The 72089-nt window shown below is 38.5% G+C and overlaps 7 long non-coding RNA genes across 7 annotated transcripts in view; 3 read left to right on the forward strand and 4 right to left on the reverse strand.

Moving 5' to 3' along the window:
* Nucleotides 1–2606: 2606 nt before the first annotated feature.
* On the reverse strand, nt 2607–9142 carry LOC118171446. The gene is made up of 3 exons (XR_004753212.1): nt 8771–9142; nt 8219–8286; nt 2607–3367 (listed from the first exon to the last, which is right to left on the reverse strand). It is a non-coding gene; the product is annotated as an uncharacterized LOC118171446 (long non-coding RNA).
* Nucleotides 9143–9149: 7 nt separating this feature from the next.
* On the reverse strand, nt 9150–43023 carry LOC118171438. The gene is made up of 7 exons (XR_004753205.1): nt 42916–43023; nt 36206–36260; nt 28380–28533; nt 15955–16078; nt 13590–13800; nt 10387–10496; nt 9150–9347 (listed from the first exon to the last, which is right to left on the reverse strand). It is a non-coding gene; the product is annotated as an uncharacterized LOC118171438 (long non-coding RNA).
* On the forward strand, nt 37369–46503 carry LOC118171445. Its single transcript, XR_004753211.1, has 3 exons — nt 37369–37379; nt 42069–42079; nt 46339–46503. It is a non-coding gene; the product is annotated as an uncharacterized LOC118171445 (long non-coding RNA).
* On the forward strand, nt 42375–43247 carry LOC118171444. The gene is made up of 2 exons (XR_004753210.1): nt 42375–42448; nt 42940–43247. It is a non-coding gene; the product is annotated as an uncharacterized LOC118171444 (long non-coding RNA).
* A 1-nt stretch (nt 46504) lies between the features above and the next one.
* LOC118171443 lies at nt 46505–49128 on the forward strand. The gene is made up of 3 exons (XR_004753209.1): nt 46505–46642; nt 48760–48761; nt 49116–49128. It is a non-coding gene; the product is annotated as an uncharacterized LOC118171443 (long non-coding RNA).
* Nucleotides 47933–52986, reverse strand: LOC118171439. Its single transcript, XR_004753206.1, has 3 exons — nt 52854–52986; nt 51507–51616; nt 47933–48000 (listed from the first exon to the last, which is right to left on the reverse strand). It is a non-coding gene; the product is annotated as an uncharacterized LOC118171439 (long non-coding RNA).
* A 9137-nt stretch (nt 52987–62123) lies between these two features.
* Nucleotides 62124–72089, reverse strand: part of LOC118171441 — a 57562-nt gene continuing 47596 nt past the window's right edge. Inside the window, exons 2-3 of the long non-coding RNA XR_004753208.1 lie at nt 62680–62910; nt 62124–62179 (exon numbers count right to left, since the gene is read on the reverse strand). This is a non-coding gene — a long non-coding RNA (uncharacterized LOC118171441). The remainder of the gene's footprint in view (nt 62180–62679; nt 62911–72089) is intronic.

Below are 72089 nucleotides of genomic sequence, written 5' to 3' on the forward strand. Positions count from 1 at the left end.
ATGGGATACGTTTTGCTCCTCCTGTATTATTAACAACTCTTCAAAAAGCGCAGAATTTTCTAGTTTCATTCTAGAAGGCACTTCCAAATCCAGGATTAAAGCATTAATATTAATAGCCAGAATATGACCCTACTGCATTAAATTCCTGAAGCATCTTTCTACAGATTCATGAAAGGCAATTTTACTCTTTTGGAGATAAAAAAGCCAGTATTAAAAAAAAAAAAAAAAAAAAAAGAGCAAAAGCAAAACCCATCTGAGGGTTTTTACCACTGGCCAAATCTCTTTGTCTTCTTTCCCAATGAAGCAAGGGGGAGCACTGCAGAGAAGGAAACCCCCTGCACAGGTCTCACATCCCTCATAAGAGGCCGTGGTGAGCTGTCCCCCCAATGGGCAGCAGGTCTCTGCGCTCTGACTGGGCAATGAGCCACCTCGGCGGGCCAGCCTCGTCCCCCGAGCAAAGCAGGAGTTACAGAGCCCCTGCTGCAGCCGAGGATGCTCAGGAGCTGCCAGGAGGGGAAGTGTTGTGTAGATGTTTAAAAATATTAATGCTTGCTATAGCTGCCAAAAAGCTCCAGCGCAGGCAGTGAGGGGAGCAGCGCACGCTGCCCTCCCGGTTCCTGCAGCAGGATTTCGGCGCGCTTTCAGTGGCAGCCCGTTGTGTTAGTTTTAGCAGTTAATGAAAGACCTAAGGCAATCTAATTCAAGCTCTTTTCTGGGGAAGCATGCCAGCTACATTCCCAGGCCAATTATTGCTTTCACAAAGTGCTCTAAATCTGTCAACAAGCAAAAGTGTGAACTACAGAATAATAACAGAGTTGAGAAGGTGACCCAGTTGTTACAGGAGGAGTGTTTCTTCTTGCAGTGGGAGCAATGAAAGTTGGCTGCCTTGCAGCCAGCCAGCTCCCAGCACCAGCGTGTGATCAAGTGACACGCTTGCATACTGTTAGTACTAGCCAACATTCTCTTAATCTTTCACTAAATAAATAAATTTAAAAAAGGCATACAGTTTGGTGGTAAATGAATGTTTATTCCTATGCATCAATATGACAAATAGTTTGCAAGCTACCATGGGAACACCCATGAAGGTTCAAATAACTTCTTACTGCTGGGAGCCTGATCAAAGGCAGCTATAGGATTCCTAGCTACAGAATTAACAACTTCTCGATGTACATGGATATATTTTACTTAAAAATAAATATTTAATAAGGGAAAATAAATAAAATGGTTGTAATCATTTCCTTTATATTTAAATACACGTATCTACTTCAAATATTCAACATCATTTCTTGATATATATTTTCCTTAAATAGAAGAAATAAGGAATTTATTTTATTTTAATAGTGTCATAAAGGCCAGAATTTGAGAAATCACCCATCTGTCTTACCTAGAACACAGGAAGGCTTCTCACCACGTACCAGGTAATTTTTTTTTTCTTCAACCGTATGTGCCGTAATTAAATGGCACATAATGTTGCCTCTCCCCCCAGAGGGCTGCTGGCACATGCTCAACAAGTGCAAGTGCTTTGGCTGTGCTCAGCTCCTCCGAGAGTGATTGATTTGCATCCGAAACTTCCTAGGCTTAGCTCTTCTCCAAAAATAACCACGATCTGCAAAGGCTGAAAGCTATTCCAGTCAATACACCCTGCGCTTTGGCTCCAGCCCGAACCTCGAGTCTGGGTGCTGATCACCCATGGCCACAGCTCCGTAACTGCAGAAGTTATTCTGAGGACTCCCTGAGCAGAGCAGAATTGAAACGCAAAGCCCCAGCTTATTTTGTGGGGTGCAGTTTGGTAAGATCTCCTATCGGAAAAGGAGACAAAATTTTATAACCACGTGAACTGAAATGACAGGATTGATGGTGATTGTCAACCTAATTATGAGAATGAATCATGTCTGGCTCTACAGTTATTAGTCAAGGTAATTCATTATTTGCTTAAAAATAACATTGAGATTTAACCAATAAAACCATTTATTGGTGGTTGGTCTTTTTTTTCCCTTTTTTTTTTTTTTTTTCCCCCTCGTCTAAAATGTCAACCCCATTAAGAAAACTTAAAAGAAGAAAGTCAGAAAATTATCTTAGGCGTAATAAACCATCTTTCATCATTTAAATAAACAGAAAGTGCAGAAAGTGGAGGCATTATCCAATATAGATTCGGGTATATGATTTGTGCAATGAAATATTACAGCTTTTCCACCAGGGGCCCAGAGGACTTACAATTAAATAAAACATTATTTTTTACTTAAAAAAAAAAGTGGCCTTAATTAAAGGTGAAAAAATATCTGAAGGCAGTAAGTCTCCCCGTATTCTTTCCGTTTACACATCTAAGCCTGCTGACTCTGCCAGCAATGATTTCTAGCCCAGACAGATGCCGTGGGGTTGTTCCCCTGCTGACTCTGCCTGTGCTGCCTGGCGATTTCCACAGGCAGACAATGGGAAGCATGGGGAGGTTGCCCAGCTGGGAAGCCCCCTTGTGCTGCTCACCCCAGCCCTTGCACCTACAGCTTTGTCTCACCTTGGCTGGTTCTTGGTGATTCTGCAAGGAGCCATGGGCTCCCCTTCTGGATCCACAGTCAGGCAGTGAGGCACATGCCGGCTTGGACGAGGGCAGAAGTAACAGAAGGGAAGCCAAGAAAAGCAAATCGAAAGGCAACCAGAAAGTCTGCCTCTCCTTCCGCACCATCTTCTCCACGCAGCACTGATGATGCAGTATTGACGCAGTGTCTACTGCTAGGGAAACACGGGTTCAGAAGGGTATCTGGAGAACTTCTCCCAGTCAAACTGGGAAAGCGAACCACAAGAGATGGAAAACTACAAAGAGGAAAAGGAGGATGTATGAAGGCTAAAGGCCCAAACTGAGTAGAGTCTCTGGGCTGGTGCAGTAGGGTGGATTTTGTCTCAGTTGTCAGTCGTCTGTATGATCCCCTTACTTAGAAACGAGCAGAGGCATTCGATTGCCCATCAGACGATAAATAAGCCTTGCCTCCAAAGGAGTTAAAGGTCTTAAAAACTGAACTCTTCGGATTTTATTAGTGATTGAATAGCTGTAGGTGTTTCTAAGCAAAAATCAATAGAGAGATTAGCTTCAAGAGTCTGCCGAGAGATTATGGACAAGGCTTTGCCAAACGGATAGTCAACACGTTCAGAGACGGGGTGCTGCCCTTTGGGCCGGGGACCAGGTGTTTTCGAGCCAATTCCTTGCCCTTCGCGCCACCGGAGCACCGCAGTGAGGAGCAGCCATCGATCGCCTGCTCGCTCCAGTGCTTGGAGCTGTGTCCAGCACGGCCACGGCGCTGAGCAGCGGCCACGACGTCCAGGCAAGGCTCTCGTACAGTCAGGCAGTGATCAGTCCGGTGACTTCTATGAATTTCTGAGAGCAAAATTGAGGAATAGATTCAGCAAGACTGTGTTTTTACAAGGAGGAATCGCTGTACCTTTGGACCTGCAGTCTCCGTATATCCCTAAGAGGATTTTTGTATACTCCCATGGCAAGCAATTGCACAGTTTATACACTAAATATTTCCACGGATGAGAGAAGTTAGAACCTGCCATTCTATTTGGTTAAAGTATTAATATTTTTCTTTCACATATGTGTCGTTCTGGAGCTCATGTCAGAGAGTAGAATTCACTGGGTATTTTCCAAGTATATTAACTAAAGTATACAAACTAAAAGTATTTACCATACTATACTTAAAGTATATTCAAAGTATATTACTATATTCACAGGTTTTTAATGTATTTTTGAGCAGTTTACAATAATATTTCTACTTTCAGATGAAATGAATTTTTTAAATAATTTTAATGATCTCATTAATGGTATACCAGGCCTGCATGTTTCCACAAGTAGTTTTAAACATCGTTAATTGCATCACTTCAGACTTTCCGCTTTTATATCATTTTGTGAAGACTAAACAGAGATGATCTGCTTCTATAGAAACTGGCTAGAGTCAGCTGTACTGACAAAAATTGAATGCAACAGCAAGATACTGATGATAATTGTTTGAAAATGCATCTGAACTTGTGAAATTAAATTTGAAACATGTTCACAACAACACAAGGGTTTTTATCATGCAAACTTAAAGCTTCTGTACTGTTTTTCCTCTTTCAGGGTCCCCTCTGCTACCTCACTGAGCTCCTGGACCTTGATGTTTCCAGGAGAGGGGCAGAGGGGACCAGCAGCCCTTCACAGTGAGATCGCTGCCTCTTCTACATGCAGGTCTGCTGGGTCTGCTAGTAAGGGGCACAAATTAGATTAATTAGATTAATTGGTTGTGTCAGTCCTGCAGCTGGTGGACAAGCGTCCATAAAATAATCAACAATCTCAGCAAGGAAGACAAGAAGGCAGATGGACTGAAATATTTCCTTCCTTTGAAAATGTGAAATCAAATATTAAAAGGCAACTTTGAGACAATCAAAACAATAACGCTGGGATTTTATTTGATGCTTTGCTTTCTTTCTAACTGCAAGTAGAACAAAACTGGTATGCTTTTAAATTAAATTAAGTAACCAAACTAAAATTAAAACTAAAATTAAACCTAAATTAAAAAGTAGGATAAGTGAAATGTCCACTCTTCCACATTAAAACAAAACAAAGAAAAAAAAAATCTGATACAGGATGGCTCCTGTGTGTGGCATCTGAATCAGAGCATGGTTCATCCTTGGAAAGGATTTAAATTTTTAGGTATAACTTGCCAATAACTCATTCAATGTGATTAAATTTAAATGTTCATGAAGTGACAATCACACTCTGGGAACTGAAAACATAATATGTAAACTGATTCCATACGAAAATGAATTTTTAAAACTTAATATAAATAAAGTTGTCACTCTGCTCTTTCATTCCTCCTAACTCGTAGACATGTTTAAAATAAAACATAGGAAATTCACTGATCATTTATTCATGCTCATAAAACATTTCTCTGCTTGTTAAATGTAACAGAACTGGACCTTTAATTTATCTTTACCAGGAACTACTTCAAGACAGGGAGTTTCCAGGAATATTTCCAAAAAGTCTTTGCATTAGATGAAAAGAAAATTAATACAGATACCATGCTTCTTGCCCTTGGTGAAATCCATTTGATTTTATAGTTACCATTAACATTACTGTTAAAAATTCTAGGTTAAATTAAGATTTCAAAGTTCCACATATAGCCTACACATAACTATGCAAGGCACCTGGACGAGTGTCCTAGTCCAGCAAGAAGGGCACTGACTCTGCAGAAACACATGGTGCAGGTCTGAAGAGTTACTTGCTTTTACTTTTATTTCTCTAAAATATTGTTGTTCAGCCTATGAACAGGCTATAATTCCGTCACTGTGATTTGAGGCTGTTGTGTTTTAAAAAAAATCAGTCTTCATTTTCTTACCTCTTTTTGCAATGAGGGACTCCATGTTTATATAGAGTACAAATTGTTTTGGAGCTGTCAATATTATTAAGTTCCTGCATCTGTCTTCTCTAGGCACTCACAAATCACAACATGGCTTTTATCAGAGGTCCTGAATATGAAATTTTGTGAAAAGAATCCCTCATTGTGGAGGGTATGTGAAGTGAAGAATTTGGTTCCACAGCAAGATTTTCAGGGAGCATTCTGTTCCCCAGGTCACTCACCCTCTAGGGACGTGTAAACTCCACCATTTAAGTCTACAAAGCAGTGTGTCATGTCAGGGTTCCTCTTTGCTCTCACCATTTAAAACAGTGTCCTAAGGTTTTGTCTGGTGGATGCAGACTTCCAACAGAAGAAGTTCTCCTCTCCAAGCTCCAGACTCCTGCAGACACCAAAGGCAAGGCAGCTTTGTGCAGAGGTGAGGTGTTATCCCAAGGTTAAGTGGTGCTAACTAGCTCTCCTGTATGCTAGTCTTCTCCAAGAGTTTTCATCCATCTTACTGATATCAGGTATTAGAAACAGAAGAAATGACAAAACAACAAAACAACTCACCCCTGACTGCCTGCTCCAAGACATTGTGGTGGTTTTGCCAACACATAGGCTTGCCTTTTCTAGACCTACGTGGAAGTTCACAAACTCAGCTCCCAAAATCTCAAGTCAAAACTAAGATGGAGGAGAGCATTTTGCGTGCTAGTAGGACCAGGTTTCGGCAGTCTGCAAACACCAGTGAGCGGTTCCTACACAAGACCAGCTCTCTCTGGGTTCCCTGGCTCAGCAGAGCAGACTGGGGGCCTGGTGCTGTCCCCAGGCACTGCATGAGGCTGACTTGGCCTCTGGGCACCGAAATGTCTGAGCAGCATCGCACGGTTGGCCAGCCAGTCACTGCGGTGTGGGTAACACTTCAGGCTCCAGAGGTGTATCTGTTGAGCTGCGTTGCTCATGCAGAGCCAGCCTTGAAACCAGAGCGTGCCACTGCATTCCTTGTGTAGCTCCATCCCTAGTGGCCCTGTGGTTGTTTTCTTATGTACAAGGCCCTTCCTGTGCTGCGGTGACCTACTTGCATATTCTGGTTTGATAAAGATTAAAAAGATTAAAAAGAAAAAAGACAAAAGCCCCAAACCCTTCAACAACAAAACCATGAACAAAGAAACAAGTGACTATTTTTTAACTTGTTCTTTAACATTCTTAAGCTGTTATGGAAAATAAGTTAGTCTCAAATCCTGTAATTCATTCTTTATATACCTGGGGCAATGAAATATGCATTTTTGTATGTTGGATTTTTGCCTCAAATAGCTTTGTAATAGTCTTATCCCAATGATGAACTGCAAATGCATTTTTTTTCATAAAATTCTTTCCACTATTGTAAGCAAAGATTTAAGAAACAAAGATTTCTATTTAAGATCTACAGCAAATAGGACTTATATTAGAATATTTACATTTGAATATTAGGGACTTTGAATAATCTGTCTGTGAAAGACAAATAAATCAAGTCTTCAGAACAGTGAGAACAAAGTTTTAATCATGTTTTTCTGAGAGAAATAGCATAAACTATAAAATGTAGGTTGTGACTTTTGTTCTCTGAATTGTCATCACCATTGCAGAGTAAAATGATGTAGAGGTCTGCCAAGTACTTGGGCAGTTAAAGAAAACATTAAAAATACCTGAAGTAGTAGATAAATTGAAGGCTTATGGCACAACGTACTCCAGAGAATAAAAAATGATATAAGCATTTGGATGAGTCCCACTGTCACAGGGCATGTCCGCACCAGGCAATGGAGATGTCTACACTGGCAGAGACCTGAGTCAGCAAACCCAGATGAGATAAAAAGAAAATTATAGCACATGCTATTTGGATTATATTGCTTTAGGTACATAGCCCTGAACTAGTAATACACTATAGGTAAAAAGAGTATATCTTTGTTTGAATTCAAAACAATCTTCGCTATTCAAAAAGTTGGGTTAACTGACAAGTTAATAATACTGCTCGCCAAGGGGTCTAAATCCCACATTCCACAGATCAGCAATGTGGAACTTCACCAGTTTTAGTGGCTCTGCAACCATGTAAGAGAACAATCTGGCCCATACAGCAATGCAGTGGGAACATTTTCTATCACAGGACATCTGGATTATCTTTGCATAGTAGCATTTCATACTGTCTTAGTGCTGACCAAGTCAACAGGGGTGCTTTTCTGAAAGCAAATGGTGCAGAATTTACTTCAATTCTTCAGTATCAATTCTGTGGTTGGTATTTTATGTGGCTGTTTTTTTTTTTTTTTTTTTACTGTATCACCAGACTACCCAATTATATAAAAATGAATCTGTTGATAACTATGCTCTTCCTCCATAGGCAGTCTCCATTTTATAGACTGGAAATGCAGATACAGATACAGTTAAAGTCTTATTCACAGTGCAGATCTCTGTGTAGTTATTCCTAGTATTTCTACAGACTAATTGTACCAATAGTTATCCTACTATTTTTTTAATTCTATTTTATTTTGAGCAGTGAAGTGAACTATTCTGGTAAAATAAATTTTTGCAGGTATACCAGGATGTCTTAATATTTGACTACCATGGCTATGCCCTAAAAATCATGTTACCTCTTGAGATGCTTGGCAAAACGTGGAGTTAGAACAAACCTCAGACATTCAAGATCACGGTAAACTCCAGATCAGCATTCAGAATCAGATATCTTACATCCACTAACAAAACCCCAAGAGTTCAACATGAGGAAAGATTTTAGGAAACTAAGGAGAAAGAAAGTATGCAAAATCCCAAATATTTCTAATACTGTCAGTCATGATAAGAGACGGAGATGTAAAGACGTTGACAAATCCTACCTCAGGGGAATCCAACATGTTCCAGGAGAAACAATACCCAGCAATCAGAAAATTTGTTTGACATTAGTCTGTGAAGAAAAGGACATTTACAAAGGGATTCATGGGAATTAGAACAGAAATCCAGAAAACAAATAGGATTTGATGATGAGGCTCCTACATATAACTTACAAAATGTTCCCCCAATTTAAGTATATTAGAATGTATTATATAAGGTCATATGACAGATTATCTATAATCTGTATAAATACAGTGCCAGGAACTCTGCTCATGGACTAGGGACATGAAGAATTAGGTGTCCTACAAACAAAGTTCCATGACCCAGAAATTTGCTATATAAGTAGAAGTCAACAGATGATAAGATACGAGCACAGGAAACAAGAGAACACAAGTCAGCAGGATTAGCAAGTGGTCAGAGTGCATTGGCAGCCTAGCTCCTCTTTTACATATCAGTATAATAGTTAAAAAAAAAGGTTTCAGAGGTATGAAAGAAGATGAAGTAGCTTTAAATATGATCATACAATGGCACAACCGATTTCATGGCTGAATACCTACTAGCTGTACGTTGGAGCTGTTGTCCTGGTGTGATTGCAGCATGAATGAGACTTGGAAAGTTGAAGGAGAAATAATAAATGCAGTGGCGTATATGCTACTAATAGCACTAGAAAGGATGAAAACTATTTCTGAAAGAGCTGAAAATTTAAAACCTAAAAAATAAAAATAAAAAATCATAGCAATAAATTGCATACTCCAAGAAATGGACAAGGAAAGCTATTGTCTGCAGGCAAAAGTATGTGACTGGGACAAAAGATGTGATGTGGACAAGGCTTACATGTGGAGACGTCTTATATACCTAATTTGGAAACTCTCCAAGTGAATCATGAATATTAGATAGCTTTTGATTTTTTTTTTAATCATTTTACTCTGCTTTCATCTTTACATTTAATTTCTGAAGTAAAATTTTTTGACAGTGGCTTCTGTCATTCACAGATATTTTGCTGAACTTTACTTTGCAGGAAATATCTTCGACTTGAATGTGCCCCAACATGCTTTTAATGCATTTCCAGTATTCTCTGAAAGCACTGTGAATTGTTCCATTGATTTCAATAGTCTTCAGATCAGACCCATGGGACTGAAAGATAAATGTATTACATACTCCAGAATGAACGGTTAAAAGGAGAGTGCAGTAAGATTAATGCATTTGTAACTATTGTTTCCACAGTGGCAATAAAGAATAAGTAGGGTAACAGATTACGAGTCAAGATAATATATCCTGAAAATATATCATCTGAAAGTGGCTGCATTGCTCTTAATTACATGGATATTTTTTCCATTCATATGACACTTTTCAAGAAAGTGAACATATATTGACATTTTGAGCTGGAGGAGAGTTTTCTAAGGTACACGTATTTGTTTCACACATGGGAGCTGATAAGCACTAGTCTCATTAAGTGGCAAGGACATTTAAAATACAACAAAACCATTGTATAAATGTTTTCACGAATTGGAGTTGCAATAATGAAACAACGTGGTCAGAGATCTTAGTGGAGGAACTTCTCTTAGGTACTGTTACCTTATCGCTAGCACTTAGCTCCCATATTGACCATCATCTATGTCAAAGTTAGCTTCCATTTTCTGTAATCTGATTTATTAACGTCTTTCTCCCTACACGCACACACTGGACTTTATTGTCTGCATATTTATCATGTGAAACCTATATGTTCAACCATCGGTGAGATCACTAACTCTCATTTTCATTGTTTGGCCAAGATTTTTGAAATACAGAACCCCATCCTCATTTACCATACATGCATGCAATGCTGTTGATTCTAAGCGTTCATATGTAATTAAAGCTTTGCAGTGATGCAGCCCCCTGAGTTCACGTCTACTCAATATTCAAGGAGTTTCAGCGGCTTATTCCCCTCAGAGAGCAACAGCCTATTTTTTGCCTTAGTTGCAGCAGGTTCATTAGGGATCCAGCGAGGAGCTTTAACTGAGCCAATTACAATGGCACAGCTTTAGAACAGTGACAAGCTTATGGGTCTTGGGGGACTTCTCGCCCTCTCTCACTATCCAAAAACGTGAGCTGTGTATTTCTTTATTTATTTTTCCTGGGAGAAAAGAGTGGCAGAAGGACACCCAGTTAACGAGGTGGCAGCGGTGGCACCCACCTCTGCAAAACAGGCCCCGGGCGACCACATGCATATCAGAACATCGCTGCTTTCTTCTGCATCTCCCGTGGCATCTCTCACTTCTTCGCTGATGTCAATGAGGGAGGCAGCTAAAGAAGCAGGTCTTTTCTGCATTATTTAAATACTGCCTTCACATACCCTCAGCTACTGCTCGCAGGCACCCAAAAGTCTGATCAGCAGTCAAAGTGTTGCTTCCCAAGGTGAAGGCATGATCTGTCTGCTGTTCATTACAACCTTAAGTAGAAATCAGACATTTAACTGTTTGTGTTCAACACGGATTTTAAAATGTGGAAGCTTAAAGCTTCATGTGCTCATCACTCAGATGTTTTATTCAAAGCATAAATGCCTTCAATAAATATTCATGTTCCAGTGTACGTACTGAAATATCCCATCTCAGTCAACCAACTTTAAGGATTAGTTTTATGCTACCAACACTATTTTTTAGCCCCCAGTACAATCTTAATTGCACTTATGCAACTCTACTATATTTATTCTGGTTACAAAGGGTCAGAAGTGATAAAAATTCAATTACTATTTCTGATGCGTGACAACAACTTTGTGTCTTTTCATGTTTTTTTTTTTCACTGTTTCTTCTGAAAGAGGCCTCACTGTTATTAGCACTTTGATTACAGGCCTTCATGCTCCTATACTGTTATGCATATGCATTTGGTAGACAAATTGAATATTTCTCTACCCCTTCACACATCCACTGTTTGCCTGATGGTGGCAGAGCAAGCAGACCATACCATGACACAAAAGACATTGTATTTTGTACTCTTCTGTGAGCATCTTCTGCTCTTCATTTTACTTCAATTTTCTGAGAAACGTTGTTTTGTGATTCTGATACACAGCGTTTGTGCCGGGTTACAGATTAAGAAAAAAAAAAAAAAAAAATCCTTGAATTTCTCAGATTCCTGTTCAGACTAGACACACACACACACATGTAATGAAACTTTAGCTGACAAGCTGTCTAAGATGCAAAAATAATCCCTAGTGCTTGCCTTGAATCCTCTTAAGAATAATGCTGCAGCATTAATTCTGCATGCTGCTGAGCACCCCATCTCAGTTAAACGCCAGGTCCCCACATCAGCTAATTGCCTTACCTGGAGGTGCGAGAAGCCCTCGTGTCTTCCAGGCAGGACCTCTCAGTCAGTCTGCCTGCAGCTGTGGCAGGACAGAGCCCAGGGTGATATTATCACAGGCAAAACCAGAGCTAGGAATTAGAAAGAGAGAAGGAAAGAAAGAATTCATGTTGCAATTCTTGAATCCTCCTTTGAGCTTGGTCTGAAAGCTCACATGCTCTTGCCATGCTGTTTTAGTCAATTCCTGTTCAAAAGGAATCCATATTTTCGTATTGCCCAGAAATCATTACCATCTTAGGAAACTTCTGTTTGCAGTAGCAATAATTCAGGAGTACCATTAATACAGGGGGACAATGAAACATGCTGTTTATAATTTATGCCACCCTACCATCAAGGCATGGCTTTTAAAAGCACAGCAACCCCCAAATTTTTGGCTCATCTGTCCAGGTAAAGCATGTGCCATAAATCTGCCCACAGCATGCTCAGAAAGCTTCAAAATTTCAAAATGTGAATGTCACACAGATTAAATAAATAAATAAGTAAGTAATAATTAAATAATCTCTGTCTTTCCAGGCACAATTCTACCTTTAGACAAGAAGATTGCCTCCAGCCAGCCAGGCCTCCCACTGAAGTGCATGCTATGAATGTATAGGTAGAAATTAAGGAAAAATAACTTAAAACCAGGCAGAAGATGCCCCGTTCCATACTCACACCTGTCTTTTTGAGTACTATAAGGCTGAGTGACACAGGAAGGTATAATGGTGCACAGTCTGGGCCACAGTAGTGTCTATCTTACTACAAATGCTTCTTAAGGCCAGTGAATATGACTTTGTGAGATCTTGAACTTTTTGACCTGAATTAGCACTGAATTAAACACATGTTTACCCTCAGAGTCCAAACCAGAGTTTGGCTACATTTCCATTAACAAGCACTGCAAAGTGACAGAAGCAAATCTGCGAGCTGAACCAGCCTGTGCTAGGGCCTAGTGCCTGTTTCGGATGTTTTGATATAAATAAAAAAGGAGAAGAGCACATATAGCAAATGGTTATTTGAAATGTGTTCTAGTCAATCTAGGGACTTAAATATTTACCCAAGACAATAGTCATATAATTTAAAATAATGGGTATATCTGAGAAAATTTTTCTCTCCTTGTGGATATTCTCTGAAGTCACATGGATCAAATGACTTATGAATTATTTATTCAGCTTTGCTCTTAAAGTTAAAAGAAATAATTATTGATTTTGCTTCATATATCATATTATGGTATTGGAATATAGGAAAAAAATGCCATGAATAAAGTGGCATGGAAACAGCCCATCACCATGCACTTCTCTGGTCTGTAGAAGAAAGAAGGATGTACAGAGGTCGCTACTACAAATTTAGTGAGCAATTCTGGCTCCAGTGGCCTCTGCAAAACCCTAACAACATGAAGAAGCTCTTCCTTGAGCTACAGAATACAACATGGAGTTTGAATTAATTAATTAATTAAAATTCAGTTTGATTCAAAAATGCAAGTGTTGGACTCCCATCCTGTTGCTTTCAAACAAAGCCACTGTTTCCTATGTATCAAAGCTAGCTGAGACTTAAATATCAGAGCTGAAGTATTTACATCGCTGGAGTAATAGGCATAGTCTGAGAATGCTTAAACCTGAAAGAGAATTTCCTAGGAAGAGCTGAAGGTTTTGTTTCTATTTATAGTAATGAACCACATGGAGAATGATAGACTTTGCAAGGGAAGAAGCAACAGTATTGTAAATAAAACTTTCAGTCAAGAAAAATAATAGTGTTTTGTTTTATACATGAGTTATTAAGGTTAACAACCACTTGCAGATTTTTTCCTTCCCATTAGTATATTGCAAGCAAAACATTGCCTTCTGAGGTGGAGATCAGCTCCCTTCGTGAGGCCAGGTACAAAACGAGTGTTAAGCCCTTGAAGTAAAACCAGAGATTTCCCATGGGTTTCTGGGTCCATTAATCTCCCTGTCATTCCTATCCAGCTCTTTCATATCTTAGACTTTGTGACAATGGAAAGCTTGCAAGGCTCCAAAGCACCATCGTTAAAATAACAGATTACAAGGACATAGCTCAGCATCACCTTACCCTGAATAATATCTGATCAGAAGAGCTTCTTAAAAATTCAGGCTTGAGAACTGTACTCCAAAATTTGAGAGAGAAAATAAACCTTTCTTTTAGTTATGCAACTTCCTTTGACTTGAGACAAATGCTTGCAGATTTTATTTTAGTGTCTTCATGCAGTAAAATCTGGAAATCGGTACTCTGAAGGTGTGCCTGTCTACAGTTACTGAATCCACTGGAAAATACAGAAACAAATTATTAAGAAACATAATTTTAAATATTTCTATTGTGCTTTACATTAATACTTTTTTTAAAAACAAAAAGTGAGTCTCAACAGTCCCATAAGGCAGACTTGTATAGACACTTCTCAGTGCACATCCTTTCTGCATGACATCCTACTGAATTTTGCTATCTCCTTCTCATGTTAACTTGTTGTATAGATGAATAATATGGCTGCCATGGTCTACATCATATTTACCACATGGAGAAAACTGATGTAGTATTTGGCAAGATGCTTCTCTTACTAGCTTATTTAAAAAAATGTACCTTTAAAAAGAATATCTAAAGTGAATCTGTAATGAAGTGAAATGACTGGATATTACAGAAGCCTTTGGCTACAGCCTTATTTTATCAGGACATAGTTCACAACATACAATATTAATGGAATTTAAAGATAGACCATTTGGTGATGCATGGAGTTGTTGCATCTATAGAGGATGTAACTCTGCATCTGATTATAGGGAGCTTTTGATGAAGTATTAATACAGAAGAACTGAATACTTCTGCCCCCCCCCTTTGGAGTAAAATCTACCTTGTATGAGGAAAAAAAAAAAAAAAAGGTCCATATATATATTTCTATTTTGAAATCACAGTTGGCAAATTAGATCCACATTTCTATGAGAGAAATTGCTTTAGCAAGAAGCATCACAAAAGAGATTTCAAATACCTTGTGTTTCAAAGTTTTTCATGGTTTCTTATATAATACATTTACTGCATAGGAAGAGTTATTCTCTGTACTATATCTGTTGACATAATCTAGAGGTATCTTAGTAGCATATTTCACATTTTCAAAGCTATTTTGACTACATGTGGTTATTTGGTGCACTTTGAGGACTTCAAATGTTGTATTTGACATGTAAACAGCTATGACTGATGACCAACCTTTAAAACAAGAGATATACAAAAATAATTACATTTTCCTTTACTGGTGGACACTGGGATACAAGACCCTTTTACCAAACACACTGATACTTGGGAAGATGCAGGCACCTTGGTTTACAAAAATGATGGCAACACTACTAGAAAGGCTTATTATTTTAATTTCTGAGATAGAGAGAATACTTGGTGCTGTCCAGAATCCTAAAGATGCTTGGAAAGTGTCACAGCAACACAGCAGAGAAGCAGCAGGAGTAAGCACTCCACCTAAAGCCATGCTTATGTCACTTACAGTGGGATCTCTCAGGATACAGCCATTAAATTTCACAGGCATTGACGAGTAATTGAAGATTAGGTTATCTTTTGGTCTGTATTCTCCTGTGAGATCATTTTCAGCAGCTATGGAACTATGCAGCTGCTGAATTTAATAGGTTTACAGCTTAAAAAATAACTTTCTTTCCTTTTCTTTTGATGAGTGAGTGGGAAGGTGCCACGGAAAACAACCTGGGGGAAGAAGCGTCAGTTTGGCACTACTACTACCACTGGCAGAGTGGTCACAGCAACAAATTGTAGTGGTTTACATGTGCCCTACAAAGCTGAAATGCAACCTGAACAACAGTTTGGCAACATATTTAATTATAAAATTCTTCCTTTCTCCCTCCTGCTGTAAAGGGCCACAGCTGAGCAAGAGACCTTGGTGATGGCTTCCTATCTACACCTTCAGGGCTCCTTCACTTGCTGAAGATGAGCATCTGCACTGACACTAGACCGCAACCCCAGGCTTTGGTAGTTTGGGTTTAATATGCAAGGTGAGAGGGAGGAGAAGTCTCAAGACAGTTTTGGAGCTCATTCGGCTATCTGCAATGGTACGTGCTCATCGGTGTCCCTGGTGTTCAGCTTGTAAATGACTGGCATTAAACCGTGATCTGTCCCCGTGGTACAGGGTCAGAGCCAGGAATTTATTCAGAGAGAGAATTACAGCTCTTGCCTGTGGGGACCATACAGAGGAAAGGGTTTGATTTTCCTTTTGCGGGCATGGGGAGAGGCTGCAGACAGCCGCCTCATTACCGCTAATGGGCCCTGCAGACGGGCAGGGAGTGCAGCACACTCGTCGGAGAGCAGGCCCTCAGTCTGCATTGCACTCCGGGACCAAATCTGCAAAAGCAAGGGAAGGTGTGGAGGTAAGTGCCATGGGATGGAGCTGCATTAAATGACCTGAGAAATTCTCACTCACCAAGGACTCGGAGGAGCGTTCATCCTGAAGGAGGTTGGCAGCACGCTCATTCCCTCTGTTCCAGCTGGTGCTCCTCGGTCTGTTGCGTAAATGACACAAACATTATATGGTTATATTCAATTTACTGGGGAAAGCAGATAAGGTCAGTTATAGTTACATCATTAACTACCACCAAATTAACATCCCGTATCTAAAAGACCTAAATGAGGGAAGTGACTAAATGTCTTCATCTTATTTATAAAAACAAAGCATAAGATTTCATTTCAATATCAAACTAATCGAAGAATGAATATCTTTTGATGTTTGCATCAAAAAACTTTCTCTGCTGATATCTTAGGCTGCGATGTACATTTGCTGAAAGCCAATCTATTTCACAATGGGTTTTATTAAAATGATTTCACATAATTTAGAGGCAAGGAAGATAAGTGACTAAAAGGCTGGCAATATAGCTATGCTGTCTTCTGTGGGATATATTGGGAGCAACTTCTTGAACCATCAAGTAATGTTTTATAGCTTCCAAGATTATATTACTTCTGCTTATCAGTCACAAGTATGGGTAAAAAAAAAAAAAAAAAAAGCACTAGTAGAGATAACAGGGACTTATAGGGTGATGCAGTGAATATACGCACAGGGAATGAAGTATTGTATATGCGTATATCAATATTTCAGAAAAGATTTTTAGATATTTTAGTGGTATCACTAAATATTGTTTAGTAGCATCCCCCTAAGTATTCTGTTTATCTTTCTGAACATCCCCTCCCCTTCTTTTAGGTTGTTTATTAGTCCAATATGTTGGCCTAAAAAGCTACATGTCCTTCTCCTATCATTACACCATTTTCTTTTTACCTGGATGTTATATTCCAAACTTTTTTGGAAAAAAAAAAAAAAAAAGAAGAAGAAGAAAAAAAGAAGAAAAAAAAAAAAAGAAAAAAAAAGTTTGCAGCTCATCCCACATAAGTGAGAAGATGCCTATTCATGATGACAAGATTTATAATATGTGTTAATAGGAAAATCTGACCTCTTTGGCAGTCTACAAATAAGAAGAGTTAATAGCAAAGTATCCTGTTTTGGATAAACAATTTTGGAGCACAGTGAGTAGAGGTTGCATAAATTCAAACAAACAGTGGTGTCATTTCATAAAGTTTTTCTCAATTTTAGTTATATGATCTTTAGTTAAAAAAAAAAAAATAATAATATCCAAAAGCATTCAGCTTTAATGAATTTCAACACTGGCTATTGGCATACAAATATACTGTCAATAGGTTTTCAAGTAGCCTGCAAATGTCCAAGGAATAATAGGCCCCTGGTTGAAAATGACTGGTCTAATTTTTTTTCTGGCTTTAACTACACTTTCTACTCTTGAAAACTATCAACATTTTGCCTCCAAACAGTATTTAACACAAATACCAACTATTTCACTGATCATTTCACCAACAAATTTATTGGCTTCCTTATTATTGTGGACTTCTTATTAGATCAGTAAGACACGTAGCTTCAAAATATGTTTGGTAAAGACTGCATAAACATATCTTTAGATAAAATCAGTCATAAATAAAGCCAAAAGTGAATTTTTCTGGTTCCTAAATATAATGCACCATGTTGCTCTATTTAATTATTAAAATTCAGTTGACAGCAGTCACTGAATGATTGACTTTGCTGTCGAACTCATCCAAAAAGCACATCCAGAAAGGCAACTGCTTTCAAAGGAGCAAGGATTGCATTCAGACCTGAATTTAGTGGAAATAAGGGGCTTGGAAGCTTTTGTTAACAATTAAAAAGACAAAAATTCCTGAGAAATGAAATGTCTACTAATTTCAACTGGGAAATCAATTATAAATAAGGTGGAAATTATACTGTATTTTAAACTTTTGTATTTTTTTGAATTTCCCATTGTAATTTTTTGTTAAGAAAAAAAAATCCACTGAATCAGAGTTCTGTAAAATTTTTGTATGTAAAAGAGAAGCAAACTTAAAGAATCTTTTTTTTTTTATTCCCCTTTCTCTAAAACAGGAATTATCCCTAAGAGGAAACGAACGCGTTTTAAAATTAATGATGCACCTATATTCAAATAGAGTTGCTTCTAAATCAAGACTTTGCTGTTTGGAGCTGTATTCTCTGTTTCATTTAAAATCACTCTGTATCTGTAGCACAAATTATTTTCCTTTCTCTCTGATAGGGGGGATGCAGGCTACTAGCAAAAAAAAAAAAAAAAAAAAAAAAATCATCTGTTCAGCTACAGAAGAATTTCTGAAAGCTTGATCTATAGCTTACTCTCTTCTAAAAAAAAATGGACCACAGAAAGTTGATGTTTTTCATTTATTGAGGCAATGCTATTGTGAATAATACCATTTCAACATGTTATTGATATTGTAAAAATTCTTACATTTTATCCCATAAAATACGTTTCCCAACTTTGCTGTGATGGCTTATGAAGCCCAAACCTGGACACATTTCACATTTCCCACAAAGTCAAGGCCATGCACTCACATAGAAAAGGAAATGAAACACAAGGGGAATGTTCTTTGTGCTGTTATATTATTTGAACCTAAAAAATATTTAAATAAATTAAAAAATAAAAAATAAAAGTTTGTATTTACTGAACAAATTCACTTATTTAACCATATTTTGTTTGGGTTAGGTTTATAAGATGCATTTAGATTTTTAAAGCCAATGTAAATCTGAAATATCTTACTGACTTCCGTCTGACTCCTCTCAATATACCCATGCAAGCTGGGAAGAGAATATGCCCAGCTCAAGACAACACCCTGTGCATCCTGTATTTGAAAGATTGAAGGGTCTCTTCTCTGAACAATTTGAGACTAAATATGATGAGATCTCTTGCTCTTCTGTGAAGGACAGACACTTTTATTATTTGGGGGAGACGGAGGGGGAGAAGCAGACAAGGTTAGAAAACAAAAAACAAACGTAGGAGATGCTCATCCATTCAGAAAGGTAAGACATTCTTCTAGGCTTCTCACCAAGAAAGAAAAGAGTTTCTGAAATATCATCAAAGCAGTAAAATACGTCATGTAGCCAGAATGTGTCCCCAGCCTCCCAAGGAGGAGTAAAACCTGCCTGCTTGGTTTAGTTGGCCAAGGTGGAATAGCACCATAAAATTACTGCTGCATCTTCTTAACACCAAGCCTGTTGGACTTGTTTTAATCCTCATTCAGCTTGTATTTCAGAAACTGTGCAAAGCTCACTCAGGAGGTGCTTTGGTGCACCTCAAGGCAAAAGGAGACAAGGATTTTCTTTGGTTGTGCAGGCATTTTCAGAGACCTTCTGCTTCCTCTCCCACGAGCACCTCAAACTTGTGGGCTGCGTCATTTATTGTGATCTTATCCCCTTGTGATCTGCTACAGTAATTTCCTGGGTTGTGCAGTCAGTACGTAAAACTGGTCGGATACCAAGAGGGACCTAGAGAGTAGGAGAGCAGAGGTGGTTCAAAGTATTCTTCCACCCACCTCATCCTTTCCTGGATGCATGAATATGGAATAATTGTTACAGGAGAAAAAGCTCGGAATTTCACAGGTCAGCTCAGCAAATGTTTCTTGTTCTCATAAACAATTTTTGAGGAGCGTACTGCATGTGAAGAGTTGTAAATGCCTCTGCTGTAAATCAATGCCTCTCAGGCATAAAAGGATATATTGTCACAGGATAATATCTCTCCCTTTTTCTGTGTTTTGTTATTTCTTTCCTTTTTTTTTCTTTTTTCTCTCAAAACTGTCAAAACAAATGCTTTGCTTGAAAATAATTCTTACAGTATTTTGGATTCCTATTTGTTTGACGAATATGAACAAGTCAAAATTAAAGGCATTTGTCATCACAGAATCAACTCCAGAAACTAAACGGGAGGCACATCTGACAGGAGTGCTTTGTGTTCTGGAGAACCATTTCCTACTCAGGGAATAATTGCCCATTTGGGGATGCTACAGGTGACACATTAGACATAAGCATTCAGATTGGGTATAATAACAGCATCCCTGCTAAGTGTGAAAACATTTTTTCTGCTTGTAAAAGTTAAGAGGAATCAATATCAATAAGTGTCATTACTGTGATTCCCTTTCCTGGTGGGATTTGAGTGCCCTCCTACCTCACGTTGCAGAGGCTAGCCTCCCCAGCAGAAAAGAGCCTGTTGCCTCTTCAGTGCAGAGCTGGCAGAGGGGATTTACAGGGTCTGCTTCTTCCCCAGCATATATGTTACATGCAGGATTATCAGGGTCCCCAGCATATATGTTACATGCAGGATTATCAGGTTTCCCGATACCAGACCTGCTTGAAAGAGAGAACAGATTTATTACACAATCAAAGTGCAATCTAAGAGTCTAGTCTAGTACATCAAACAATGGTTTCCCATAAGCGAAGGCTTCTGGCCTTTCATGATTAATAAATTTATCAGAAAAAGAAAAAAAAAAAAAAAAGAAAAGAAGAAAAAAAAAGTAAACGCTGAGGAAAATGAATGCACGTCCAGAAGAAGGTTTAAGTGTGAGTGATAACAAGGAATAAAAGCAGGAACCGTAAACAAGTAGAAAAACAGAGACTCGCACAATAAATTGTTGCCCTAAAAAATCGAGATATTAAGAGGCCTACCAACTATTTAAAAGTAGTCATTTGGTGCAAAAAAACAAGTTGCAAACTAAAGAAAATGCTTAATTAAATTTGCCTACACAAGGTCATTTAAAAAAAAAAAAAAAGTATTAAAAAAGAGTAATCATAACAGAAACAAAAGTCTGTAATTTTAGAAGATGATTACTAACTGCACTAATTAAGTGGCTTTAATTGACTCCATCGAAGTCAAGAGACAATTCATATGTATATTGCTGCAAGACTCAGTAATCATAATTTCTGCAAAGTAACTTTTAAATGAGTTATCCTGCAGCTTTTATTAGCAAGATAGCTGTTTTCAATCCATGATTTGCAGATCCCCAGGGGGCCTCGGATTACTACCGAGGCTCTGGAGGTAACTAAGAAAAGCATGTTTACTGTCAATACACTTCCCTGGAAGCTCTGAAGGATCCAAAAATTGAGAAAGATAAAGAAAAAGGGGGAAAGAGGGAATACATTTTTTTTTTTTCTGCTTTATTACCACTTCCTAACTTTCTGAGCACTTTCAAAATATGGAAATATATCTTCTTGATTTCCCCTGAAGAACTGTTATTCTTTCTTTGCCTTTCTTAATTAAACGGAAAGAATATTAAAAATAATTTTAAGGCACACATCCAACAGATTTTAATATGTGCAGCCACTACTTCTGAAAAATAGCTTCTAAAAAATAGCTTCTAATTCCTTTAACTTCTTACCTAATAATTACTGAAAATGGGCTACTTCATCTAAAACTTATTGTTTAAATATCCTGAACCATGCTGTACAGGTACATCAGAAAATAACCTAATGCATCAATGCTTCTTGTTTGGCATTGCCAGGTTGCCAAGGTCTTCCTTGTGGCTCTTACGCTCCCTATTTAGAAGAACCCCATCGTGTATTTTTGGCAGATATTTCCCATGAAACCCCCGGTTTCTCCACCTGGTTTGCCCAGAGCTAACCTCTTGGATATGGAGGAGCAGCGGGGAAAAGTCCCACACCAGAATTAGGTTTTATGTTCTCTCTTTTAGCCCCACAATGCCTTTGTTTAACCTTGAAGACTGATGAGAACAATTAGTCCCTCTCCTCCCCGTGAAATCACTTTATGGATGTGCAGCCTGTTGATTTCTTGTCATTCCTCTTCCCTAAATTGAATATGTTCAGCTTTCCCACAGTCTGACATTATAAACCCTTCACTCTTTTATTTGCACTCTTCCAAACTCTCTTATTTATCTTTCTTTTTAGAAATATCATGCTCAAAAGCTTTATGTAGCATTTTAAATGTTGCCTACCCGGTTCAAAATTGAAAGGGCTATATTTTTTTTCATTTATAGCTGATGTTTTACAGGCGATCAAAACCTCAAAAGGTGGAGAACTGATCTAAAGATGTATAAAAGTCTTTGTACTATAGCAAATACTTCAAGACTATTTTAACTCAGATGTAAGAAAAAGCTGAATTAAAAGTACATGTATATAAAAGTAGCTTAGCCATCTCTGAATCTTTGAACATTTGCCATGACAACCTTAGAATTTAACATACTTATTTATTTCTTGTGTGGTCTCCCCTAAAAGAAGGGAGAAAATTATTTTTTTTTTTTTTTTTTTTTTTTTTAAAAAAAAAAAAGTTATTGCTTGTTCTCACTTATCTTTTGATCTGTACCTGTAGATTTTTTTCTTTGTTTGTTTAAAAGATCCAAGAAAATAGTTTGTTGCCAATATCCTATGGCAGGTTTTGTTTGTCCTTTTCCAGATAAATGGAGGAAATAATTTACTCTGAAACCTATTCCCTTCCTGCCCCCTGCAGCATGCACTCCTCTTCAACTCCATAATGCCCTTTTTCCTTGATCATTCTTTCCATGGTGGGAGAATCAAACACATGAAATTATGTTCTCATCAGTTCTTACATCTAGATTAATTTTAACACTTTTTTAAATAATATCCTAATTCTTACCTTGGATACAAATACACGTAGCCATTTGTGAAAATAAAACACTATCATACATTGCAGCTTATACATGCTTTTTACTGAGCTATCAAGTGACACCCCATTACGCACAGAGCACAACACATGCTGCTGTACAAGGCATGGAGGCAGGGTAAGCCCAAGGGGAGCTGCCACACTCCATCCATCCTATGGTGGCCACCCATACGCACACTGTAACCCCCAGGTAAGTGCAAGGGACTGAATTCTCTCAGAAGCATTGCCCTATCATGAGGTCTGGACATGAGCTTAAAGGTCTCCCTTTAAAAAAAAAAATAAATAAAAAATCTTTTGTTTGTTTTTCTTTAGACATATAGAGAAAATTTACATGGATCAGGATTGACAACACTGCCAACATTTCCTCATTTTTATTTATTATTTCTGTCAAGAGAAGATATTAGTTACAGACTGAGCCGTGAGCTTGGAAGTATAGCTGCCCTTATAGGGTAAAAATAAAACCACTACCATCAACAAAAAAACAAGAGCTACCAAACGTGAGATATCAAACATGGGAAGAAAAACACAGCATCGCAGAGACACGACAGTGAGGCAGTATTTGTGGTAACTCCCACTGCCCAGTAAATTAAGATGCTCTATGCCCAATGGCTTGCTTTCCAGCTCTTCCTACAAGATATCGGAGAAATATTAAAACTGCTGTATGCCAGAAAAAAGTAATGGATTTTAAATCAGAAGTAACTGACAGAAGTTTATTCCCTTCATCCCAAGAGACTCAGGCTGGGCTTTCAGCAACAGATCCAACTCCAGGCAACACTGGCAGATGGTCTACATGCCATTTCCCCCAAACAGTTTTTCACAGCTAAGAACTAAGATTTGCAGAAATTCCAAAGAAATATCATCTTGATTTTCCGGATGAAACACAAGACCTCTGGACCTGAGAACTGTGCATGCCCCCTTCATGAAGCTACACCAGGGACCCACCAGTTCAAGGGCATTAATAACTTCAAGAAGTTGGGCTGCTCTGCACAGCGCTGTGTGCAGCTTACATGCCAATGAAGTCGATAAGAAAGATTTCCTCTAATAGGTTTTGAATCAGCTGGAGAACAGCACAAGGGTGCCATGCTCAACATACAAAAAGGACAATTGCAATTGGCATCAAGAGAACAACTTTAGAATGCATAAAATAATAACATTTTTTAAAAGTATGCATTTCTCTTTATATCTGCAGCAAAAAAAAAAAAAAAAGACCAAAAAATGTTAATGCAAAATTGTGCAATATGCCAGTTATTACCAATTACTCCTTTATGCTTGACCCATTCTCCCAGCAAGTAGCTCCACTGCTCTTTACTATCCTTATGTCCATACATGTATGTGAACAAAGATATTTATTTACAAACCTGTGTGCACATCTTTTGGTCAACACCACTGTGGGGTTAACCTGGCAGGCAGCTAGCACCACACAGCCCCTTCTCACCCCCCACATTAGAGAAAATTAATTCTATCTCAGCCAAAATCCGGATGTCCACAGACCAGCCATACTTCTCTGCCACTTCAGTAACCAGAAAACAAAGAAGGAAATATGCCTGTGCAAAGCCACAGTATTCTGCCTCACTGCTTTTTGCTATTTTTCAGCTGGGTGTCACTTCAAATTACCAAGTGCTGTCCAAATTGCAAAACAAGCCCTACAGACCAATTTTTGTACTTATTTAATACTTCCAAATTCACTGACACTGCATGAGGTATAAATAAATAAGTGCAGATATTGCCCTAATATGTTTAGGGTAATATAAATGTGTAAAAATATTTTTTTATTTTTTTTTAATTTTTTCTCTTGCAGAAGCAATCAAACCATAGTCTGAGCTAAAATAAACCTTTAGGAAAAATACTCAAAGACTGGAAAATGGGCTAAGTATGTATAATTTGGCTAAGTAAAAAGTAAAAAGTACGCTACATGCATACAAATATTTGATGAATGAACTGAAGTAGAAAAAAAATATGTAGGATAACCTAAGGGTGTATAGCTTAAAGCGATGTGAGAAATCTCCCTGACAGTGAGACATATTAGATTGTGGAATAGTCTCTTAAGGGAAGAAGTGTCAACCCTAAAATTTAGATAACTTGATCTATGATTAGGAAAAAAAAATAAAATGTGTACCAAATTCTGGGATTAGAGGGGATAATCCAGAAGATAAACACTGGTAAAAGTTATATCTCTGCTTCTAACTTGCGGGTTTTTTAGCCCTTGCCAAATGAGCAGAAGACCAAAGGGGACATCCAGGTGGAGCAGAGGACCCTGCCACCTGTAGTCAATGGGACTCCAAGCACTGCTCGAGGTGCACAGGCACTGCACGATGTAAGGGCATGAAGACACACCCATCAGAACACGTAGGAACCACCAGCAAGGTCACTCTTTGAGACTGGACCACAGCTCTCCAAACGTCCCCTCCTACCCTATTTGTATGCTGCAAGTCAGCTAGAGGAATCAACATTTAGAGTGCGTGCTCTACAGCTCTCTTTCCACATTGGTGATAATTTATAAAGGACGATCTGCGTAAACAAGTCATAAAACTTGTCTGTTTGCTGCTTCTCATTTGGTATCTTTTTCCCCCTCCAGCAGTAAGCAATAATGTCTCCAGTCTGTGAATAAATATCTTTAACCAGAGAATTTCTACTGAACTCAAGAAAGGGTATGTACATGCCCATTATAAAGCAGTGACCAGCAAATATTCTCTAGGTACTTCACAGGTCTTTCTATAGAATACCTGACTCATCATCATAGGCTCACATCATTTTTCATCTCCATAAGGGGTTAGCCTATGTTTACCAAGTGATTACCAATTTTCTTTACCATAAATAAAGTGAGAACTAGTACTTGTCCCGGGCTAATGTCCAGGTTTTAACCCAATTACAAAATTTCATGTGATCTATCTTGTTTACCTTTTAGAATTGTCTATTTATGTATATTTAAAATGGTGACTTGTAAATAGATATTATGCCTACATTTAAAATATATGATTTGTATAAGTATACTATTTATATATTCATATACATAATTTGAAGTGTGCAGAGGAGACAGTTCTCAAGCCAGGCTTATTGAGATTCAAAGTACAGCAGGCATTTTTTCTCATCCTATGATATACTATTTTGAGGCAAATTTGCATCTCATAGCCAGGGGCATCATTTGCAGGTGACTGAACAATCAATTAAAATTGCTTAAGGATGTTATCTGTAGGTTTTTCAATATAGCCAGGTTACTGCTACTTCCTCACATGGTTAGGGGCATTTTAGTCATTAGTAACAGAGTTTTCCTTAGGGTTTCTGGTACTGTCTTACAGATATGCATCATTTTTTCCCTGAGCTGACGGAGGACTGAACTTGCAGCTTTTGAGACACTGTGACATTGGTCAGTCTTAGCAGTATTATAAATCTGACCTAATATAATATATATATATCAAACTTAAATTAAAACTTAATTAAATTCCCAAATTTAATGCAGGTGAATCATAAAAAATTGCTTCAATGGCTCCTCCATAGTCTCAGATCTTGGGGTCTTTGGACTTTGAATTCAGTGGAAGACAAGTCAGCAGACCTGAACTGAATTCAGGATTAGTAGTGGATAAGTTTTAGGATAGTCCAGCTTGCCTGGAGCAGTTTCAAAAGCAAACACTTTTTGGTATCCATGTTGTTTATAGCCAGTTTGCTGTGATTGTTTGCAATTTCTCTTTTCAGTTACACAGTCTGATGGGCTCCAGCCTTGTATTTCACTTCCAAGCTGCTCTACAGTGTGAGCATGTTCACATAGGTCGTGAACTCCATAGCTGTGATTACGATAGCTCTTTATTTCATTAGTGTTTGATAATTGTTTTTTCATAGGATAAATATTTTTAGTTGTCTGAACAAAGGCACTTATGCATAACAGGGTTCAGCACTTCTATGACTAAGCTGCCTTTTTTTTTTTAGGTTAGCTATTCAGTCAGGGAAAAACAACATTTTTTCACTGGTGGTGAGTCAATCATACCACAAAATACATAGTTAATGTTTAGGATTTTTTCATAAACTGTTCATCAAACACTTGTGAATAATGAATGCATAAACTAGGATTAGACATGATATGTAAATTTAGGGCTCAATTCATCCAATAACTTATTTATCAAGAACAATTTGAGCAGTACTATCTAAAAGCATCAGTTTAGTTCTCCATTAATAACCAGTTGAACTTTCTGACTCTGTGCATAAGCATATGCAAAACACAGGCATGCACACACAGCTCTACCCCAGCCCTGCAGCCACAGAAAACAAAGGGCTCCGAGCCTCAAATTTCCACCCAAAAATAGTCCAGGAACAATCACATTACTGCTACTGGAAGTGAAATGGCACATTTTGCACACCCCTTACCACTATGTTCAGTATGCACGTTGTTTTCTTGACTTAAGATAAAATCAGAGTGTATTGGCACCGCCATATCCAGTATTGCTCCAGTGTAGCTAAGGTTCAGTTATCATTTTCATTATAAACATTTGCAGTGGGTTGGAATAATCTGTTGTAGAGCACATCAAACTGTCTGCTTGGACGCATTAATTTTTTTCCTCCTTGCGATTGATTTAAATCCTATAAGACATTTTTGTAGAGCAGCCAAAAATAAAAATGCATAATTTTCAACTTTTTTTTAATAGTTACATTTCAGATTAGAAACCAAAAAACTTATACGTAAATTATTAATTGTCAATTCTCACTAAGGCAATGCAAAGCAAACAACATCTTCCTGTTCAGCTGATTCCAGGAAACTGTCAAACCTCTGAATATTGTAATGCAGATGGTCTGCACCACTTTAAAATTTTCAGTAATTAAAATATTGTCATTGCATAAAAAAAAAAAAAAACACTGAACAATTAAAACCACATCATCTAGTTAAGTCATATATTGCACATGTGAAGTGATCAAGTGAATCACTGTTCACTCAGATAGGCAGCAACATGTCTAAAACTATTTTGTTTGCAGTTCATAAGAAAAAGTTGAAACTGAGAACATTTCTACAAATCAAACATCTTGTTTAAAATGTCAGCCTGCATCAAATGAAATATTTTATCCAGGATTTGACAAGTTTAAGTAAGATTTGTATCTCTGTTGGGTCATATTTGAAACCAAAATTAATTTTGAACCAGAAAACCAGATTACTTTGCTTTGTAAAATGTCAGAGTATTCCTTTTTTGCAACTGTGCTGCCAAAAAAAAAAAAAAGAAAAAAAAAAAAGAAAAGAAAAGAAAAGAAAAGAAAAAAAAATAAAAAGTTTGCCAAAGTAGAGTCTTGTGAAAAGAGGCTGTAGTTCTGGTTTTTACTTATTTATTTATTTATTTATTTAAACGAAAAGAGGAGTGACTATTCAATGTGTTTTCACCTGACTACATTGTTTTACCTGTAAGACTCAACAAAGTTGTGGAGTCACCTCAGGTACCCAGCTCCAACAGTCACCTCTCCACATTAGCTGACCTACGCTCAAAGCACAACCTGTAGCTCCAAGAAGCGAGAACAAATACACTCACACTGCGAGGTGTTACTCTACCTCCATCTTCGGGTGAAGGAAGGAGGAAGTTAAAGTCACTTCACAGCTAATGTTGCTATCATTAATTTTCTGTGTGTGCACTTTACTCACGCAGTCAATTTGTCATTGAAGGGTATAATTTACTCTTCTCTCCACAGACTTTTTAACAGCGAAGGAAAAGACTTCGGCTATTGCAAAGCGTGCAATACTGATGATAAGGCAGAAAAATCAGAGCTCTTGCAACCCTCCCATCACTTTGAGCCCTTTCTTCCAGCCAGGCTCTAAAGGAACATTCCATCAAAGCCAGAAGAAAACTATATACAATTTCAAACCCTTATCTGACCTCTTGTTTCCAAAGGGTTATACCGTAAACCTCTGGGTCCTTCCAGCTTTCTTTTTTCCTGTTAGAACACTTTCAGGTGTCCTCTCTACCCCCGCGCAGCTCGGAGCGGTGGCTTTCACGTCAGCCATCTCCTGCTCTGCTGGGAGCCCTTGCAGACGGGCAGCTTGCTGACCTTGCCTTCAAACACAAAAGACAAAAGAGAAGGGATGAAACTAGCTGAAGGAAGAGAAAGAGTTGTACAAGACAGCAGAGGAGAGAGTGAAAGACCGCAGCGACCAAGTATCGGTGAAAACTGCAAGTTACAGCAAAACACACTGCACACTGCATTTTAACCCCATCTCTGCAACGCAAGCAAGGAGAGCTTTTCTCCTTGTGATAACTTAGAATAGATTTGTTATACTCCAATGAATTATAAATGTATTATATTGTACTCTAATTATTATGAAGTGCAGGAAAAACTGGGCTAGAATAAAGATGTTATTTCCATTAAGAGAAAAACAAAAAAACTCCCAAATCAATAGCCTGTTAGGGGAGGCTTTAGAAAGTTTGGTTCTCTAAATATGGAGCAAACTGACCTTGAAAGTAATAAAATCCAGGAAAATTGCTCAAAATTTTGCCACAAAAAAAAGTATTTTTTTATACCTACTCAGCCTTATAGCATGAACCGCACTGATTCCAGAAGACAACTTTCTGATAGCATATTTAACATAGACACATTTCTGCAATATCTCAGAAGACATAAAAAAATAAAATAAAAATAAAAAATCTTATGAGTAAAAGTCCCTGTGAATTGTTATGGGCATATACCTGTCTTAGTGTCTTCTAAAAGTAAATCCATCTCTAAGAGCAGAGACTTATGGACATGTTTAGAAATGGCATCTAAATCTGAACACTTGATAATGTTCAAATATGAGCATAATAATCGAGTTCATAATGATGAGCTCTCTGTACTATTGACTGTCTTTTCCTTTTACCACCAGAGTTAAGTACCATTTTTTGGATCTGAATGCAGTTTGTTTCTCTGCAAAGTTTATTTTCACAGTTATAATGTACATTTTTCATTTGTAATATCAGTCCATGGCTGATTATATTCCCATTAGGGAATATAATAAAAAGAGGATACATGGAGGTGAATTTTAGCTTTTGGTTTATTTATATATTTTATTTTTATTATTATTAGTTTTTCTCTGAAATTCGCATTGAGAGAAGACTTTTGAAGGTGAATCTAGTTTTCCAGACATAGCAGTTCTGAGTGGAGTTACTCTGTGATCTGCATTTTTTCCCCCATCCTTTGAGCCATCGTGCTCATATTGTGGTTTCCAGAGTCACTCTGCCTTATTTTTACCTCGTATGACTTGAATCGGAGATGCTGCACAGCAGAGTCTCTGCTCAATGCTACCAGAGGAGCAAACACTGGGATCATGAGGAGCCCCGAGAAGGGTGAAAAGGGCTTTGTCTCCCTCAGCACTGCAGTGCTGTGCACAGAAGCATCCTTTGGTTAAGGGTGGAAATTCATCTGGAATAGCTCGTGGGCTACATGCATGTACACAGATTTATATGTGCACATGCATGCAAGCTTATATCTGTTTTCTGACATCTTGTCTTAAGCATGCAAATCTTTCTTGTTATTTATTGAACACACAGGTTGGCTACTCACCCAAAACCCTTTTAAGTCAACAGGGGTCTGGATTCAAACTAAAATATTTGCATATAAAATTGAATGTTGTCCTTTCAGAACTTTCAGTGAAAATTAAGAGACACCATTCATAGAAAAAATAAAATAAAATAAAATAAAAATAAAGAGCTTCGCAACAATTAAATAAATTTACTGAAAACAAAGGTGAACAAAGTTGTCGAACATTCAGATGTTATTCAGAGCATATTCAGATGAAGTTTTCCAACCTCCTTGAATGCTGACCTTCAAAATTACATGTAACCATCTGCTCCTGAAATCTATATATTTCTCGAGATGAGGGAATGGGAGTTCAGAGCATGAATTTCCTAGGGGCTAGATTCTTGGGGGAAGCATAACTAGGGAAGCATGACCAATAATTTCCCAGCCTGAAAATCTCTGGAGTTATCAGCAAAGATAGAGAGGAGAGGCTTTATGATGTGGAGGGCATAGCTGATTAGAAAACTCACTTTAAATGGATGCTAAAACAGGGAGAAAAGGATCTTGGCTGGCACTCAAAATTTAAATAGAGCATAAAAAGCTGTTACTTTATTATTTCACGAGAAACTAAAGGAAAGTAATCAAGAATACTTGTGTACAACTTATTGTAGTAAAGAAAAATAGAGGGACTGCAATTCAGATTTTGGAATCCAGCAGTTTTATGAACTAAAGCAGTAATAAATCCAAAAATAACAAAATGAAACAGAATTTAGGAAGCTATTTTAAAACAATTTGAATTACGCAGTGTATTAGTGAGTGTTGGAAAAAAAAATATCTATGTATTTTTACATTGCAGCCGTTCTTGCTTGCGTATAAAAAAATAATAAAATAATAATAATTAAAAAAAAAAAAAAAAGGATAAAACAAGAAAGTATAACTCCTGGAAATCACTATTATTGCATTTTGTATTGGCAGCTTATATTTACAGTATCCATTGTGCAAAGATGAAATTGTTGCAGGTCTGTAACTACTGTCTCTTTTGAACCTGTTTTTTGAACTATACACGCATTTGCTGAAGGCTTATACCGAACCCCTGGTAAACATATCACACACAGATGGCCCTGATGTTTTATCAAGACACATTTTTGTTCCTTTGCTCTAAGTACAACGGTATATTTTGCTATTCCCTGCCTCTGTAGTGCCGCAGGATGTTATGTTCCAAAGGGAAACGTCTTATACAGGATCACCTTTGTTATTATTTATTATTTATGCAGAAGTGCAGACAGGCATAAAGAGTGCTTAAATAAAAGGTCCCTTGCAGAGGAACGTACAAGCCGGAGTCCCAAGACTCCTGACTGTGCTTAACTCCAATGCCACAAGCGGCATTGGGAGGCAGTCAAAACTGAAATCCATGAAAAAAAAAAAAAAAAAAATGTTAACCGTGCCTTAAAAGTTTTATCTTTCAACCATATCTTGTGCTAATGAAAAAGGGAATATCCCAGCTGTTACTGAGCTGAACTCTCACACTGCCTTTAGGTAAAGGCTGTGTGTGCACTTGACCTCCCTTCACAGAGGTGGATTGGAATAGGAGGAGTTAACTAACTTGCCTTACTTTATGACAACAGCATGTCAAAAGCAAGGAGTGTATCCCAAGTGCATTGTTTTGCTCTCATGTTTTAATCAGAAAGCTCTCAATCAAGATAAATATGCGGGTGGATAGGCAGGTCTTGCACCTCTGGCAGTATTTCAGTCTGTGCAGGCAAGCTGTAAGACTTCAAACAAAACGCTCCTCTGATGTTGGTGGTAGCAGTCCACACCTCATTTGACATGTGTAATTAGTGTCTCAAGGTGCAAGGTAGCGAAGAATATTAGCTACAGCCCTTATAAGAGAGAACAAAAGACCTAGAAATATGCTTATATTTAGCCTTGATGTACTTTCATTTTTAAAGCAAACAGAAGTAAATCACTCTGAATAGATTTGGGAAAAAAAATATATATATAAAAAAAAAATGTGGTAGACCAACCAGAGGAGCAAAATCTTAACCAAATGAGCAAAAAGGATAGACTTTTTTCTTGTACTTTGATTTCTTATCTTTCATCCCTTACTCCTTATTAATCTCTTCATCTCCTGTTTGACCCATGTTTCCACTATACAGCTGTCCATGCACAAGGCTTGGCTTTTCAGCCTGTGACTGGGTCTATCACCTGCTCCTCCCTCCTGCACTGGAGGAACAACTTCTTGCAAGGCAGCCCTGCTTCTTCGGAAAGTGACTCAGCTGGAAGGCACATGGCTGAGGGTAGCTCCCACAACCTTGTTTTCCAAAAGATTCCACAAGCTTTCAACGTGATAAGGACCTGTCCTGTCTTACATGTGGGGTGCACAGCTGCTTTTCCTAAAAATGCCAGTGAAAGGGGCAAGCACAATCATCTAGATTCCTCCTCCTCTTCTTGTTTTTATACTGTATCACTAGTTTTGTTGTAATCAGAAGACAACAAACGATAATCTCACACAAACAGAAAGTGGACCCTACGAAACCCATCAAGAAGCCAACAGTTGTGAGACTGATTTGTCTCACATTGCTCAGCCAGACAAAATGGCTTAGAGCCCTTCAAGGGTCAGCAGGATCATAAGTCTGTACTTTGTTTCAGCAGGCTTTGTTTCATTCCTAGAAAGATATTTATTGTGTCTTAAGATTTAGAAATAAACTTTTACAAACTTTATACTTCAGAAATAAACCTTTACAAACTTAATACTTCACAAACTATGTGAGACTTCCACTACTAGTTATCTTCGTTCAGGAAAAACTTCTTTCCTGTATTAATGGTGTTTGATTCTCTACTTTCAAGTTGCAAGTGGAAATGGGAAAAAATAAATAAATAAAGTGATGAAATAAGGACAAAGAAAATTTAGGCTGAAAACCAGCAGAAACTCCCATCTCTTAACAGACAGCTATAATAAAATTTGAAATAACAGATTGGTCAAAACACTGAAAATAAGCTATAGAGAACAACTTTTGCACTGACAGGAGATGAACTTGAGACTGAATAGCTTTCATCCATTTCTAACTTCTGATCATACCAATAGAACAAGGAGAGGGTGTGGATATCAAAGAAAATTGCTTTGGGGAATTTAGTCTCACTATTAGTTCTTTATCCCCAAGGATGTTGTTATGAAATGAAAAACACCTCCTACAGCTGCCATAATGGTAAAATGAAAAAGAAATACTTATTTGGAAGAAAATGTATGTCAGATGTTTATACAACAGGAGTAGACAATAACATAAGAAAGCCAGATTTGAGTAGATAGAAATGGCTCCTGTGCAACTGGGGACCAGCAGGAACCTATAACAAGCAATATATCTTTGTTTAAGGATTAATTGCCACCTTTCAGCAACGCAGGGCTTCCATCAGTAGGAAGCTTGAAAAGAGAGACTCCTGAAAGGGAGTATTATCCTTGTGATGTCCCAGCTGTTTCAGAAAGGTAATTGAGCCTTCTTGAAAGAAAAGGAGCTTCTGCAAGTCGCACTGCACTCCAGTAAGAGCCTTTCATGCATCAGTAGTTCATTTCCGTTGAAGTATCATGCCATTAGCATATAGGGATATTTATTATATACAGAATATCAAAACAAGGCGACTTCTAAGAGCTTACCTTGGGAAAAAAAGGAGCTCAGTTTGTCTGGAGGGGAAAAGGAGTGTTGGCTTCTGTATTAAAGTGCATACTAAAACATAATGAAGTTTGGAGAAAGGCAGAAAATCACTGAGAAGATGCTCCTGAACATCTTTTGGGTATTCTGTAGTTTTTCCTACCTTAGGGCTAGATTGTGCCACCCGGGGCCAAGCCTTTATAGGGCATGATACAAATTGTCCCAGATTTCCACTGTGTGACCATACAATAAACTGGTTGACAACACTGGAGCCTTTACAATGACAGTCTGGTCCCCTTGCAAAGCTATGGCAGTGGCATTACAGTCAGCATATCTTTTCCATATCCATATCCCTGTTGTGCAAGGGGAGCAGACCCTGAAAAGCTGCAGAACAGCAGGAATACACTCCAAGCAAAAAGTAAAAGCAAACAACAACAACAACAACAACAAAAAAACCAACTTTCTTGTTCTCATAACTTCTCACATTTTTAGGAAACAGACCTCCCATGGAGGTGGTGCAGAAGACGAGAAATCAGCAAACGCTTCAAACATAGCTAATTTACCTAAGCCAAAGACAGAAAACTTGAAGTTAAATAAGGTACTGAAAAGGAAATATATTTTTAGCATTTCACAGCTTGGTGCTTTCATTTAGAAGAGCACCCCTCTCAGAAATATCTCTAAGATTTCTCTGGCTAAGAAGTGAAGTCACTCAGGCTCCCAGCGATTTTTACAGCAGTAAAACTGCAATCTCTCTCCTGCCGCTTTTATGACTAGAACCATCTCTTTTTCACCTTCTTTTTGCTCCTTTCTGCTCCTTCTGTGACCCAAGCTCTATACTCACTTAGGATGGAAGCAAAGGCATGACTGTACAGGTCTGAGCTCCACCAACCCCTTCTCCTTCCTGCTGCTGCCTCCAGTATTCTTTCTTGCTTCTTGGATCTCCAGTCTGAGAGTATTTTTGGATGAAATCTAAGCGTCAACTGTGTCAACTTCCTAGACCTTGAAAATGCTGTATGTATTGGGTTGAGATTAATCTCTCTCGCTTGACTCCCCAGGGAAGGCAATTTAAACCTCACATCACAACAGATGTGTATTAGATTCGTCACTAGCCATGCCAGCTTCCTGTGTCAGTACCTTAATTCACTTTCCATATGCATTCCTCCCTGCTGAAATGAAAGACAAGATAAAAAGGCATAGAAATGACATGTGGTTTTGTGACCCCGGCTCCTGTCAAGAGCTAAGAACTGGACCACAACCATAAACGCATTTAACATAAGCAACTGAACAGCAGTCATATTATAATGATTTACACAGCTGCTAAGAGCCTTGGCCTTCAGATGGTATACTGAATTTAATATTCCCTTATGCAGATATGTAATCAATTTTTAAGCTCAGAAATTTAATATCTCCCCACACCGGAGTAAATTTCCTGTGTTGCGAAGACTGCAAGGATGAAATTTGCAGCCCATATTGCAGGCACTCAGCTGTCATTCTGTGGCCCACTTTATTGAGTTTTACTTATACCCAGATGGAACCAAAGCCTGAAACCTAATGACTTTCACTATCCTGTTGACTGTGAAGAAGAATTTTTCATTAGCCTAATCTGAAATCATAGAATGGTTTTGGTTGGAAGGGACCTTAAAGATCACTTAGTTTCAACCACCCTGCCATAGGCAGGGATGCCACCCACTAAATCAGCTTGCCCAGGGCCTCGTCCTACCTGTTCTTGAACACCTCCAGGGATGGGGCATCCACAGCTTCTCTAGGCCACATGTTCCAGTGCCTCACCACCTTTACAATGAAAAATTTAATCCTTATATCCAATCTAAACCTGCTCTCTTTTAGTTCAAAGCCATTACTCCTTGTCCTATCACTATAAATGGAAATACCATAATTATCAATTGACATATATTTATAAAAATAGTAAAATATAAACAGTGCATTACATTTTTATAGTAATTTAAAATCATGCTGTTGTAAGCAAATAATCAGTTTGTCACTCCAGAAAAAGCCAATGTGCACTAATATTGCTCATGTCCCTGAAGAGAAACAGCTATTAAATTCTTCAGTTTTTCTATGCAAAAAACAATTCTGGAAATATGCACAAATGTTCTTAATACAGGTCCTATGATTCTTCTAAGCATCATTTTGAGAAAAAATTAGCTATCACCCTCCCATTTTTAGTTACAGGTGTCTTCAGAATAGTGATTTGGAGTGAATGAGTTACACATGCCCTATGGAAAAAAAGAGTTTTCAGAAATATGTTGCGGAAAACTGAAGTGTAAGACAGAAAACACTAAAGCCATGAGGTATTGCGCTGCATCTTTAGAATATGGAGCAACAAAGCAGTAATTTAGAATTAAATACTACATTTAGCATGCAGTGTATTCAGAGTAACAACTCAATAATATAATGCAATAATAACTCAATAATGTATTATCCAATACATTTCTCAGTAATGAATGTTAATCATTAGCCTGTTTATTAATGGCTGAAAAAGAAACCACTATAAACTTTGGCTGTGGTAGTCAGCAATGATGCATTACTCATATTATTTCCCACAAAGAAAGTTAATTGTTATTGTGCATTGTACCTGAAGTCCTCAGTGGTATATTTTTGTCCTCAATATTTTGTAGAAATAGAAATTTCTGGAAGAAAAAAAAAACAACAACAACAAAAAAAAAAAAACATTTTTTGCTGTATTCTGAATTCATATACAGCACTGTTTTGTTTTAGAGAAAGTTATTTCCAATACCACTCACCACCCACATGGGAACCAGCTATTCAAAACAGCTCCCTGGCTGCTTTCAGCCTGCTTCTACTCCCTCTGAAACCCTCCCTGCATCCAGATTTAGGATGAAATTTGCAAAAGTTTTTTTTTAGAAATCATTTTATTAAAGTGGTAAAATTCCAGTTTATCCTCATCAGCAGAACACCCAACAACCAGAGATTTTAGCAATGACTAACATCTGCCCAGTGCTGTTATTTCAGCCTTTTATCTTCTTAATTGGGAAATCACTTTATGTATCACATAGAGTTCCTGCAGCTATGTACCTGCGGTATATCAAATGTACTGTATGTATTTCTTCATGAAATTTGAGGTAAAATCTGTATATTGGTTTATGAGGAGCATCTGTTAAACTTTTCAGTCATTTTCCAGCCCTGTTTTTCAATGTGTACCTCTTCATATCTTATCTGTCTATACCACACTGCATTGCCTGCAGGCCTTCCTGCCCCCCCTCCCCTTACTACTTGTGAACACATTGACTTGTTTAAACCTAATTGATTGCTAAAGAGTAGAGGTAAGCTTTAAAAATTATCCTAGTGCTGTCAAGACTGAAACTGTGAGAAAATGTTTACAAGAATAAGTCCGTAGGACTTCATACATGCTCATGTTCATTTAGCATTTGGGAACCCCAGCATAGCTTTCCATTTGAAACATCCAGGATGATCACCAACCTCCTGGTGGGGAGATGTGCCATGACAAGCAGGGGGGTGTAGCACCCACTGCTCTTCCCCAGTCATGTGAAATGTCCAAACCTGGGTGTTTTTGCAGCTTTGGGGTGTTTTCTTATTTAGGCAAATAGTGTTTGTGATTATGCTGAGCCATTTTCTCAGAAGACTCAAACCTTTCCTCCCATTCTTTGTCTGCACCTAGTCAAACACTGGCATAGCCAACATCATATTATAAAGTAGCTATATTTTGGAATGAAGAGGACCTAAATGTTCATTTCTTGAATTATCCCTGCTTCGTTTTGTACAAATCAGTCCAGGCTTTTCATTTGAGATATGAGAAAATCAGGTAAACAGCTACTATGCCACATTTCTTCAAGCTCCTGAGAGTAAAAACTTCTTCCTACTACACTTATTTTTATATTTTTTTGTAACAATAAACTTATTTCTTAGGCAGAAGCTGAAGGGGAAACTGAAAGCAGCACATTTGGTCTTTAGACTAATAAAAATAAATAAATAAATAAATAAAAACCACATAAGCTAGAGCTAACAAGGAAATTACCTGTACTATCAAAAGTACAATTTTTCTACAATGGGAGATTCTATTTACAGAGTGCTGGAAATGTAGTAAATCCAAAATTGAATTTAGTACAAAGTCATTAATGTCAATGAAAGCTGCAGTTATGAGCAATTTTTTCACAACTGTTTCTTCTTGAAAGTCATGTGAAGTACATAAATAAATACAAGGATATGAGGAAAAACAACCTAAAAGATAAAATTTTCCAATACCCTACATTAGTTTGCTTGATCCAAAATGAAATATGAAGATTTGATTGTAAAAGGCAAAAATAATTATTTCAAAGACTAGAAATTAAACCCTTTAGGGTAGGGAATCACTTACCTAGAAAACAATTTCCACTGGTTTGCTATGGGAACATGAACACCATGGGTGCATACCATGGGTGTAGCATCTTTGTTTCTTCTGCTAGTAGAACATTGGCAGTATTCTGCTACCAATTCCTAGTTAGCCAGAAGTACCACATCAGCCCCCTCCCCCTGGGAATGGCTATTACACTGCTTCATTGCTAGAAGCACCCACACTGCAATACCACATTTTCTGAAAGTTTCTGTAATAGAAATCCTTATTCCTATGAGCCTGTTCATTTTTTTTTTCTTTTACATCCTTCCATTTAAATAATGTCCTCGGATGATTCCATTGCAATAGCCTTACACTTCACACTTAATCCCTTGTCTTCCCTCCGACTGCTGCACAGGAGAAAGTACTTGGAGTTCAATCTTTAAATTTTTATTTCCACAAACTCTTTTTTTGCTGAGCACGTCAGTCCATCACTTCCAATTCACTGTGCTATTTCTGCAGTTGGCAATACTCATGTTTTTCAATAAGGCTATGGTCTCTGTACAAATAACTAAACACAACTCCAATGATAATGATGTTTTCCTCTTGCCATTTCTCAAATGGGGTGAAGGTGAGCATGTAAACCAGGTGTGTTTGGTGAAAACAAATTCCTAAACTCGTGACCTAACACAAGCTACTTCAGTGTATCTTAGCTTAGCTGGAGAAAGATCCTGTGTGATTTATAATAGCAGATACAGAACAACAAACAAAACATTATATATAAAAAAGCTATCATTAATTTAATGTTGTTATTTACGAATACCTATGCAATGTTCATAACTGTTTCTCCATCTACTCAAAACAATACCTCTAATTACTTTAACTGCTCCACAATTTTATTTCATTTTTTTAATTCAGGCATGAATTTCAATGAGGTTTTGTGATTCAAGTAGGTGGGAGGAAAACAGATAAACAGTCATTTTTCATGTGTTATTTATGCAAATATATTACTCTAACCAATAGACACACTATTTACAGACAATGCCTTACTCTTCCAAGTATGCATGGTAGGAAATGCTCATTTAACTCTATCTCATCTGCAGGTCAGATCTACATCAGTTTTTAAAACAGCTTACTTAGCTCAGTGAAACAAATTAAATGTACTATTTCTGCACTGGTCTTATCCATGGCAAAATATAATAGCTTTTTACACAGGAGTGTATAGAGAACACATATAAGTGCAAGGAAAAACATTGCCTTTTAAAGGGCTGTATTAATCTCTTTCTCTGTGCCCATGGATCAAAAAAGAAAGGATTAAAATACTCTCAGTGCTCCCTTTCACACTGAGAAAAGTATGGAAACATCATCACAAATGACAGAGAGCCCAGCACAGGCCCTCGAGGCACTGCTTTGTGGTTGGCCAATGATTTTCTCCCCACTACTTTTCAGCACAATGCGTTCTCTTGGAAGGCCACTTGTAGGATTTGATTACATTCTCTTGGACATTGTAAAGAATGGGAAACATTTTTCAGTAATAATATAAAATGAAATTGCTGTTCTGAAGAGTTTATAATCTCAGGACTTAATTGTGTAATGGTAAATGCACATAAATAAATTACACACTTGTATTTAAAAACCCTTGAAATCATCACACAAGGAATGAGTTTGTAGGTTACAAGGTTTGAAAAAATGTGGCAGACTCATACACCTAAACAGTGACGTTACTGCTGGTGGCAGCCATCCAATATGTTCAGGAAATTTGCAGGAACTGAAGCAGCTGTTGGCCTTGAAGCAGGAACTTTTTCTGACTGTCATCATTTACCTTGAAAATGACTGTTTTGGAAACCTTTTCAGTGAAAAATGCACAAAAATGTGTAAGCAAAAAATCAAGATGATCATGAAAGAAATATGTAGCAATAATAGCGCACGCGATTTAAAACCAAAAATAAACATCATTTTCACTGTCTAGGAAAAAACACTCTACCCCTAGCAGTAGATGTAAACCAATTACTAAAGAAGCTGAGATTAAAGATGTTTCTCAAGAACAAGAAAAAGTCGCATGTGATAAGCAGCTCTTACTTAATTAAAATTCTTCTTCTGAGTCTTCTGTAATGTAGAAAATGCAAACATTTTTTGTTGATATTGCCAGGGGACAGCCAAGGACATCGTTTATTTCCCCCTTCATCCCCATTACAGAAATTGTACCGGTACCCCCGGGTAACATTTGTCTATCCTGATCTCTTCTGTGAATTGAAGGGGCTTCCGCAACCTGCCTAAGAAGATTAAAAAAAACAAAACAAAACAAAAAAAAAACTTATCTAATTCAAATGATGTGTTATAATACTCAGAAAGGTCCAATTCCTGCCTGAAACATCAAAACCACCAAGGAGAAATGGCCTCAAAGGGCAAACGGAGTTACACAAACAAGGATGTAAATTCCTTTAACAATTTTAGAAAATAATCAGAGGGACAGCTATCAAAAGGGTGCCTTGCTGGAGACAGTGAAATAAATTAATAATAATATTAATAAATTATTAATAATAAATCAATAATAATATTGCCCATCTTTTCCATATGTTTCTAATTTGTGTCCCCAAACTTAACCATATCCATGGTACTGTTTCTCTCAGGGCTTCAGGACTGCTCTGCCCACAGAAGACAAAAAAACATACCCTAACCTTTACCTTTGAGAATGGCAAGATATAGGGTACACGTCCAGGGGGGCTATTTCCCCTACTTCCTAGACTGAATGCCTGCTTTACTTCCAGAGGCTATCTAAGACTGCACAGGTTAGCAAATATTTTGGAATACCTTTCCCTTCCTCTCTGTTTCCAGATTTTATACAAATGAGGCATGGCAGTTTCCCAATAACTAACACAACAGACTCAGAGGCTTTATGTTCTATTTTCTACCTTTCAAAAAAGATGAACTGCTGCCTTCCTTTTATGACCCCCGTGAAAGGGATGATTAACTGAATCCAAACATGTTTCATCAGGTGAGTCTTGGCAGCTGTAACAATGAGGGTTATTTAGGAGCATCTGAAAGTAACCTCATGGAACAATAAAACTCAGTATTTTGTCAGGTGTGTTACTTTGCTATAGACAGCATGAATGACTGACACATGAAGGGGTCAAAACAGTTATTTTTATGCAGCTGCATATTTGTCTTCGCCCTTTAGGTTTTTCTCTCTCAGGCTGGTGACATTCCAGATTGAAATGACAATCCCTTATAGTCTCTGCTTTTCTGCCTTACATGCTTCAAAAATTACAGAAATACAATGGGTAATCCACATTTTTAAATAACCATTTTAAACAAAGAGTTTATAACAGAAAAATACATATAATGGCTTTATGCTTTCCTCTGGTTATACTGTGTTGTATGCAACTGTATTTATAGCAATTTTCAAGAGTTTATAAAGCCAGAGTGTACTGTACAAAAGAAAAAAATTTGCATTCAAGGCATCAGTTTTCATCATTAGTGAGTGCTATTGAAAGCCCAAACAAATTTGTTTTACCAGTTCAGAAGCGTGGCATTCTGCTAAATATAACTTTGTGAGTTGATTTATCTACAAAAAAAATGGGGAGGAGATACTAGAATAAAATTTATTCTACAGTTTTACATTCCTCCTGAAACACAGGATGCCTCTGAATGGAGCACAAAGTGATTCAATTAAATAACTCAGATGGATGCCTTTTGAAATATATCTCAAGGGGAAAGAGTATCAGTTCTTTATGACATGCATTCATGTAAATCTGAATGTTACGATGGTCAAGGGGCCTTTTATTATCATTAATTGTTTCATTGTTTGTACTAAATTTTCACTTTGAAAGCCTCAAAAGTGAGAAGACCAAATGAAGATTTAAATTTACTAAAACAATTCAGTATGAACCCACTAATTCAATATCTGTATTCATAGCTCTACATATTAATTCATATTCCAAAGGGATCTGTCAGAATCCAGAACAATACTGTGAACATTTTGATGTATAGTAATACACTGACAAAGTTATTCAATTTCGTTGGTAAGATATGGGTCAATATGAGTCAAAGGTGAACATAACCAGTGGTAGAAGTTTTGATGTGTAGCTGATCCCTTCCCATTGTTCTAAAACCAGTTGATTCTGCAACAATAAAAAATAACTAATAGTAGCTGTCCAAGTAGCATTCAGGAGTTTATAACAAATGCCTCCTTAGGAACAGTGCCAGGAAATGTGTGAATCCAGACAGAGTTTTCTCCAAATCTAAGGAATATCCACTCAACCCAGTCAAAATTAACGTGACATGATCAAGACCAGTGGCTGAAAAGGTTATCCAAAATGTATTAAATGTGGTTAATTTTGATATTGACAGATTAATTGTTTGAGTTAAAGAATTCTTCTAAACTACATTTATAAGGTACATACTGGCATTTTCTGTATTTGCTTCAATGAATCTCTATGGATGTTCCAGGATGAATCTTAAAGACTTTGGGAAGAGTCTCAAAACAGCAGCTGAATATATTGGAAGACCTGAAGTTGCAGTATATCGGTAATTTTTTTTTGCATGTATTTTAAACCTGCTTTCTTTAAAGGGTTAATCTCAAATAGCAACGTTCATCCCAAACATTTCAAGAAATGTCTTTTAAAAAGCCAATCTTTAAGCAGAGCATGAGAAATCATAGTTCTGAAATAATAGAAGGTGGTCAGGAAAATATCAAGACATGCGTTATGACTCTTACTGATTGTTAAGTCTAGAGATCCAGTTAGCTAGATCATAAGGAAAACTTGACCCCAGTAGCTGTTAGTAAGTCTTCAGAAATCTCAGCATTGCTTTATCTGTTTTCACCAGCTCACTGGAGGAAGAATCAAACCTTGAGATCAATTGCCATCATTGGGCCAAAGAATAAGAATACCTGTAGCAGTTCAAGAAATATGGTACCTTTGCATTGTCATCAAAGCAAAGATCTCTGGGGGGAAAATATTAAATCAAGGTTTGTAAGAAATAGTCACACTCACAATAGCTATCTTATGTCTTCATAGCGAAGCTCAAGCCAACTAGTATCTTCTCTGACTGGATATCAAAACAAGCTGATGTGCAGGTGGGAGTAACTTGCTCAAGGAAGGAGGTCATGACAACACCTGGAAGAGATGGCAGAGGCTGGAAAAGTGAAAAAAACACAGAACATTTTACTGATAATCTCTGATGTTACATGTTACATGTGCTCCTGATAATGATTGTCCTAGATTTGAGGGTAGCTTTTAGACACTAGGATTATGAGTTTGTTTCTGACCTAAATCTGTTACATTTCCCACTGCTGTAGCACAAATATATCCTTTAATCAATTTTACTTTTGCTGCCGTTCATATTGGGTCTCCCCTGACTCCTGAATTATGAAACATAGTGAGTATAAAAACTTTCCTTCTTTTTACCACAGATACCACCAAAATATAAGCAGCTCATCTTTCTTAGTTGTTTCTGATTTGAACATGCCCATCCATTGGTTCACAACCTATGTTATAATAATTGAGGTATAATAATTTAGAGTGCCTAAGCCTTGCTTAATTTTTCTGAGCCGCACTAAAATGACCAAAAATCCTTATTTAGTCATTAATCCAACACTACCAGATCATTTTTCCTTTCCAAATACATTATCCATTTGATAGCCTTAATAAGATGACTGCATGCTTCAAACCATTCCTGCCAACATGCAAGAACTTGTTACTACCAGCAGCTGTACCATTTCATCAAGCTATTCTATATCTCCATCTTTTCCCATTCAGTCAGATCAATCTGATTAATTGTATAAAACCTATTTTTACTCCTAGAGTTCAGTACTCTCCCTTAGCTTATTAAAACTGCCTTAGAACAAAACCAGAAGCTTTCCTTCTGAGAGACCTTCACCATGCAGAAAATTGTTAAACTTATTCCTAACCTCTTCTGTTTTTTAGCATCATCTTGATATTTTTTAGCCATCTTCGACGTGTTGCAGTGAACACCTGGAATCTTGATTGAATATCACAAACAAATGCAGGAAAGGAAAAAAGCAGACCATTAAACGTTCAAAGCATGCAATTTTGTTACATATCATCTACTCAATACTTTTTAAAATCTTTGTACTCACCAAAACAGATCTTTAATGTGAGTTGAAGCACGTATGAATATTTTCTATGAGCAATTTGAAGCCAAGATGTTTCCATGTCAAAACCATACCAAAAAACAATTGCTTTTAGTGTTCCCATGAAATATATGAGATGCTTTACCCTTTTGGGATGCAACCCAGATAAAGATTTTTGAATAAACCATTGTACAGCCATAAGCTAGCATATAAACATATTGTTTTAATTTGATTTAAATGCTCTGGGAATCTGCTTTCAAATAAAGATTCAGATCTTCTGGTTTAAACAATATAGTCTAACATAAGACTAAGCAAACAGTATCACTGTAAGACAATTTTCCTGCCCTTTCATTGTGGGTTCTTTGGGTATCTTCAACTTTCAGTAGTTTAAATGAGCCATTTTACTATTTCTCAGGAGCCAGAATCTTGGAGAAGTCCTTTCTGTTTCACACTTCTTACCTGGTTGCTTTAACTCTAAGATCAGCCATAACACTCTCTGACTCCAAAGAGCCTTGAAACATATATCAGTGTTTAGGGTGAATTTCAGAAATATTTTTAATACTTTGCATGCTATGGTTAATAGGTATTTCTGCAATTTCAGAAGAGTATAATTTTCAAGGTAGTCTCTTTCTTCTCTGAGACAGAAGAGAAAGAGTCCTGGAGAGCTAAGCTTGATCAAGAAAATAAACTTAATTGAAAAGCACCTTTTGCAAAATAACGCCTTCTTCCCACATCACGAATATTTTAAAAGACTTGCATAAGGCAAAATGAAAAGCAGATAGGGGGCAAGTGAAACATTATTTGGAGGGGTTTATTTTTTTAACCACACATATCTCATAGATGTAAGAGAAATTACCCAGCCTTCTAGCAAAAGAAAGAAGTTTACGACACACTAAAAAAAGGGGGAGGGGGGGGGTGATAAAAAATAGTAGTAGGTGCAAAAAATAAGTTGAACATACACACATACACACACAAATCCATGCTAGATAAAGGAAAATCCTTCCAAGAATATTATGGAGTAACTTGAGCACTTATGTTCCACAGATACAGCACTGTAAATCTTTAAATATACATATAATGGATATTTCAGGGCTGTAGGTAGGAACAAACTTTTATACAGTTTTGTGTGTTCTCTGAACATCATAACATATTGCACTTTTCAGTGATGTTAAGACCAAATTCACATATAACATTGATTGATATATAAAGTATTTTTATGGAAGAGCAGTAGCCAGTCTTTTCTGCTCATGAAAAAGGAGGGGAGAGAAGGCAAGCAAGATACAACAAATTACTAAAGATAAAGTACATCAATCAAGGCAGGCAGCAGTACGCTGATGACTGACAAATACAAGGTATGTATTCTACTACAATCTCAGCACCAGAAAACTCTAAAATATAAAGTGGAAAGTTGCTATCTTATGGAATATGTCAAATTTAACACCAGCAAAACTTGAAAGTTATAGAAATTATCAACAAGGAAAGGAATAGTGAAACCACATATTACAGGAAACGCTGGTATCTAAGATGGCAGGGGCAAGAGGAGATGGGATTGGTATTTGCTGATAAAGTAGAAAAAATATATCAAATCCAGCATCAGCTGTCTTGTAGGAGTAACACACTGTTGTATCATTAGTTTTGTCACAGGCATCGTGTGGAATCAGAGCACCAGTCCGCAAGGCAGCAATATAGATATACACACTGAGAAATAGATGAGGAAGGAGAATAGGGAGGAAATCATGGTTACAGGGAAGTCATGCGGCAGAAAGTCACTTTACAATTATATTTAAAGAATTTTTTTTTTCATCCCAGTGCACCATTTTCACTCCCTTCTGAATAGCTAGGCTGAGCCCCTACACTGTTTCTTCAGAAAATTCCTCAGGAGAGCTCTGCTACAAATTAGATCTCACCCTTTAGAGTCAATATTATCTCTGTTTACAGAAAGATCATGTAATATCCCAAAGTCATTAATGTCAATTGCTTACATCACACATCCTGAAATACAAAATCATGCTGGAAATCTATGTCATCGGTGCACAGGAGTTTGTGCCTATGTCATTTCTATCAGGGTAGTTTATACGTGTCCATGCTCATCATTTCAGCCTTCATGCTATGCTTGTTCTTTGAGATTCAAAAGCGTATGCTCAGTTGCACATTATAAATTGAAATGACAATTGGAGGCATTCCAAAATACAAGCCTGACCAAGCTACCTCAGGGAAAAAGTCAGTGCTCATGAAGCAACAAATATAATTAAGTCTTGTGAAGAAGACCTCATGTACTATAGTAGAATTGCTTCTGAATGTCCTGAAGCTCACCCATGTCTAGCACACATGCACAACCTCCCCTGGCACAGCTTTGTGCTATTTCCACGTGTCCTGTCCTTGGTTCCCAGGGAGCAGAGACCGGCACCTCCCTGCCCATTTCCCCTCTTCAGGAAGCTGCAGAGAGGAATGAGGCCACCTCTCAGCCTCCTTTTCTCCAGCCTGGACAACCCAAGTGTCCTCAGCCCCTCCTCATGGGATTTGCCTTTCAGCCATTTTAACAGCTTTCTTGCCCTTCTCTGGAGGCTTTCAAGCATCTTAACAGCCATTTTATGTTGGGAAGGCCGTAACTGCGCACAGTATTCAAGGTGAGGCTGCACCAATGTTAAATTTAGTGGGAATGGAAGTTAGATATTGCATCTTCCTTTGTTTTTCAGGCATTCACTTATTAACTCATTGCAGGTAAACAAAAGTGATTAAAATTGTGAGGTTATGTTTTTGTTTGTTTATTTATTTAATTTTTTTACTGTTTATTATTATTATTATTAAAACCTCATCTAATTAGACCAATTTGCTGTTTGTAATTACTAGTTGCTACTTGTCAGAGCAATGCCCCTTGTCTTGAGAGGAGGACTTCTGTGCTCCTCGTGCATTGCAGCTTCTTCCTCCTCCATCTGACAGAACATTCTGCTCATTTTGATGAATTTCAAAAGCTGGCATAAACAGCGATACCATTTACTGTCCTGGCAAAATTAGATTTCATGGTCCGGTTGTCAAAGGAATAACGGGAATCCATTTGTCACATGCAAAGATCTGTCAGTGTGGGAATTACCTGTGACTGTCACAGATGACAAGTGCTAATTAATGGGTTTTTCTGAAGGGGCAGTCAGGCTGATGGGACCCTCTACCTGTCGGATTTACAAGAAAACCTTTTTCACTCCTGACAAGTTGCTTCAAGTCTTCAGCTTCTCTTTGGCCTGTAGGAGTCCTACACTTCCAGCCCCAATGGCTACAGCTTCAGAGAGAAATTAAAAAACAACAAAGCAATTCAATGCACCTTTATAAATCACATTGGCAGCAAAACGGAATTGAAATGAGACATACCATGGGATGTGCAAAAGTTCAAAGGACAAAGCACAATGCAATTACATTTTAAAGCATTTGCTGAACATCCTACATTAAAGCACAGACAAAATGCCTTTGCAGCCCCAGCATCTCCCAGTTAAGCCCAGGGAGATGACTGATAGATGAAAACAACGTATTCCTCATGTTTCCATGGTAGCTTTCCCATCAGCCCGCTGATCAATGCAAGGAGTCCAATTTCCCCACATTGTTAATCTTGTCAGAAGCATTAACATCCCTCAGGTTTGGCAGCACATCGCCCGCTCCAGCTTTTCAATGACACCTCAGCTATGCCGACACGTCCCGTTGAGGACACGGCCCTCTGTGGGTTATGCAGCCCTGTGGTATGAAGCCATCACTCTTATATGCATGCTCCTCTGACAGACTTGCCTCTCATTTTGGGAATGACTTGTGAGCAATCTCCACATTAGGAGTGTGCAGCTGGGTGTGTTGCCTCGCACATTGTATATCGGTCCTAAAATATCCCAGGCTGTCACTCAGGGAACAGGCCTAACTCCTGGGCAGGGCCCAACTGACCTGAAATGGAGCCTGGAGGAGCAGAGCCCATACAGCTGCTGCAGGATTCTCTTCGAGCACCAAGGAGCTGCAGAATGGACAGAGAGCAAAGAGCTGCTGTAAACAATGGTACTAAATGTAAAAGGGAAAGCTTTGGTCACAAAATCAGCTACAATATTCCTAGGAGTTGCAAAAATGCTAAATTTTCACCTATCTTTAATAAAGCCTTAAAAGTGCTTCTGTGACTAAGGGCTTTATTTTCAAAGCTACTGAGGTGTGAGATTAGTTGTGAGATTTCCAGAAGAGTTTTGGCATCTTTCAGATGTGAGGTTCAGCTTCTGTTGTAATAAAAGTCTCAAGCTTCTGACATGGCTTCATGTGAGCTCAGTACTCACTGGTCCAATAGATATTTATGCCATGCATCTGTTGGCTAAAATAGATGATTGTGAACTATATCCAGCACCATTAGAGTCAGCTCAAAACCTTTTCTTCCTTTACAACCAGAGACCAAGATGCACAGGCTCATTTCCACTGCCAGAGGCATAAGATACCTGGGCATGTTCAAATGAACTTCCAGTAAACTTCAAGTGCAGTTCGCTGTGTAACTCAATAACATTTTTTCCTCCAAACAATTCCTTTAAAAGCACTGTTTATCAAAGCCTTCTTTACATGATTATTCCTTGTAATTTTATTTGCAGTACCCAATTTATCAAAATCTGTATGTGCTTAGATTTGTATTTGTGGGAAAAGACATAAAAAATCATTAAAGAAAGAGATTCAATTAATCTAGTATTAGATGTAGCTGTTTTAAAGTAAGAGTTTTGGAAGTAGCCAATAATTAAAATAGTAGTGCATTTATTTGCATGTAATATTTATCTATAAAAATACCATGTATAAATGGATTTTCATGGTAGCTGAGTCACAAAAGTTTCTCAACAACTCTATAGTTGCATTCAGATGATAAAATCTAACCACTATTCTTTAAGTGAATATTTGATGGTGAGTTACAAAAGTGGAGATAAATACAAGGTATAGGAAAATATGTTGGGACAGATCCTTAGCAAATCTGAAGCAACATAGATTGATTGAATTTGGGAGCTGTGATTCTGTTCAGACAATATGCTTGCAGCGTGTACTACAATAAAAACTGATAACTGACTCAAAAATTTTTTAACAATGTAATGCTATCTAATGGCAGTTCAGAGTTCAAAATTTATGTTTTGCCTTGTCAAAGTTTCTCCAGATATATTTCTCTGGATATTTCATAGGTTCTAAATTCTGAGTTTCACAATGTCAAATGCATGGTTTAACCCCTCCTCAACACTTACTCCTCACCACTTCCAGCAGAGCAAAGGAGTGGGGCCTAAGGTCTTTCCCTGTTCAATACCAACTTTGATTGCCTTCTGTAAGCAGCTACAGCTGAGAATTAAAAAGAACAAAACAAAAAACAAACAAACAAAAAAGAACTGAGAATGGACATAGAATACAAAATTAAGAAAAAAAATGTTAATAATTGATTTTTGAGAAAAAAAAAAAAAAAAAAAAAAAAAAAAAAAAAAAAAGAACCAGGAAAGTTTTCAGCTTCAAAAGAAGGAAAACTTTTTGAATGAAATTTCAGGAAAATTTTAAGATAGATTTATGCTTAAAACTTGAGAAGATAGCAGTCATTGGCATACGTCATGACGTGAATGCCTACTGGGGGCTGACTCAGTGTCTTGGCCAAGGGACAGCATCACACTCCCTTGCTGGCTGAACGAACACATCTGCAGTCTCTGTATGACCACAGTTACTGTGGCAGATAATTCAAAGACACATAATTCAGATGAAAAATTAGAGAGAAACCTCATGGCTCGTGACCACGAGTCAGACTGCACATCCTTCACAAGTTACTGCTTGCAGCGGACAATACAGTATGCATGAGCAAACTCAGCAGAGGAATCTTAAGCCCACTCAGGACACGCAGTAACAAAGATAACAAGATGCTCTTCCTGTTAACAAGATGTTATTAAATAAGAAGATTTGTCATGGTAATAAAAAATATAAGCAAGAATAGACACAGCCTCAAAATTGTACCCAAAATGAGCAATTCTTCTCAAGCAAAAGAAGATAAAGGCAAGCTTGTAAGCGAAGATACATATAACAGCAAGCCTAAATAGAAAAGACAATAACAAAACAAAAGAGAAAGAAAACAAGGAGATTAGCTTAGGAAAACAACAGACAAGAAAATCAAACCAGATATAACAACTCTCCTGGGGAAAAGAGTATGAAGTTGAAACAAAAGTGCCTTACCAAGCACAAACAAAAGATGAATGGATGGGAATAGACAAATAAATAAATAAGAAATAAAATTACTCCAAATGTGGAAATATTAGCCAGTTGCAAATAGCTACCCAGTCAAAGTAATTCTAAGAGGCACTTAAAATGAAAACACTATTGTGCAAGGATACATACAAGAATAAAATGTCCCTCTCTTGCAAAAGTAGTCAGCCAGTTCCAGTGTCCTTTACCAAACTTTTCTAAGGGGATTTGAATGCACAGCTTTATTTTCCAGACACTATTATTTGGTCATGGTTCCCATCAATATCATTATCCACAATGCTTTTGTATTTTCCCCTGCAATGGCAATTTGTGAGTCAGCCAAAGCAGCAGCCCAGAGATAATTGACAGGCGTCACTCAGAAATAGTAAAGCAGACTACAGAGATGAGTGTGCGGGCAAGCGGACATTATGTTCTACCCTTCCTAACAATATTAGAAGCAAATCTACTTAATATTTAAGAACAGGTCATTTCTTTTTGTCTGAAAGATTTAAAAAAGTTGGTTTTCCAATGTGAAAATTTAAGAGTCTAAATCTAACATCTGTTGAAATCAATGGGTAAAAAAATAAAGTGGTATTTTTGTGTTGATTTCAGAGAGCTGTGAATCAGTTTCCAACACATTAATCACAAAGCAGAAATAGAAATGAGACTCCTTTTTTGTATTACAATCATTTCTTTATGAGTAGTTGTACAGAAGCCAAACAGGCTTAACAGCAACATAAAGTTAACCTTCCAGAAAAACACCTTTCTCCTTTGTCCTAACAAGATACTTCCAAAAGATGGCTCATAAAGTATTCAAGCTGACCGGAAAACTATCCTTTGGGCCGATCCTCATAGCTTGAGCAAAATTTGGTTTTATTCAGTGCAATATCAGAATATATCTGGAAGATACATCTGAATACAATAATATATATCTGGAAGAATATTTTATCCACATATCTAGTTTTACAGAAAACAACCTCAGTTAGCGGTTCAGCAAAGTGCATTTGTTCTGATGGTTCAGTTGGAACAAGACAGAAAAAAAGAAGTTAATTCTTTAGCAGAGATGACTGAACTTCCTTTGTTGGGTGACTGCTGGACACCTTGGTCAGAGCCATGGTGGGAAGCAGTCACTGCAGACTGGCAAAGAATCAGCCCTTTGCACCCCTCTGGAGATAGCCAGGCTAGCTCTGCTTCCTATACCCCCTCAGTGTGCAGATATTTGGAATATAAATGGATTTTCTGAATGCTGTCTAGAAAGATAAGAAATTCAAGTATCCAGAAATTTCAAGCACTTACCTGAATTGAAGTTACAAAACCAACAAAACTGGCAGAATTATAATAGTAGATAATAACCTTTCCTGACCCTCTCTATAGATCTGCACAGTAGGCACATAGTTTCTTCAATGCTTTCTCAAAAAGAAAAAGGAAAAAAAAAAAAAAAAAAAAAAAAAAAAACAAAATATGCAGCTGTTTATCCTTCCAGAACAACAACATGAAGCACATCTTCATAATGATTTTCCAAAAGTATCTTAGAGTAAAGACAGCTTTCTGGTATTTATTTTCTGTGTATTTCTTTTAGGCCCCAAAACGTTTCAGATTGCTGAAGGCAATGCACGTTGTAATAAAAAGGAGACTCCATGCTCTGTGCACATCAGGACAGGATGTGCCTGTGCCCTACCTGGTAGGAATGCTCTGCGCTGCTAAGGCCAACCTCAACTGCTGTCTGCAGACAAACTATTTCTTTCCAGGGCAACATGGAAACAAACTTTCCTTAGTTTTTGGTGCCAAATTACTTTTATAAGCTAAGAATTTCAATTTATTTGAAGATGCCTATTCTAAATAGCTGGGCAGTCCCAGAGAGGTTTAAAGGCTTTAATTTGAGCTCACAGCCACCCCAGGAGCAGGAGGACAGAGGCCTCCCAGTCTCTCTTTGAGGCTGTGAGGCTCTGACATCTGCTCCATGGCTCAAGGCCCTTCAGGTCCTCTCTTATGGCTTTCCAGATGGCCAGTGAACCACCTCCTCCCGAACAGATGCAAGCAAGAAACAGGGTTCTTTAATTTTCAGACTGCTTTTCAGGCAACTTTTCAGCTGCCTATTTAGGCATTGAACAATAGCAGAAGTATTTTACGTTTTTCAGACTGCTTTTTCAGGCAACTTTTCAGCTGCCTATTTAGGCATTGAACAATAGCAGAAGTATTTTACATTTACAAAAATATAAGAAGGAGTCTCAAAAAATCTTATACTTAAGTACCCTCTATCATTTGTAAGATAAATATACCATAAATATTCTTCTGCAGAGCAGGCAAGTGAAATCAAGTTGTTCTCAGATTTGAAGACAAAGCCCTGGAACTAAAACTATGTGATTAAATTATTGTAGAAGGCATTTTTGGTGAGCATCTCCACCTGTCTAGTTTTGCCTTCTTTTGCAACCAAATCTTCTGTTCTTATAAGCATCAGTGCAAATAAAAGCACAGCATTGCTTCAAATTACTGGTCTGCTTAGGCATTTTGTCTCTTGTATGTGACAGAGGAAGAAGGACACAGGTTAGGAAAGAGGGATGGTAAACCCACTACCACATTTGATAAATTTACATGTTAAAAGTTCTTAAAGACTAGAGTACAAAACACATACATAAAACTCACCAACCCTTCCTGGATGTAGTAGCTGTAGCCCATGAACATGTGCAGTCTGATGGGACAGTGACTGTTCAGAGGTACGTGGTTGAAAAATTATACATAAGACCATTGCTTCTGAAAGTTGGTTTAGGTTCTGAAAATAAATGTATACTTATCAGAGCTGACATCAAGAAAAAGATAGGGAAGAGCTGAGTTATCTTTAGAGTGATAACAGCAAAGGGAAAACATTATCTGCTGAATTTCAGAATGCGCATCAGGCATCCTTCACGCACTGGAAAAGCCTCAGGGTCTCCTGAGGCTGGTTTATTCTGGGTTTATTCTGTCCCACATTGATCTCAGTGTGAGAGCTAAATTTAGACACTCTTTCTTTCTTTTTTTTTTTTTCCCTTTAGTCTTTTGGGATCTTTCTCAGTGATGGTGATAACAACGAGTGTAGAATACCACGATGTTTCCATGTTGGCTACTTTTAGACCCCTGATGGCCTTCTTTAATCCTACTGCTCAATAGTAGTAGTGTCACACGGAAGAATGTAAGAACATTTCCTGGTCCAGAAAACTTTCTCTGCCTCCTTATAGTGGGAGGTCTTGACAAGTAGTCATGTTTTAACAGTTATCACTCTGATAACCTCAATTTTCTTCTCACCTACTTTTCTATTCCTCCTCCCTCCCTCCCTCCATCTTCGCCTTCCCTCCAGGCTTATCTATTTTCTCAATTTTTACAGGAAAATCTTCCTATTCCATGCTCTATGATTTTTTTCCTCTGTTATTTTTTTATTATTTTTTTTTATTACTTGTGCAGCACCCTGTTTCAATTAAGTGTCAAATCCCTCTTCATTAATGATAATTTTGTTGACAGCATTTGGCTATGCTATGTCCTTGCATTGCACCAAGTTACAGCTTCTACCTACAGCAATCCCTATAAGTATCTTTGTTCTCAACCTCTTTTAAAGGTTGCCTAAAATGAGTAAATAGAAAGCCTGCTGGTTGACCTAATTGGCTACTGCGAGGTTGTCACTCAGCTTCACCTCCCACTAGCCATGAAGCTACAGGGCATCATTTCCTCTTATTTAATAGGCTCAGTTACAGTATTTTTATCTGGGCTTCCTTCCTCCTCATTACAACCAAGCAAAACACAACAAAAGCCCAAACACAGGCTCTTGGCCACACCATGATCCTCAGCTTAACTCACTTTATGGCCTCCTCTAACTTGAGGAGATCTGGTCCTCAAGACGTGATATCCTTCTGTGCAGGTTGCAAAAACACTCGGGAGAATTATGCATGCAGAACTGGTTGGTCAACACATTTGTTACTTCCATCCTAGCGTCCCAAATCACTGGCTCATCATGAAATTAGTCAAGACAAAAGCAGACAACCCAAGCTAAATAAATAAATAAAAATAATAATAAATAAATAAATAAAAATAATAACTGAAAATATCAACAGTGGAAGAAACCCTAAAACCTGTTAAGGTTTTATGCGTCCCACACATCAGCTGTGTGGGACAGACGTGTGCTCTGAGCTCTGGGACATGATGGGCACAGCAGAAATAAAGGGCAATAAAAAAAAGAGCAGGCACCAACTGGGGGGTGTTTGTCCCCAAGCACCCAGTGGGCTGCGTGCATGGACCACAGCTGTGTCTACACTGGGACAGGGAGTGCAGGGGGCAAGTTTCTCTATGCCCTTCTCTTATATGCTCAACTGCAACTACAAAAAAAATCAAGTTTGAGGTATATCTCCTCATTACAGCTAAGTAATTATGATGTGCAGGTGCTCACTGTGTAGGAAAAAAAATAAAGAGCAAGAAAGTGTATGAATAGCATTAGCCCATTTGTTGCTTCTCTCAGAAGCCAACCCTGTCTATCCTTTTGTTCTCTTCTTGTACAGCTTCAGACTATTCACCATCATGTATTTTCTGTCTGATGTCACTGCACATTTCAGAAACAATTTGCTCTTTATATTTTTTTTACCATATCACTTAACTCAAAAACTTTATACAACAAGAGCAAATGCAGCTGATCACTATGCGTACAGTTTCATCTGAGAAATAAAGCATTTGGTCAAGGGTATGTCTGCATTAATGGATAGCGCAGACTTTAATCCCAGATGACAAATGCATCTGTAATGCTATTCCAATGAGATTGCCTTGACGATGATGGCAGAATGAAATGTGCATGCACAGACACCCACCTGCACGCCACGTGCAGCCTGACTGGCATGTGGCATTGATGAACTACCTATTGACACAGGTCAGCATGGCTCAGGGGACACTAACACGCCATAGCTGCAACAAGTCTCAACTCGTAACACGTAGGTCGCTGCAAAAGTCAGGACTGCTGAGTTTACACTTCATTCTCTGAAACAAGAACTGCGATCAGGAATCCTCACACCATGCAGCTGCCAGCAGCCTTATCCCCAGCAGCACAACCCCACAGCTACTGCACTTAGGTTTTTTTCCCCAACAGCACAAAAGTTTCACAGGCAGAGAAATTATCACCAAGACAGACCCTGTGTTAAACAAACCTCACATACTTGCAGCTGTCTGTCACACTTTGGCGTTATTTGGGGTTTTGATGGGCAGCGACCACACGTGCTGAAGCTGCCTCCACAAGGCCCATTCTCCAGCTGGAGCCACTGGATGCTGCCATCAAGTCCGACGAACGGTGTTAATGTACACGAGAGCTGGCTAGGTCAATTGGAAGGAAGGAGCATCAGTGAAATAATTCAATCTGCATAAACCACATCTCTGGGACGGCAGTATACCCACTTGTAGTTAATAACGACATCTTCAGCAATCCCCTCATTGATCTGAAGGAGGGCACGCTACGTGTGGGGTTCACGATCAATTGTTCTCCTCTCTGTACATTTAACTGCCGCAGAAGGCAGCAGTATTTCATGCCCCTATTTTGCTGCTCACAGAGAAATGCTCCTTGAAAAACACCTCAGACTTCAATTTATTTCAAGTCATTAGACCAAACTCTTTCACACGGACAATATGATTTATAAACTCGGAGAGATACTTTTATGAACTATCTTCTGAATTCTAAACCTTCAGTATTTGCTATAGCTCTTTACTCATTTGGTCTCTGAAAAGAAAGAAAAAAGCTCACCAGTGAATAAAGAGGAAAATGATTCTCAGATTTCAAAGAATAAGCACATCAAATTAAAAAATCATTTATTTCAGTGCTTCTCATGCGGCTGAGTCACAAACGATTACAATCGTCTAGCCAGGCTCCCCAGCCTGCACACAGCCGTTCTGTCTTTGCAGCACAAATTGAAAGTGAGCAACTGACACGGAGCTGAGAGGAACACACAGAGTCTGAGGTGGGATTAAAACAGCAAACTTCACATTTTTCTTCACTCCCCTACTCAAATATACGCAGTTTGCACTCAGTGCGTGGATACCAGCCACCTCCATCCTCTTAGAGGCACCAAAATCTTCACCCATTTGGTTTAAAAAGGCAAAAGAGCAAGGCCAACTCGTATCCAACCCCCTCTCAAGCACAGCATCCATCAGCCCAGATATTTCAATGATAGATCGTGGCCATCCAATTGCACTGACACCTGTGTTTGGGCAAAGCCTCGAGAAACACAGCCGCGTGCCCCGAGACATGCCACCCTGCTGAGACAACTCTTCAACCGCACTGGCCGTGATAGTTCGAGAGGCATAACCCTGGGCTAACCCAGCTCTGCAGCAATCTCTGCCCTGGGCTAGGTAATCCTGTAGCATGTGTGTGTTTTGTGAGAGGCCCAGGGATGCTCCTGCAGCCTCACAGCAATGCCTGCAAACCCAGGACAGAGGCTCTTGGTGCTTCTCGCCATGCTAGCACTCCTTTCCCTAAGGGCAGAGTCATTGAAATGGAAAAGCAGGAAAAAGGAAAGGGTGGGAAGGAATATTAAGTGAAAACAGTATCTATCCACTAAGAGCTCTGCATTCGATACATTACAGCCAGCATTTAAAACTCTAAAAATGAAATTATACAGCTGAGCAAGGGAGGCTGTTTCACAAGTCAGTGCTTTTACATCGGTGGTCTCTAGGCTTGACCTGTGTGATCACACAGACCTTCTGACATAAACCTGCTGGAAAAACGTGAGGTGTTCAACTCTGTTGAAATACATACATTGACTTCAGTTTTGTTCTCATTAAATTACAGCAATTATTCCTTGCAACACATCACTCTGGGAAACCGATCAAAGCATATTTTTGATAGGAAGCAAAAACGGTCTCAAGCATTGGGCTGTCCATTGCTGTGGAAAGTTTAAGTGCCATGTGATCTTCTATTTACATTTTCATCATGGTGTGACTCCAGTATAACAGCTCCAAAATCCTAAACAATGGCCATATTCTCCAGGAAAGAGAGCACGGCTACACAGCATGCCTTGCTATCCAAATTCTCACATTTATTCTGAGTCCAGGCAGCTCTCTGCAGTTTACTTTTTGTTCTTTGCCATTCATCCTGTTCCCTATTTCTCCCCTTTCATTTACCGGGTAACTTGTATTCATCCTTTTTCATCCACCTACAGTTGTGACTTTCTGGTGTTTTCTATCTCAGTTGTTTGAATATAACCTTTCATGGGCCTGCTGGCTCAGAATGATAGCTCTCCTTTCAGACCTCATTCATCATGTTACCATATGGCAATATTATTTGATTATTGGTAAGGATTCAAATTTTCCTTTTATTGTTATAAAAATCTGTTATGAACCTCTAGACTCTCCTGTACTGTGTGAAGAAAAATAATTATAAAAAGGACGCACTCTCTTTAATACCAATAATTTGTCATCTACTGAGAATTCTTTTCTAGGTATAATGGTAGTCCAACTCATTAGCTTTATGCTAAATAACTGAGATTTTGCTGTCTCCTTGCCAAATATTTCTAAAATGAAATACAATTTAGATATAATTATTTAAAAGGTGTACGTATAATTTATTATCATTGCATAACACAAATGAATATCAAAGTTTTTAACTCCGATTTCTCACTTTCGATAACGTTTTAATACTTCTGATGATCATTCTGTAACAGCTTTGTTTTGTAAATTTCATGATCTAGCTGGACTTTAAGCCACTCCTGACTGGAAAGCAAAAAGTAGAAATACTTTTTGCAAGTATGCAGCTGCACACAAGAACAAGAAAGTGGCTCCTGGCTGATTGCCACGGGCCTGGGGAAGATGAACAGCCACTCCCAGGCAAAGAAATGCTCTCTGCCACATCCTACCCTGCACATCTCACCTTCTGGGCAACACGATGGGGGCTAGAAAGGGGTCATCTTCTCACCTCAAAGCTCTTGCCTTCATTTGCTGGGCAAAGATAGAGGCCTCCCATCCTCCTAACTGCATGAGCTGGCATTGCTCGAGCTCTTCTGGGCCTATCAGCTCCTAAGAGCCAACGTGGGAAAGCACCAGGCATGGACATCAGCTCTGTCAGTCTGCAAAGTTACGGAGTTGTGGGCAAACCCACAGCAGCAGCACACCTTCCTTCTTCAGGTGTGATGTAGCACGTTGCAGGTTTAAAAGATATTCACTTCATAATGACATACTGACAAAAAAATTCCTATGTATTATCAAGGAAAATGGTTTATTACAGAATTTTCTCAGTCTCCAATTCAAACACAGCTGTAACCAGGACACTGCCCTTTGCCCTCACTAATAACTTATCAGGAATACCTGCAACTATTCCCTTATTACTAATTATTACCCCAGAGCTGTTTGCTCAGCTAGAGATGGGGTTGGGACACAAAGAGGAGTCGCTGGAAATGGTCATCTTTAGCTCAGTCAGAAACAGCTGCACTAACTTCTGTGCAAAACAGGAACGTCCACAAAATCCTTGACAACTCGTTTTACTTAAAGAAATAAATAAAACTGTATTAATGTATTCTGAGTAAATTTCAAGAAATGGCCTTAAATCTTATATATACACCCCCATAAAATTAAAACCTTCAAGAAATCACCATAGACTACAACTCTAAGTGGTGTTTGTCTTCAGTAAGTCTCCCACACGTATTACCCACAGTGTGCTAAGTGATAACAGACCAAGACAATTGCACAATATTCAGAAGTTATGCTAGACTTTACTCAGTGCTCAACATGGATGAAGAGTATATTTACAGCTCTCTTAATTCATTTTAAAAGCTGAAGTTCTCTAGCACGTTTTGCGTATGAAGTAAAAGAAAAGGAGCATTAATAAGTGCAGATGATGAGCACTAATCTTAGCCTTCAGCCTCAGGATCTCTGGAAGTTTTCCCTCCTGCCTGAACAACACATGTTCAGAATAGATCCAAATTTTCCATCTTTTATTTACACAGGTAGGGACAGTTTATTCAAGCCAATTATCTCAGCAAGATTCATCATCATGATGCTCTAAAATAAAAGCAATCATGCTAGATTGGTCGCAATTAAAAAGGTATTTTTACATTTGAAGAAAAATTACCTGTTGAACCAGAAACTTTTCTCCAACCAAAATCAGGATACCTGTTGAACTGTTGAGCATGCTGTATTTTTTTCCTCTCCCTGAAGCTCAACAGCATGGTGCCCAGTCTGTGTTTTCCCTTGATAAGCTATCTGTAAAAATGAAGTGAAAAGCTCTGGTCCATCGACTAAGCGAGTATAAATTTTTATCGATTCATTTTAATCGATAAAACTGCCCCTATTTTGTAACACCACAAAGCAGTGCTCAGAAAGCACTGCCAGTGATGAAACTAAAGGAATGGGCTCATCTTGCATAAATAAATAAATCCCTCCATTGAAAAAAAAAAAAAAAAGAAAAAAAAAAAAAGGAATGACTTTCCTCCTACAAGGCTTTTCCTAGAGCCTCTCTCCATGCACTTCCAACTGCTAATTAAGCATTGCCTAATTGAGGTACTGAAGCTCTGGCAGATTGGATTATGCTTATGGGTGGAAGCTCAGCTCGGCACCAAAGCCTACATTTCTATTTAAGTGTATGACCATGGGTCTCCTCTCGTCCCCATCACAAGGAGCTGTGCGAACCCCTGCATCAAGCCCCATGCTCTCATCAGCTCAACTATGCCCGGGTCTGTGCATGCTGTGTTTCTCTTTCAGCCCCTCAGGAAAACCCCTGCTCACTCCTTTTGAAGAGGAAGTGTTCAAATCTTGTAGAAATAATCGAAAGACTTAACTAATTTCTACCAACCTCGGATCAGTGCATGCAAAAATAGCGATAAGGACTAAGTAACTATGGAAATTACAGATTAAGCTACTTTTAGAGTTTACGGCTATAGCAATACATCTCATCTTTATTCCTAGTGATGGGAGAGGGATTATATATGTATATATACATATGCATGTATCTATATGCACATACATATTGTTGGCAGCTCCCTGTGGCACTTTTGCATTCTTCACAGGAAAGACACTGCAAGTGTGACACCCAGAGAGGGCCACAAACCTTAAGGCTGTAAATAGAAAAATCATTGCTCAGATTTCACTTTGATTTCCAGTGAAAGCAATTTGTAGAGGCACCGGGCAGAAGGAAACGCAGACAGCCACCCGTACACACTGAAAAGTGAGCCTGCAACCACCGAGCAGCGGCGTGCAGTGTATTACAACTGAGCAACACCAACGGCAGCTCCTGTAAAAATTCCTGAGCTGGAAACATCTTTATAGCCTGGGCAATATGCTTCAAACAGGAGCTGCTGCTCTGGTTATGAAGATATGAGACTGTCTTCAAATAGACCCCCAGCTGCATCATCTTTAAATACCTGAAATGTTCAGGTACCTGATGTTTTTTTTAAGTGTCTCTCAGACTTTGATCTTTGTAGAATATGAAATTCATTATCATTCCATAGTTGCTCCTTCACTCTATTCGTTTCTTCTTTAAAAGACCTGTTTTCTAGCAGAGCCGAAATAACTTTTAAGGGAGGATAAAAGCCCAGTTCTGCAGGCTGCGGTACCCCCACAAAGCAGGATGCTGTGCTGCCACGGGGCTGGCCCCACGCAGCCAGGCAGGCTGCTGCAGCAGTGAGCATCCCTGTGACCCCAGGCGTGGGGGCACCGAGCCGCCTGCCCACTGCCCTGCCAAACAGAAGAAGCACTTGGCCAGCAGAACGGCAAGGAGCTCTTGCACTGGGGAATAAAGCACCCCACAGGCTCACACCTTACCTCTGCAGGCTTTGTGCTCCAAGCACAGCACGCATTAACAGAAGGATCTGCATTCCCTGTCCCACCTGGTCTCCCCTGCTCTTGGGATCTGGACATCAGCAACCATGACCCACCTCCCTGGGTCAAGGTCTACCTTCCAGTCTCCTTTTGCTGTGCCATGTCAAATTAGATTGGATCTTGGCTCTGAAAGAGAGCATGACACAAGTCCTCAAAACGGGGAATTTCTCCCCAAAAGAGCCATGAGCAAGTCCTCGTGGAAGCTCTGCTGCCTGGCTGTGGCCTGGACATGCACACAGTGCCCTGAGCTCAGCCACAGCACTGGGCACACTCCTCACACTCCAGCATAGGAGCAGCATGCAGAAGTATGCAGGACAAGCATCAGTTCTTGGTTTAGTTCCTTGCATCTCTCCCTTTCTGTTCCCAATCAGGCTGAACAAGAAAAAAAAAAAAAAAAAGAAGCTTAAAAATTAATGCTCCTGTTTCTCCTTGCCCCCCTCCCTGCCTTGTTTGTTCTTTGGAGCTGGAGAGAAAACAAAGCTACTTCATTATTTACTACCACCTTAAACTTTTGATAGTAGTCAACGTCAGCTGCACCAAATTAAAGGGTACCGGCTTGCCTTATCTAACAGCGAAGTTAATTGCAGGAACATTGCAGAGTGTCAGACTTGCGTGTAAGCATATGGACACGCTCAGGTCTGAGATGAAGCCTCTGCTGCAGCAAAGGCTGAGCTTGTCAAATGAATTACAGAGGCAGTGACTGCAAATTAACACAAATTACACACAGTTATCAGAAGGAAACCTTATACTTCTTTTCCTCAAAGCTTCCAGGACAAAAAAAAAAAAAAAAAAAAAAAGGCTAGGAAAAAGCTTCAGAAATTGTACCTCCCAAGAAGGAAACACAGCACGTGCAAGCAAGCAGTGAGAGTTAAAAGAGGAAAACGTACTTCAGGGCTACACTTATCAAGCACTATTATGCAGAAGGACCAGCACAGGCTGGCTTTGGGTATCTTGCCAGGCTGAGCTCAGGTACAGCTCCTGCCTCTCCCATTAAGTGCAAAGCCAGCGTTTTTTCAACCTAACTGCAGCTCTTGGAGATGCCTACCTACCCCCAGCTCCAACTTCACCAGCACTCACAGAGAAAACAGAGGAGTCCAAGCTGAGTTCACCATGAGTAGAGAAGCTCCCTGAGCCCCATGTGGAACTGAATTTCCACTCTGGCCCTTCAAAATAGAAGATTAAAGACAATGTCTTTTGCTATTATTCTGGAATGCACAATTCCTCAAAGCTGCTTGGATTAACAGCAGGAGCTGCCTACTTCCAGAACTGCTCCAGTCACTACAAAATCCTGTTTACAAACAAAAGGTTCTTGGCAGTAATTCAGCTATATTCATTACAATAAAAATTTGTTTGTCCTTTGTACATCACTTGGGCCAAGCTGAGAATTTATGGGTTTTTCCTACATTAATGAGCCCCCCAGGTTTTGAAGAACTATTTCATCCAGCTGAACTTCTCAGAAATACCTTTGAAGTCTCATGAGAAAAAAATAAAAAAATAAAAATAAAAATAAAATCCATTGCAGCCTGAGAAATACCCTCTGAATTTTCATTTATTCCTTCCAATGAAAGCTCATGCCTTTCTCACATCGCGTCGCACACAATTTGTTCTATATTCCACTGGCCGGGCTGTCCCCCCCCGGCTTTGCTAGCACAGAATCTGTCACCTTGGGACGAAGTCTGAAGGTTGCCATCCCATCCGGGGTGCTGCAGCTGACCTTTTCTCTCAGAGGCTCCCTCCTCTGGGGCAGCTTTTCAAAGCCCGTGGTTCTTGATGCCTGAGCATGATGTGATTGATGTAGACATCTAAGCCCTGGTGTTATAGTAATTGCCATTTCTGTCACTGTATCTGCAGGGTTTCCTCTCCATTATCTCAAAAGAGCTCTGGATGTCTGCAACTGTAGTACCGTAAACAACAGATAACCAAAAAGAATAAAGAAAAAAGGAAAAAAAGAAACAAAAAGTCTGCATCTCCAGGCACAGTGATTGTTTCTTATTGCTCAGTTGAAAATAGTTCAAGTTTACATTGCAATCTTCAAAATTAATAGAAAAACCTCAAGAATAAGTTTCCCTAACTTTTCTGGTTAGATCTCTTGTTTTCTCTGGAAGAGAAAGCTTCAGCTGGAAGGGAAAGCTGCAGCCCCAACACCTCAGACCCTTGCAGCACTGACACTTTCATACTTTTTCCTAAAAATTCCTTACTCTAAGGTGCCTACAGTTTGTACCGTAACTTGTTGCTTCAACCTAAAACTTACCAGTAAATTTGAAGTTAGCATCACTTTTTCATAATAAAATCAAGAAAAAACAGTGTAGATTAACATTTTACGATGTTAGAAAGAAAAACAAAGAAATAAACAAAAAAAAAAAACACATGGTAATAGTATCACCAAGACAACATATAAACAAATGCATTTGAAATCAGCTCAGGAACTAGTATCAGGTCTTAGTTGTTTATCATGGAAATCTGGACACTGATAATAGGATGAGTAAATCACAAGCAACAATCTCAGCAATTACTACAGCACTTAACATGTTTTCACTACAAAGAAGTCACAAAGCCTCCTGGATCAATTTCCACCTTGTCCTAGATCTTGTGCAAAACTTGACCCATGACACTTACAAATCATTTAAGCACCAACACTGAGAAGTCTCTGTTTCTTCACCCAGCCTTCCCATCCATTTAATCTTACTTTACCTGAGATGTTAACCTGGGACCAAAAGAGTTTTTTAGCAGAGCTCCCCATCTGCTTGCTCTCTCCCCTCCAAGATGTCTCTTGCTTTTTCCAGTAACACAACTATAGCCTTAAAATTCAATTCCCAATAGCTTTAGTTTTTTACTGTTCTTTTTACCGTGATTTTAAAAGTAATACAGCTGTGGATCAATGTTCCAATGTTCCAATGGACCAATACAGCAGTAAATCAATGTTCACGGTACAAGGCAGAGGACAGGCCCTTACAGACATAGGTGCGAATACTCTTTACTTGCACTGTTGCTCTTCCAGCTACCACGGTGTATGAGTTCAGTTTTTATACCTTATTTTCCACCTTTTTTTTGCATTATGGTTTAAATATACTTAGAAGGGCTCCCTGTTTTTTGTTGTTGTTGTTGCTCCCTGGTTCTCAACTGCAGGGTTTGGTGAAAAGCAACCCGCACACCACTGCCTGCCGGACCAACGTCTCTGCCACAACAGTGACAAATCATGGCAATTAGTTAGTCTGGAGCCCGGCAGTGCTTTGCAGTGCGACAGGATCGGGCTGCTAAATTACTGCAGGCACCACCTGACCCCTGCCTTTCTACTGCAGTCTCGGGAGAATTAAATTTGAAATCATCTTAATTGTCTGGAAGACATGAGGATCAAGTCTGAAATCAATTCATTTGGCTTCCCCTTCCGTGTTTCTAATACTGTTTCTGAAGCATCATGACAATTTAAAATAATTACATTTTAATTAGTGCTGATTTTCACTGGAAGTTGTGCACAGCCGCTTAACAACTTCCACATTATATGAAATAAGTTCCCCATGAGAATCTGGAGACTCAAAAGGAAAAATAATGAGATAGCTTTGTTGAGTCCTTTCAAGAGAGATATCTAAGTGGCTAAGAGAGGTACGTATATGTCAGACAGAGAAAACAAAGCAAAATCATTGTAGAGAACATAAAGTAAACTAGAATTCACAGTTGTCTAAAATATCTACCTTAACTTTACTCTTTTTAGTAAGAAATAACAATGGTTTAAAGGATAACAATACATAGCAGAACAAGTATTTCAGCTCTTTTTGTCAACACACACCTAAAGGTTTGATTTCAGTTCCTGGGAGTCATTTAGAGGAGGTGCCAATTCAACACCTGCTCTTTTAACTTCGCATTTCCCCTGTGGGTCCCTCAACACCCAGCTCTCGAGCAGGTTTACCGTTCCTGCCTTCTTCACTGAAACGCAGCTGGGACAAATGGGGTTTAAAGTGCTTTTAAGTACGGATCCTGAAGCATTTTTAGCACCCCGTTTGTGAGTTCCTTGGTTATGGCTGCATTCATTTCACAGATGCAGGGTCATGGGCGTTCACTGGGAATGAAAGTCAACTGTCCTAATTAGTTGCATAGTCCACTAATCACCTGATTATCCTCCTTTCCTGAAGCCAAAACAGTTAATTTTAAGTTTGGGGGGATTGCGCACAGCAGGATATTAGCTTGAATTAGAACATGTAGTTAAAAAGGAAGTGCGTTCGTTTCCTTAGGAAAGAGATTCAGGTTGAACACAGTGCCCTTCTTTACCAGGAGTACATAAAAAAAAACATAGCTAAGTAGCAGTGGTACACAACTGACATACCCACATACATTTTTTGTCAACCTGAATTATGGAGGTGCTTTGGCACCCAAAAGGAAGAAAAGTCAATTTGCTCCTGGGCTAAAACTGTCTCTGAGCAATGCATTTTTCAGAAAGAGAGAGGAGCTGTAGAGAGTGGGTATTTAAACGACATGGCATTACTCCTAAAGGAAATATCACTGACAACAGCATGCAAATGTTTGGTATAGTGTTTGGCACAAAGAGAGAACATATGGTATTTAATGCAAGCAAATTAAACAGTTCCATGCTACAGTCAACTGGAGCTGCAGCGTATAGCAGCCCCAAATCCAGTACAAACAGTCTCCCTCCAGATTTGCACCTGTATGAAACTGGTGGAACATATGCATGGTTCAACCAAGTATGCATTGCTAAATTTCATCGAGGCTCTCCAGATGCATGCAAATGATGGGTTATATGTAAAATTTATGGTAAAGTACTTCTATCAGTAATTCAGAGTTTCTCCATCCCTGTTCTTATACTCAAGCAGCTGATGTGCAATCTCAGACTGGCCATCCACACGTGAACAACTGTCTCCTCTGGCATCATCAGTAAATTTTTCCGTTCTCAGTTGAATCACTTTAAATTCTCTCATTCAAATGCACCAGCAACTATCTACAGATCAGAAGCACCCCAAAATGTATGCTGCCAAATACAGAAGTCTCAAAGAACCTCCCAAGCATGGCCTCTTGTATCACATCACCAGCACCAAGGCTGCTCAGCACCATGCTGTGCACCTAGGTACCAGGACGGCCCTGTTGGGCAGCACTACAGCCCTCTGACCCTCCAAAGGGGTGACTTTCCTCCCCCAAGCACTGCTCAAACCCTGTGCATGGGATGGTGTGCATCACTGCATCCCTCTTACCACTTTCTGATGGCATCACCATGCTGCAGGGTTCATTTCATCCCCTACCAAGTTAGAGAAGTTCTTTATCCTTTAATTTTAACTTGTGGATTTCCTTCAACTTGCTATTCCAGTTCTACCTTGCTAAAATCTACCATGAAATGCAAATAACCCAAACTAAATTTCCTGTGTAATGACATTATAATCACTGAATCTTCAGTTTCACCAGCGTTCATCAGATTTGGCTCCTCTTTTAGGATGAAGCCCAAAAAATCTCTCTGTTCTCATCGGCTGCTCAGTAGACTGTTCAGGGAGATAATCTTGTTTCACCTCTAGAAACACCTTAAGCTATTCTGAAAATATTCCTGCAGTCACTGCCAATAATACAAACTGACCAAAATCAATGCTTCTGACTTCTTCCACAAAATTCAAACATCTATATTAACTAGCATTTTCTCTCCCCTTGCCCTGCCCTACAGATCTATAAACATCCAACCCATTTGAGGAAATCTGCATTAAAATATTCATTTTAACCCACCTTTGTTGTAACAAGCTAAGTTATATATTACAATTTGGAGACGAGTCTTATTATTTTAAATTAGAGCTAATTTTTGTTACCTTTACATATTTCATTACACAGGTTGTCCTATTGAAATGAAGGATTTATTTCTATACTTTAGTATTGCCAAGGGTGAGTAATAGTAGTAAAATAAGATGTTATGAACTAGAGTCTCAGAATCAATGTCAAAATGTTTCAGCTATTTTTATGCTAAACATCATCTCTATGGAAACATTGCAGTTAAATTTAATATGAATTACGATAGATTTTTCTAGTAATGCAGACTAGAATTAAAGGGTCTGGACCAGTTTTTAAGGGAACAAACCAGGAATTTAGGCAGCTGGACTGACTGGATACCTTAACCTTATCAGTTTTATCTCTGTGCATTGACTTCATCTCCTCGAAAATTAATCTATTGCTCTGATATGAACAAGTCGCTGTGGCCATGATATGAACTAGCAGTGCAAGTTTCTTTGGGTTCTCCGCAAAAAAATCTCAGCCAATATTAATACTGCCAATCACGACCTCTTTGATTAGTGATTTAACTACTCCTACAAGTACTTTAATTTTGAAGGACATTTCATAATGGCAAATACTATTATTTCTAGCTTTCCATATTAAAAAAAAAAAATATATATATTATTTTTACATACACTTATGTGGAGATTTTGGGAATTGTGGCAAAGGGAATGGGCTGGTTCCACACCCTAACTTCCCTCTTACATATGGAAAGAGGGAAGATCTATAAGAAGCGATTTTTGAACCAATCCAGGTCTTGAAACCTTGAAGAAAGTTTTTCCCATCACAAATTCTGTGGACACAGCTATTTCCACTTGCAGGTTCATGCTGGACATGACTTAAGTTGCAGGTGCAGGATACTGCAGCAGAGTGGGTGGCACTTTTTTGCCCACATTAATTTTTGGTTCAATTATTGCATTCTGTGACTTTCTTCCTTTTTTTCTTGTTTAATTTTAAAAACATTATCTTGAATTCTTTAAACAATTTTGTTATTATTTCTTATTTTCCTCCTACTTTAAACAGTGTCAGACTTGTGTACAAAGACAAGATTAAAAACTGCGGATTGTTACTTTACCATCAAATGTTCTTACCCACAAATCAAAAGAGATATGACTACAAAGGTGTGTACGAAGGCTCAGTACCAGGATACCTGAAACCATGTACATTAAGGAAAACAACAGTAACTACATAGGGAGATCTGGAATAAAACAAACAAACAAACATTAATTTCCAGTTATGGAAATCTGAAAATCAAATCACACAGTTAATGTTATTAGAAATAATAATATTCTTATTTAGATTTATGTTAATGGCTATTCCTACCAACAATAAAAGGCAGCTTTCACCTGCTTGCATTAAAGGAAAGACGGCTGCTTTGTGATTGGCTTCTGAACTCAAGAAATTTCAGACCAGAAATGAGTCCAAATGGGTAAAAGCAAATATCAGGAATGGTTTTCAATCTTTGTCTCAGAAAATACATACATTCTCTCAATTTTCTAATGTTCTTCTCAGGTATAATAGACATTGCTTTGAAGGTCATTCATCTCTGACTTCTACATTAACAATTTTACTATTGTGCAATCTGCAAGTGGGATTTGAGTGTGCCTGTCATGGAGTCCCAAAGAAAAATGCCACAAAAAAAACATTCAAAAAAAAAATCATGTTTTTAAATGAGTATGGAGCAGTAATTATCCATTTGAAATAACTGAAAGAAATACTTCCTGGAGTTCTGTTACATTTTGCTAAAAGTCAAAAAATCAACACCAGTGTCTGCAGGGGCACCCTGCCCAGCAGAACCCCTTTTGCCAGGCTCCTAGCACAGCTCCAAGTCCTTCAGATGCCCTATTCTGAAAAAAAGAAAAACGTCACGGAAGTGCCACGTTTTGTTTTCAGAATTAAATTAGGATGAATGGCCTCCCAGAGCAAGAAAAGATACTATCTGTATATTCATATATAGAGAGTGAAAAGGTTTACACAAGAGGAAGAGCTGCAAAAATAAACGGCAACTTCTCACTCCATTTACAGACTGCTTCTCCTAGAAAAAACCCTTTTATCACAATAAATCTGCCCTGCTAGTTTAACTCACAACTTTGCTTCCCAGGTGTGAGAAAACCCCGGGGCGTTACTGGAGGAAGGCAGACAGACAGAAAGGTTGGGGCTGAGCCGTGCACGGGCCATGCAGACTTAATGGACAACGTAAAGCCCCAAGGATTTGTGTGTATGTAAGAACTTTAGGGGGTTGCATAGTCTAGAAGATCTCTTTAAGTTGATTTGATCAGTGGGCATCACTGCAGCCAAATTAATTATTAGGCTTGTGCAAACTATCCAGCAAGAGCGTTAATGGCCCAGGCACGTGTGTTATGACAAGGGGAATGTCATAGCAATGGACATTGCTGTGATTGCTGTGGGGTTCCAGTTGCTGCCTGAAACAGCTCTCCCCCTTCAGAGAAACTGGAAGCAAAAGCAGGAGAAGCAGATCTGCCTGTGCTCTGCTGTGAAAAAAAAAAATAGCTCTATGCCAAGGAGCGCCTAGAGCAAGGAGCAGTAAATCCCTCTCGGCCATCAGGAATTTTAGTGTTAACTATTTTAGTGTTAATTTTAACTTTATTAAAAAGAGCATTAATCACTCAGAATATCCTGAGCATCACTTAAAGTGAGCATAAGAGAACACAGGCTATTTATTAGGCATTGAATCAATTGGGGATTCAGTCAGAGGACCAAGATTTCAGCCACTCAGCAGCTGTAACCCAAGAGAGCCGAACAATAGGGAATTTGGGCCTCAAGTGCTTCCCCTGACTTGGTTTGGGTCTGCATCAGTAAGTTTGGATTCATTTAACCAGGCAGGAAGCTGAGAACTACTTTGCACCAGCTTACACCACAGAAATAATAATAATAATATATATATATATACATATATATATACATACACACAAATAAATAAGTAAAAGCACTGGGAACTAAAAGGCACATTTCAGAATATTTCTAGAAGTTTAACCTGCCCGAGTATTAAAGAGGCCCCCAACTCTTGAGCTTCCTAGCAAATAAGATTATTCAAGTTTGTGATGAACAGCCAGCGCCGTGGTCACAGCAGAGCAGACCAACCCACTTTTTATGTTGCTTTAAATGTTATTGAATTCCTGCACCCAGAAATGGAAGATGCTCTCACTGCCTTATTACAGCGGTAGGACAAAGAGCTAAAACTGGAAAATACATTGAAATGCCCTTAAAATTATTGACATTCTAATGAATAATGGAAAAAGGGAAGAGAAAGCATACGCAAGCCCCCAAAACATGTATCTCAATATTTTGAGAGCTTCTGTGGAGCTAGGTGAGCATCCAGCTCTGGCCCATCCTGGGGGCACGTTGCTTTGCGCATTATCATCGGAGCCGTCTCTCGCTGATTTAATCAATAGACATATTATATGCTGGGAGTCAGCACCTCTGTGTCAGAAGCAACAATAAATCAGATCAGCAGCACAAATATGCTGAAGATGATACAGGCCTGCCCAGTTCGTGCTGCCAAGATAACTGTCCCAGCAGTGACAGCTAAGGCACCGCAGTTTGCCAGAGGCACCGCATCAGCAGTGCGAGTCCTGGGGAATGGAATTAGCCAGTCTTTATAAAACACTGAAATGCACAAAGACTGGAAGGAGGAAAAATATATATTAAAAACTGCCGGCCCCCCCCCCCCCCCCCGGAATCTGCTAACTTACAGGTATGTCAATTGCCCTGGAAAAGGTGTTATCCAGTATAAAAGTAGAAGGCTTCAGGATAGGAAAGTACTCTTTGGAGAACACAGCATCAACACCAATAATCAAAGTGAAACATTTCAAGAAATATTAGCATATTACAATAATAGTATTTCCTTGGTTACAGATGAGTCATTCCAGTAATTTCAGCTCTGATTTTTCAAATTAACAGGTGGGTTGTAAAACGGGATCTTCAGATTAACAGAAAGATAACTTCTTACACTGGCATGATGTTTTGTTATCACTGGATGAGTATTTTAAAAAAGCAGTAGTCCTACTTGTTGTTATCACCAGATACCACTACGTGGACCCTGAGAGAGACAGAAGAAAAAGCTCAACACCAAAATAGTTTTGACATGTTTTTTTCCCCTATAACAAGGAACAATAAGTTCTACAGAAACTGGTTTTTCAAACCATAAATCATATCAACAGAAAGTCTCTAGGAAAGTCTCTTTACCTGCCAACTTTCAGCTCTGATATTTCTCTTCACTCAATAAATATAGTATTTATATCAGTAGCATCACGTTAAAAGAAAAAAATCATTTAAAATAAAAAAAAATCCAAACTGTGAGAATCAATTCTGAAATCCAACAGGCACAGAGCCCTGCATCCCTGCACGACAGCATCGCCACACGCGTAGCAAGGTGCACCCTGGCAGAAGTGGGGAAAAGGCACCCTGGTAACAATGGTGTTAACCAGAGGGGTGTGTTGCCCCATTAAATCCCATTTATTAAATTAAAAAAAAAAACAACAACAACAAAAAAAAAAAACACAGGTGGGAAAGTACTATAGCTTACCGACACATCTTGTACTTACATAGAACTTGATGCTTCTGCAAATATCTTATGCAGTTTAGGTTCTCACTTCATAAAAAAGTGCACCTCCTCCCGCCAGGACTATTCATTGCAAGCGTTATTTTTAAAGCGACTGCCACTATTCACCTAATAAGACACCTACACATCCAGCTAATGCGAGAAGCCTGGTGACATAAGATTACAACATTAGCATACGAGGCCTCTCATGTATAATTTATAGGTACCAGGGTTTAAGCTATTTTTTCCCCTCCTTGGACGCTAGTCATAGTGTGCAATTCCAGCTAATCCTTTCATCTTTTTCAATCTAGATTGTGAAGGTCAGGCTGAATGCAATATTCCTTATAAAATTCAAACCAAGGTCAGCCTTTGAATTTTATGATCAAAATTTCCCTCAGGAGGATGAAGTAGGAGGTAGCAATCGGTTCACCTCCTGAAACCAACCCTAGCTAATTACTGAAGCCTTCCATACGGAAATGCTTGTGTTGAAAAATAAAATAACACTTGTACTTTTTTTTTTCTTTTCTTTAAATAGGCTAAAGTGCAAAGCTAAAGGAATTGCACAAAGCACGTGATGGGAGCTTCCCCTGGCACTGTGTACAGTATGATTTGAGCGCACGGCTCTCATACCATAAAACCATGCTTTTTGCCTTTATGTGATTGCCTTTTCCTAAAGGATAGATTGATGCACCCATGGGGCACATGAGGCAATACATCTGGAGCAAAGCTTTGTGGACAAATCCAGCATTATAGGTCTT

This window comes from Oxyura jamaicensis, chromosome 9 (assembly GCF_011077185.1).
Source record: "Oxyura jamaicensis isolate SHBP4307 breed ruddy duck chromosome 9, BPBGC_Ojam_1.0, whole genome shotgun sequence".
Taxonomy (NCBI): Eukaryota; Metazoa; Chordata; class Aves; order Anseriformes; family Anatidae; genus Oxyura; species Oxyura jamaicensis.